This window comes from Tamandua tetradactyla, chromosome 6 (assembly GCF_023851605.1).
Source record: "Tamandua tetradactyla isolate mTamTet1 chromosome 6, mTamTet1.pri, whole genome shotgun sequence".
NCBI classification, from domain to species: Eukaryota; Metazoa; Chordata; class Mammalia; order Pilosa; family Myrmecophagidae; genus Tamandua; species Tamandua tetradactyla.
In genome coordinates this window covers 17,681,540-17,750,979 of record NC_135332.1, presented here as the reverse complement: position 1 = coordinate 17,750,979, position 69,440 = coordinate 17,681,540, and the positions used below count along the sequence as shown (strand labels likewise).

The following is a 69,440-nucleotide window of genomic DNA, read 5'->3' as shown; positions in this document are numbered from 1 at the left end:
AGCTACTCTTGCTTTGATCAGGATGGATGCGTGTTTCCAGTCCTAGGTCCAAAATGACTAAAGAAAGAAAAACAAGCCTGAAGACTTAAGGCCAGCGGGGACGAATATCTTGAAAACAAGTCATGTCTGCATTTATAAATATCTAATGGCCCAGCATGAATTCCATCAATACAGATTCAGCTTTCATTCACTCCCCACTGTGCTCTGTGATCTTCTCTTGGCACCCTAAATTCCATTTCCCACAAACATTCTAATAAAAATGACAGATGAGTATTTGTGTAGAACAGTCTATCAGTGGCAGCCATGAAAGTATCTAACACCTCTTGCTTAAAAAAAATTCATGCACCATCCACTCATTGTAGGTGTACAAGTTACCTACACCGACCACCCAATAGTAAGAAAAGCCAAATTAAAACGGGCCCTTCTTCTTTGGTTGTAAGTGTATAGTCTAATGACTTAGTAAATTTCTAGTTGTGTAGGTATCACCACAATCCATTTTTTTTTTTTTTTTTTTTTAAGGAAAGACAGAGAGAAGGAAGGAAGGATAGAAGGAAGGAAGGAAGGAAGAAAGGGAAACATTTTTAAACATTTTCTTGTTTTATTGTATTCTGTTTCTCCGTTTTTGTTACATGGGCTGGGGCCGGGAATCGAACCGAGGTCCTCCGGCATAGCAGGCAAGCACTTTGCCCGCTGAGCCACTGCGGCCCGCCCACACAATCCATTTTTATAACATTTCCATCATCCCCAAAATTTCTCTTGTACCTTTTTGGCTTACTCCATGCTCCCATCCCAGGCAACTACTAACCTGCTTTATGCCTCTGTGAATTTGTCCTTTCTGTACACATCATACAAACGGGATCATGCAATCATAAATACGCCATCTTGTGCATCTTGCTACATCTTGCATGATGTAGCATGTAGCAGTTTATTTTTTTTATTGCTGAGTCATTTTCCATTGTATACATACACCACATTTTATTTATCCATTTACCTTTTAATGACATGTAGATTGTTTCCAGTTTTTCACTACCGTGCATTCTGTATTGGACATTTAGGTACACGTCTTTGTGAGGGTCGTTTCTAGTAGTGAAATTGCTATGTTGCATGCTAAGTGTATATTTAACATTTGAGAAACTGCCCAACTCCTTTCCACAGTGGCTGTACCATTTCTCATTCCTACTAGCTATACATGAAAGTTCCAATTTCTCCATCTGCTCATCAACGCTTGTTGTCATCTGTCTTTTATTCTAGTAATTTTCGTGGCTAAGTAGTGGCATCTCATGGTTTTAATTTGCATTTCCTTCATGAACAATCCTTTGGTACGATTCTCAGCCATGTATCTTCTAAGGTGAAATAAAATCTTCTGCCCATTTTAACTTGGGTTTTCTTATTATTGAGTGGTATTATTAATGAGTATGTGTTCTAGTTTGCTAGCTGCATCACACCTGAGACAGAATGGCTTTTTTTTTCCCCCATGGGCAGCCACCGGGAATCGAACCCCAGATTGGCATTTTTTTTTTTTTTGATTCTATAAGCTTCTTTTATTATGGAAGCAGAGTAAGGATGCAGGTATAATTCTTAGAAGAAGGTGAAAACTTACAAAAATTGCATTTTATGTCAACATAATATTGATAAGAAAGCTTTCCATTAATATCATAACATAAACATATAGTCATCTATTTGTTATTGCCAACTCAAATTCTTACATAACCAAATGTTTTAAAAATAACCCAGGTAAGTAATTTTAGGCTATTTAAAGTTAGAGTTGACTGGCTTTGCAGACTACTTGAAACTATCCCAGCATCTGCTAGTCACAGATAACAAAAATCTCTGCAGTGTAAGTCCTCAAACCACACTGGTCATTTAGACTACTCTGGTTCAGAGCCTCCCAGTTGTATTTTTTTTTTTATTAATTAACGGAAAAAAAGAAATTAACCCAACATTTAGAAATCATACCATTCTACATATGCAATCAGTAATTCTTAACATCATCACATTGATGCATGATCATCGTTTCTTAGTACATTTGCATCGGTTTAGAAGAACTAGCAACACAACAGAAAAAGATATAGAATGTTAATATAGAGAAAAAAATAAAAGTAATAATAACAGTAAAAAAAAAAACCTATAGCTCAGATGCAGCTTCATTCAGTGCTTTAACATGATTACTTTACAATTAGGTATTATTGTGCTGTCCATTTTTGAGTTTTTGTATCTAGTCCTGTTGCACAGTCTGTATCCCTTCAGCTCCAATTACCCATTATCTTACCCTGTTTCTAACTCCTGCTGGACTCTGTTACTAATGACATATTCCAAGTTTATTCTCGAATGTCGGTTCACATCAGTGGGACCGTACAGTATTTGTCCTTTAGTTTTTGGCTAGACTCACTCAGCATAATGTTCTCTAGGTCCATCCATGTTATTACATGCTTCATAAGTTTATCCTGTCTTAAAGCTGCATAATATTCCATTGTATGTATATATCACAGTTTGTTTAGCCACTCTTCTGTTGATGGACATTTTGGCTGTTTCCATCTCTTTGCAATTGTAAATAACGCTGCTATAAACATTGGTGTGCAAATATCCGTTTGTGTCTTTGCCCTTAAGTCCTTTGAGTAGATACCCAGCAATGGTATTGCTGGGTCGTATAGCAATTCTATATTCAGCCCAGATTGGCTTTTAATAAAAGGGGATTTATTTCGTTAGTTTTGCAGAGGAAAGGCAGCTAACTTTCAACTGAGGTTCTTTCTTACGTGGGAAGGCACAGGATGGTCTCTGCTGGCCTTCTCTCCAGGCCACTGGGTTCCAACAACTTTCCCCGGGGTGATTTCTTTCTGCATCTCCAAAGGCCTGGGCTGAGCTGAGAGTGCTGAGTGCTAAGTGCTGTGAGGTATGCTGAGTTGCTTGGGCTGTGCTATGTTAAGCTCTCTCATTTAAGCACCAGCCAATTAAGTCAAACATCATTCATTGCAGCAGGCACACCTCCTAGCCGACTGCAGATGTAATCAGCCACAGATGAGGTTCACATGCCATTGGCTCATGTCCACAGGAACAGAACTAGGTACCTTCACCGGGCCAAGCTGACAACTGAATCTACCACAATATGTATATCCCGGATACAAATTTTTTAGATATGTAATTTCTGTCTGTGCCTTGTCTTTTCATTTTCCGAGTGTTGTCTCTTGAAGTACAAGATTTTAATTTCAATGAGGTCCAGTTTATCAATTTTTCCTTTAACGGATAATGCTTTTGGTGTCATATCTAAGAACTCTTTACCCAACCAAGGTAATCAAAGTTTTCTCCTCAAAATTTCATGGCTCTAGCTCTTACCTTTAGGACTCTGTTCTATTTTTTTTTTTTTTTTTTTTTTTAAGACAGAGAGAAGGAAGGAAGGATAGAAGGAAGGAAGGAAGGAAGAAAGGGAAACATCTTTTAAACATTTTTCTTGTTTTATTGTATTCTGTTTCTCCGTTTTTGTTACATGGGCTGGGGCCGGGAATCGAACCGAGGTCCTCCGGCATAGCAGGCAAGCACTTTGCCCGCTGAGCCACCGCGGCCCGCCCCTCTGTTCTATTTTGCACTGATTTTTATGTATGATAAGAGGTAAGGACCTAATTTTTCTTTTTTTTTTTGTGGCTATAATATTGATTGTGCCAGCATTATCCTTTCCCTGTTGAATTGTCTCGGCACCTTTGTCAAAAATCAATTTACCATCAACATAAGGCTTTCTGTACTCAATTACTTTCCATTGCTCTCTATATTTATCCCTGTGCCAATACTAAACTGTCTTGATTACTGTGTCTTTATAGAAAGTTTTGAAATAAAATCATGGAAGTCCCCCAATATTGTTCATTTTCAAAATTCTTCTGCCTATTCTAGGTCCTCTGTAAATGACCCATATAAATTTTAGGGTCAACCTGTTAATTTCTAAAAAAAAAAAAAAAAAATCCCTGAGATTTTTAAAGGGACTGCAATGAATCAATGTGAAGAGAATTGCCAGTTGACAATACTGAGTCTTCTAATCCATCAACATAGAATGTCTACTTGTTTAGATCTTTTGTAAATTTCCCTCAACAATATTTTGTCATTTTCATTGTACAAAGAATTGCACTCTCTTGTTAAATTTACTACTAAGCATTTTATTCCATTGCTATTGTGAATGGAATTGTTTTCATAATTTCATTTTCAGATTGCTCAGTACTTGTATTTATCAGTACAATTGATTTTTATATATTGTGTATCCTGCAAACTTGCTAAACTTATTATTAGTCCCTAGTAGTTTTTTGTGGGTTCCTTGGGATTATCTACATGAGAGCATATCATATGTGAACAGATAGCTTTATTTCTTCTCCAATCTAAACTTTTTCGTGTCTCACTGCAAAAGTGGCAGAAGTGTCTATCCTCCCTTGTTTCTGATCTCAGTACAAAAGCTTCGGTCTTTCAGCATGAAATATGACACTAGCTGTGAGTTTCCACTGGTGTCCTTATGAAGCAGAAGTTCTTAGGTTATTGAGAGATTTGTTTGGTTAGTCTTTTTTTATTTTGTTTTTGTGTTTTCATCATTAATGGGTGTTGGATTTTGTCAAGGACTATTTCTGTACCTATTGAGATGATTGCGTGATTTTGTCCTTTGCTCTATTAATATTGGGTACTAAACTAATTGATTTTTGGATATTAAACCAACTTTGCATTCCTAGGATAAACCCCATAGGGCCATGGTGTATAATTCTTTTTATATGTTGCTGGATTCAGTTTGCTGATATTTTGGTCTCTTTGTTCATGGAGGATATTTATATTTTCTTTTCTTATGATATCTTTGGCTTTGGGGTCAGGGGCACACTGACCTCATGAAACGAGATGGCAAGTGTTCCCCTCCTCCTGTATTTGCCAAAATAATTTATGAAGGACGGATATTATTTCTTCCTTAAATATTTGGTAAAAATTACTAGTGAACAAATTCTCCCCCATCTGAACCCAGAGTTTTGTGAGAAAATTTTTAATTATTAATTTACTTTCTTTATTTGCTATAGGTCTATTTAGATTTCTTATTTCTTTTTGAATCAGTTTCAGTAATTTGTTTTTTTTCCAGGAATTTGTACATTTCACCTAAGTTGTCTAATTCTCCTCCTTTTGAAGTTAACATTCATTAATATTGAATGTATTTAATGTTGAAAGTTGTAATATTTACTTATTTATTCTCTCTCACCCCTAAAGTTATTTATTTGATTGTTAGTATTTTTTTTTCACCATTAAATATAAACCCACAACTTTCACTGGTCATCCCATTGCCCTATCATATGTTTCTAGATAGGTACAGTGTTTTATGGGAAATTCTAAGTATGCCTTCTGCAGTGAAACACAGAAACGCATCTTCAGGTTGTTTCACAGCGGCCAATCAGTTTTTTAGCAGTAAGAAACCTATACAGCCTGCCCTATGTCATGCAGCCAGAAAACAAACTATGACTTTCCACCAAGGGGCTTTTTCAAAAGGTTATTAGGGGTGTAATTTTCTTTCTTAAAAAAAGATAAACAGCCACGACAATCTATTGCAAGTTGGCGCTTACCCACAGATGAATGGCCCGGCAAATTCAGAGCAACTGCCGCACAGAGAAGGCTGTTTAACTGGAGAGAATGGCAGAGTTGTCATTACAAAGGCAGTTCTCCCCCTCTCTGTGCTGAGTAAGTGATTTCTGAGTGGACACCTAAGCTTTTGACTTTTTATCCCCTTTAAGGACACCATTTTAGTACTTTGACCAAGAAAATTTTTTTAGCCAAATATTCAGTAAAAAGAGAAATCAATAAAACTTAAGGACAGCAAGAAGGCAAGTGGAATCATGGGGGTGGAGAATGTGAGATGATGTATTTAGTTACATAATAAGAAAACGCATTGGTGTTCCCAACAGAAGATTCTGGTATTAGCAGAGGGCTTCTCTTTCTGCTCCCCCCTCCCCTTTTTGTATGTTGTATGACGGGGGTCACATTTCATTCTTTTTCCATGCAAGTATCCCATTATTGTAGCACCATTTGTTGAGTTTTTGTTTTTGTTGGTTGGTTGGTTTTTGGGGAAGTGCCTGGGCTGGCGATCGAACCCGGGTCTCCCGCATGGCAGGTGAGAACTCTACCACTGAACTGCCCTCTCACTCCCTTCTTCGAGTGTGGACTTTCACTACACATTCAAGTTTTGAGCTGTGTACCTGGCTAGTCCTTGAATTGGCTGGCTGTGACATGGACTAGTCCTTAAGTTCTTTCCTGCGGAGGAGTCAAGAACATTCCTGGCATCAGCCCCTGGTTGAGTTATCGACTCCGCGGAGAACGCAGGGCTCTCTGGCATCACTGGTAGTGGACGCAGCCTGTCCCTGCTGCCCTGAGGGACCTTGAAGACAGCCCTTTCCTGCTGATATCCACGTCTGCCCCATTCTTAGCTCCCAACAGGAATGTGAGGGGCTGGAAAAGCGCTGGATACGGCTGCTGGGGTCCACCTCAGCCAAGTCATCGTGTCCATCCACACCAAGCTTCAAAACAAGGAGCTTGTGTTTTTCCCTGTACAGCCAGAAGGTCCCTATCTCCAGGACATGGGGCTTTACCAAGTTTCATGCTGATGAATCCGAAGACATGGTGGCTGAAAAGCACTTCGTCCAGGATGGTTGTGGGGTCCTATGTCCCCAGTCGTGGCCCCTTGGACGTGTGACAGGCCCTGCACTCACGAGGGCTCTGCCAACACTGCCCTCACCTGAGTTGTACCCACCAATAAACTGCTTCCTGGGCAGTCAAAAATAAACTTAGTGCAAAAAGTCCATGATGAACAAAATAGCAAAATTTTAAATAAATATGGAACTTGTTTTATGTCTAGATTTTGCAAAAAAAAAGATGTTAGCAGAGGCTAACTGATGAAACCTTTAGTAGAAAATCCTTCCTTGCCTCCTCCTAACTCTGGTGCCTCCTGCATACCCTTGGCATTCCTGGGCTTGCAGCTGCAGAGCTCCAGTCTCTGCCCATTTCACTTACCTGCCCTTCTTCTCCCTGGGTCTGCTGTGTGTCCAAATTTCCCAACAGAAGGATCCCAGTCACGTTGGATCAGGGCCCACCCTAATCTGTTTTGCCCTCATCTTAAGTAATTGTATCTTCAAAGACTCCATGTCCAAATAGGGTCACACTCACGGGACCAGAGATTAAGACTTAAGCACGTCTTTTGGGAAAACACGGTTGAACCTGTAAAACCTGCCCTGGGCTAGTCGGCTTCTACCAGGTTCAGTCACTACACCGTCCAGCAAAAGAATCACAAAAGAGCTGATCTCTTAGGAAAGAAAACAAGCTGTATTCCAAAGATGATATATACATTCCATTCTGCAAAATATGGAGCATGCCAAAAATGGTTCCTGAGTCAAAGGGTTTGCTGGGAGCAAGGTGGTGACCTTCCACCTAAAGCAAGCCCTGGACACATAAACAAGCCATTTCCCACAGAACCGAACCCCAGTGGCACAGGGTTCAGAAACGCCCGCAGGGGGATGGCCAGCTGAGATGCCCCTGCCCGGGCTCCCCTGGCAGCACCATCAGCTGGGCAGACCACTTGGCCAACACGCCAACGGAAAGCAGGCGCTGTGCTCCTCATTTATCTCAATGGTTGTAACCACATAAGGAAGCAGAAAAAAAATCTGCTTTTTCTTCAATACACTGTCACAGCTGTGTTCAACGAGTCATGAGAAGACTTTCTTGTCAGCTCATGTAACAATCATCCCAAAAGACCTTTTTTAAAATGTAAAATAAAGAGAACTAAACCAACACATGTAATAATAAGAATAGTAATAATAAAGGCGAACAGGCATGGAATGTAAACAAGAAAGACTGAAGGACTATCTTGCCCAATTCAAGAAATAAAAAAAGGACCTATAAATTGAAATGAAGTAAAAAATAACTGCCCAAATGAGCCTCCTTTGGATTCAACTTCTCCAAAACTGCAATTATTTTTCTTTAAAGTATCCATCTTGGTTAACACGAAATTAGGGCAGAAGCATTTGTGATAAAAATACCAAACATTCCAGAGTGGACAGCTGCCTCCAAAGCCACCAGGCACAGCCAGATTCACCAGGGAAGTGCCCATGACACGCCCAGGCTATTTAAAATACAGACTGAAATAATGTCCAGTTTGAAAGCCACTCTGCAACACAGTTTCTTGGCCTTCCACAGATGGACAAAAATATACGTCATTGTATTAAAATTTAATACATTATGGGGGGTGCACCAGTGGTGCAGTGGTAGCCTTCCACGTGGGAGACCCGGGTTCGATTCCTGGACCATGCATCCCCCCCCAAAAAAATTAATATATTATGGATCAACAAGAAGAAATTACACATAATGTCAACAATTAGAGTTTCCCCCCTAATTTAAAAATGTTTCAATATTTCTTAAGAAATTTGAGTTGTAGAGAAAATAGTTGTCTATTTTCTTTTTTTCCATTTTCTTATCTTTTCATTTGCTGGCGAACAAATGAAGAAAACCCAAACACACACACAAAAACCATAGTTATGTCACATTTCAATGAGGCATTAGCTGTTCAAAACTAATCTCTTAAGAATCCATACCCATAATTCACATGCATAATCATTTTCCAGCTGATCATATAACAAAGGGCTGTGGTATTAAATTTATTCCCCATATATGGCTGGAATTTGATCCAATTTGTCCAAGACGTCCACTTTCTTAGAGGGCCAAAAGTAAAAGAATAGATCACTTATGCCACATTGCAAAGAATCCTTGATTTGAGAAAATAAGGAATGACTTAATTCATGACAAATCTTTAACCAAGTAAAGCAATGACGGTTTCCAGAATCCCCGAGAGGCTTGATACACTGGTCTTTGTCATTTGTACAGGAGTCACACCTAGAAACAGGAGACAATACTGTCCTTGAGAGCAATTCTAAGATTTCCTGATACAAAGCCCTCATGGCAAGTCTCAGAAGGGGGGGATGAGGCTGGTGACTGGAGAGGCTCATCTAATGTCATCTTTGAACAAGGCAGAACAGTTATAAGGATCGTTGCTTAAAGGAAATGTCTAACAGCTCCCTGACAGCAATAAACCCAGGGCTAGGCTTTTCCCGACCTTTTAGGATCATTACTCCCATCTCCTTGGCTAGGTGCGGAAAGGGTTAACACAGCACCTGTTGACACAGAACTCCAAGGCCCACCTGTGTGGCAACCCTGGGCCCAGTCCCCAGTTGAACACTAAGGGTGGCTCCATACTTATACCTACCTGACCATAGGTGACAATGAACCCCTGCTTTCCGTCAGGGGGCTGGAATTTTGGTAGATGCCCGGTGAGGGGCCTATGTGACCAGCCCCCAGGAAAAACCCTGGACACATGGGCTTCCCTGGGCAGAAAGTGCATCCACGCGTGGCTGCGTTTTCATGGCTTGGGGAAGAGTGCATGCTCTGTGCTGCCTGGTGGGGGGGAGGGAGCCTCCGTAAGGGGTGCACATGGGTACCCTAGACTCTGCCTGGCTCTCAGCTCCGTGGTCCTGCTGGAGCCCTCCTGACACTGTAATAAACCTCAGCATGAGCACCGCTTTGCACCAAATCCCACGAACCCTTCCAGCAAACTTTCCAACATGGGGATGGTCTAGGGGGCCCAAAACAGGCACTGAGGCAGCTCCCCCCAATTTTTTTTTTTTCACATGAGCAGGCACTGGGAATTGAACCCGGGTCTCTGGCATGGCAGGTGAGAATTATGTCACTGAGCCACCATTGCCCTCCCTCCCCCAAATATTTTAATAATTGGCAATTTATTTGTATTTTGGCAGCTTAAAAATTCCCAAGAGATTTACTGTATGTAAAGTCAATAAACAACAAATCGACCACCAACAAAAACTCCCGAAGGAAAAGAAGGAAAGATAGTCTCTTTAAAGGTTTTCAAGCTTATATACCAAGCTTGGGTATGGGCAAACTCTGGGGATCAAAATTTAAAAAATCCTCATACTCAGGGGAGAACATCTATGGTTCAGAAAAGGTTGCTCAAGGTCTAAGCGAAATTTTAATATACCTAATTTGAAATTTGTAATAAACAAGCATTATATCCACACATCCACACACACACACATGTGACACCAAAGGCTTTTACTCATTAGAGGTATTCGACAGAGTATATAAGACAAACATAAAAATTAAACCCTTTATTTCATCACCACACCTCATTTTCAATTCAACTATTGTTGAGAACTGTTAATGTTACCCAGTCATCTAAAGAGCCCATCATATTCAACACCACTTACAGACATAAAAAGTGAGTAAAAACAAAACAAAACACCAAAATCAAATTCTGTGAGACCAGACTTACAGGGAGCGATACTGCAAATGGTGAGTGGGAGGCGACTGGGAGAAGTGTCTCTGATGGATCCAACAGAGGGCCTCACTCAATTTCCTTTTCCTTTTCCCAATGATCACCAGGTACCCTACAGGTGGTAATTCAATGTTTCACGTCATTAACAGAACCTAAGTGACCCATCTGCCAGGCAGCCATGCAGATCCATTATGAGCAAATGGAACAGGTGTCCAGAAGAATGGGCGACTTTGGAACTAGGACACAGGTCTCACCTCAAATGTAAGACAGAGCACACCTGGGCTTGCCTGCAGTCTGGTATGATGGCCCCCAGGATTCCTGTCTGGATTATTCATGCCCTTGAAGAATCCCCTCCCCTTGGGTGTGGGCTGGACCCAGTGACTCGCTTCTTGTGAAGAGAACATGGCAAAATGACAGGTGTCACTTCCAAGATGAAGTCATGAAAGACTGGGACCTCTGTCCTGCTTGCACCCTCTCTCCAGCTTTTCTCACTTGCATTCTCTATGAAGCAAAATGCCATGCTGGAGGTGAAAGGTGGCAAGGTGAGGGTGGCCTCGGTCAGCAGCCCCCAAGGAACCAAATCCTGCCACTGACCACGTGAACGAGCCCAGAGTGGACCCACCCTAGCATGGCCCTGAGCTGATCTTGATGATGGCCTGAGCCTGAGCACCCAGCTAAGCTGCACCCAGATTCCTGACCTACAGGAACTGTCAGATGACAAATGTGTTTTTTAAAGCTGATAAGTTTGGGGGTAATTTGCTACATCGCAATAGAAAATTAATCCACTGGTAAACAATAGTGTATTAAAGAGATGACAAGGTATTTACATTAATCCTGAAACAGCACTTAGAAACTATTTATCCAGAATCAGGTAAGCCAATTTGGTCATATCAACTGTAAGAAAGAACATGGAAACTTCACAACCTGGAACAAGAGAGTGAGTGCTCCTCACAAATGACATTTCTCTAAGGATTCTAGCTGATGCAGGGTTTTAAGACTCCCCACACTTGCCATGAAATATTTGAAAATCCAGTTCCAGTGCATGTCTTTAGATTTGTTAGTCAACTATAAAATTTATAAATCTCCAGCAGTTAAAAAATAATAATAATGGGAAAAAAGGTACTGCTTGTCCTCCTGGCTGAATTACTTTGCCATGGAACTCTTGATTTGTATAGTTAAATATCACATTTAAGAGTGAGCGCTTTCCTTTATATGAAATGTCCAGAATAGGCAAATCCACAGTCAGAAAGTAGATTAGTGGTTGCCAGAGTTGGGAGGGAGGATGGGACATGACTGCTGGAGTGGTGGATTTTCTCTTTGAGGTGATGAAAATGCGGTTGTACAATCTTATTAATACACTAAAAGCTACTAAATTGTACATTTTAACATGGTGAATATTAGGGTAAGTGAACTACATCTCAATAAAAAACATTTTTTGAAGTGAACTGTGCTGGAGGAAAGCTAACATTTCCATTTAAACATCCCCAGATACTGGCACTCCATGCCCAGGCATACTTATGGAATGGCATCTGCTATGAGAGGGCGTTAAGTGTGGCAGCCTGCCGCCAGAGCTCAGATTTCATCTTCCAGGAATATTACTAGCAAAAGTCCTCCTCCAGTGTTTTGGGTTATTTTTTAAACTGTGTTTTTGATCTTTTATGGTTATTAGACACACGTGCTTAAAACTTTAAACAATTTTTATATCATTTTGAAACATTTAATTGGCTATTCCCTGCTATAAACCACAAGGAGAGAAAACTGATTAAACAAAATATTTAAAGAAGAAAGGGCAAATCTTTTCAAAGTCAAGATGTCCATTTCAGCATCAAAGTGAGGATGTCCATTTCAGCATCTCACCGTTTACCATAATGTCTTTCCCGGACGCATTTGTGGGGTGGCACATAACTCCTATTATTACATAGTAAAACATACTCCACAGTGGCAAGAGTCTTGATCCAAAACATGGTCTAGTATTTTAAATCCAGGCAGAATCTTTCGATGAGAACAGAAGGGAGAAGAAAACATTTACATTCTATAACATGATTATAAGAAACTTGAGATGGATGAATTCAATAGCAACAGCTTTGAGCAATTGTAATCGACAGGAGAGGTTTCCCTTATTACACTTGCCTTAAATATCTAAGTATCTGTAAACTTAAATATCGACTCTGGCTGACTTGATAGCCTTAATTCTTTGATTTTCCATTCTGAACACTGTCCAAAATACAGTGAAGCTGGATAAAGGTTTGTCCCCCGCACCAAGGCTGGTGTCCAGCTGTGTTTCCTGGAGAAGCACACCTCTTCTCACCCAAACCCTGCTCAAATACTTCGGTAGTCAGAGCCACGGGCTACGATGGCGGCAGCTTCCCATTCCACAGTAAAGAATGAAAGAGTTCCAAAGAATCCAAATATCACCATGAGCAGGAGTTGCCAATGAAGGAGAAGGTAGTTGCTGTAGAAAAATGCCACGGCTGCACAAATGGACTAGGATCAAACAAAGGGACACAAATCAGAGAACGCACACAGGTGAACTGACTGCTCCAGAATTTCAGCCAAGAGCCCCCGGCTCTGACCCAGACAGCATCTGCCACGGGCAGGCAGTGCTGGCTGCTCTCCCTCCACCAAGCTATGGCTTCGCTGATCACAAACAAGGGCCCTCAACTCCCACCGACACCTGGAAATCATCAAGTCAGCCACCATCTTTGCTGCTTAAAACAGCATTTTGAGATGAATTGGAGTAATTAAATAAAACACAATAATTAGAGTTCAAAAACACAGTGAGAAATAAACCTGTCTATAATATGAAAAGAATGGCATTTGGGTATCTGGGGAGGAAATTTCTAATCTAAGCCACAGAGACCAGAATGATTTTAAAATTTCTTAAAACAAGTGAGGAATGAAAAAAACCACATTACTGAGTGCTTCCTAATTCTAATCACAAATCCTTTTAAAGGATGTCCCTGGTTTTCATTTAGAAACTGCTATACCAATACCAAAAACAACAAAGTTCAAGGCACTTTAAACACAATCAGAAGAAGGGATTACCTGGACAAACTTAAAGACTGCAAAAGCTGGTGCACTGTCTTCAGAATAGAGAAAACCTAAAATGCTAAGCAGCTGGGTATTGAAGCAGCTGTCTCCAAGGCCCAACAAAAAACTGCAAAAGATGGCAACTTCTTTGCTGAATAAAAAAAAAATTAATATGCTTATTGACAATATTTCCTGGAGCCATTTAAAATGTTAAAGCAATCCACCCATAAACTCATCTTTTACCTTCATGTTTCCAACACTATAAATACTATAAATATTAGAATTTCCAAAGTAAGAATTTTTGCTACATTCTTATTCAAACTCACTTGCTTTCACATTCTAGAAAACTCTCATCTATGAACTGGGAAGCAAATATCGGTTTGGGGGCTGGGCTCCCCTTGGATTTGTGGATCCAGGCATGAATGTCTGCATCTATAACGAGTCTGAGAGTTCAGAGAATTAAAACGATAGACTCAACACCTATAAACAACTCTGGCCTCCCCCGCTGGCAGATTCTTCCTGGGTCTTCTTGGTTCGTCCTGCAGGCCTTAACTTCTAGATGTGCCATTGCTCAGAAGGCAGAAACATAAAATTCAAATCAGATACTTATGTGTTCCTTCACAGACAATTGGGGAAAAAGGTTAAAATTTCCAAAATAATTTGGGATCCTCTATGTATTCTTATTTAAGCTCGCTCTGGCTCCACCAACACTTGACAGACGGCCTTATAAAGATGAGAGACTTTCAAAAGAGGATTAGCTGCTCCATGTTAAATAGCTAGCCACCCACCATCTCCTACCCTTCTGTAAATTTCTAGACAAATGGCTGTTGCCCTACCTGGATTTAATGAAGGCCATGCTATCGGTTCCTTCAGCCGGGGCGATAGGGGCATCCCCAGGCAGGTTGAGAAATATCAAATAAAAGGCTACAAAATGCACCAGGATGCCCAACAGCACAACTGGATTCCTTCCAAATCGATTACTCTTACTCAGCAGGCCAAAGAGGCTCCCACCTATAAAATCAAGACGACAGAGACATTACCACCCAGGAGCCAGGGGGGTGCAATCACAGAGGCAAGGATAAAGTGCTCCCACACGTTCAATGTCTTCAAGGAATCTAATACCTCAGCACTTGATAATGCTGAGTAAACACCGACTTTTGTAACAAAAAATTAATGTATCAGAATTGCTCACATTTCTGTTTAATAATGTTCTTGTATTTCTTTTCTATGTATTACTAGTACCCCCCAAAAAAAAACCCCTTTGACATATAGCTTATAAATAAAATGAATAAAAAGGACCCAACTTATCAACTACTACTATGCATTTATGAGCTAATGTATCACACTGAATTCCAAGGTATTTATTGTGAAACTTCAGAATTACGTTTATGCTTTCAAAGGGGGTTAAAAAGGCTTATGAAGGCTCAGCAATCAGAATGGCCTAGAACATCTTAAAAGCAACACTGGAAGCTAGAAGACAGTGGAGCATTGCCTTTAAAATTCTGAAGGAAAGGAATTTCTGGCCTAGAAATCTATGCCCAGTCAACTTATAAACTGAAAGGGAAGGTGAACAAAAAAATAAATCCAGTTAGAAAATGGGCAAAAGTCATGCACAGAAATTTCACCAAAGAGGATTATGGATGGCAAATAAACACATAAAAAGATGTTCAACATTATCCACTGAGAAATACAAATCAAAACCACCATGAGATGTTATTATACACCTATTAGAATAGCTAGTGTGAAAAATATTGAGAACACCAAATGCTGGCAAGGATGTGGAAAGACTGATCACTCGTATGTTACTGGCGGGAATGTAAAATGGTATCACCACTCTGTAAAATAGTTTGGCAATTTCTTTCAGAACTATAAATGGATTTATCACATGACCCAGGAATTTATATTTTTGGACATTTGTCCCAAAGAAATGAAGCCTTATTTTCATGCAGGAACTGGTAAACAAATATTCACAGCAGCATTATTTCTAGCAGCCCCAAACTGGAAATGACCCAGATGTCCTCCTACGGATGAATGGTTAAACCGTGGTCCGTCCATACCATGGAATACTACACAGAGATAAAAAGGCAGGAATGGTTGATGCCCACAACCTGGACGGGCCTCAAGGAACTCATGCTGAGTGAAAAAGCCAAACTCAAGAGAACACAGAGTGAAAGGGCATAATTGTGAATTAACAGATTAGTGGCTGCCAAGGGTTAGAGGAGGGTGAACCTATAAAGGGGTAACACGGGGGAGTCTCAGGGTGATTGTTCAACTTCGGATCTTGACAGTGGTTCTGCAAGGCTATCCATGTGACAAAACTGCACACCACGTGAATCCGTGTGCAACAGGTAAAATCTAAATAAGGCCTATGGATTGTACCAATGTCACGTTCTTGGTTCTGACACTGGGCTGTAGCTGTGTGGGATGCTGGAATGGGTGGGGGCTGGATAAGAGTACATGGAACTGACCTGGATGTTTCTTTGCAACCTCCTATGAATCAATAATTATTTCAAAATAAATGCTTTTTAAAAGATGTGAATTAAATCAAAACATTTTCAGACATGCATAGTCTCAACACTTACCTTCCACACATTTTTTCTCAAAAGTAGAATAAAGAGATGGGTTACAGAAAACATACGACTGGCACAGAAGAGACGGAAATGGAGGATAATGGTGGTGGGCTATCTCAAGACAAAAGCCAGCTCTAAGTGCAGAGCGGAGCTGGTCCAGAGTACAGCCAAGTGATTCAGAGACAGACAGGTGAAAGAGGTCCCCGCCACGCCCCCTGCTTCTGTGCTGCCACTTCTACCTCGTAAAGAAAGCAGAGGTTGTGCTCCACCAAAACTAAGGAGTAAACCAAGAAAGGTGACATGAGATCCAGCAAACAAGGAAGTCAACAGAAAAGGATGACAGTAAAAGGAAGTCCCAGATTATGTAGCAGGCCTAGAAAGCATCTAGTGCAGAAAAGAGAGAAGGTCTCCAAGAGGCACGTGCCCAAGAGGGAGAAATAATGAAACGGACAGACTACTCAATGACCTCACAGAAAACTGAGAGACTGCTGGACTACCTGACGGTGTGAAATCCATCCGGGATGGGTACAAGGAGAGCTACGTGGGGGGGAGAAATGTGTCTTTGTGTGTGTATGAAAGCAAGAGAGAGAGAAAAAATGTAATCTTCATATACCATATGCTCAGATAGCAATAATATCTGCCTGGGCATAGCAATAAACAATAAATGTTGATTTAACTGAAAACTGTTATATAATTATATGGTGAAAAAGGGGAGGGAAGGTTCTGGAAGAAAGCTAAGCCCTCATCTACCACAGGAAATCAATAGAAAAGAGCTGAAACTGATTATTCAAAAGACTCACAAATACATTCTGCTTAGAAACAGAAACACGTAGAACATTCAGAAACAGACACCAGAAGAAACAGGCCAGCAGAGCCCTATTACGGGTAAAGCTTTCCCGAGTTGACTCACTCCTTCTAGTGCATTATCAAACTTGAGATAAGTAGGAGGAACCCCTGAATTTGTAGTCAGCTGTTCGAAGTGCAGGTGGCTTGGGAACCCAAACCCACAGGTGGTGTCTGAAGTGAGAGTAGCCTTGTGGGGACTGTGCCCTTAACTTATGAACTTGGCCTAACTCCAGGCAGAGTCAGAACTGCACAGCAGGGGGACAGAAAATATGTAAGAAGAAATAAAGGCCAAAATTTTTCCTAATTTGATAAAGACTATTAATTAGTCGACAGATCTAAGAACCTCAATAAACACCAAGCACAAGAAACATGAAGAAAACTATATGAAGCCATATCATAATCAAATTCCTCAAGACCAGTAATAAAGAGAAAAGTCTTAAAAGCAGTAAGCATATAAAAGCAGTAGCATATAAAACTTGTATAAGCAGAAGCATACAAAACTTAATATGCTAAGTTTTATACATATACAATAGCTTCATTTAGATAAACAATCCATCAGTAGATACAATGAATGAGAAAACCCCATTTACAATAGAAATAAAAAACATAAAATATTTAGAAATAGACTTAAATGTTCAAAACTTATATGAAAAAAACTATAAAACACTCCTGAAAGTCATCAAAGCCATCAAATGGAAAGCCATCCTGTTCTTGGTTAGGTGGTCTCAAGATCAAGATGTCAGATTTTCCTAAAATAATATAGATATGTAATATGATCTGCCCCCAATTTTTTTTTCCTTTTTAATGGAGGTAGGTAAGTTGATCCTTAGAGTTAATATGGAAAAATAAACATAAGAATAGCTGGGGAACCCTCCCCCTGTCTAAGTGGGACATGACTCCCAGGGGTGTGGACCTTCCTGGCAACGTGGGACAGAAATCCTAGAATGAGCTGAGACTCAGCATCAAGGGATTGAGAGAACCTTCTCGACCAAATGAAATGAGACAAAGTGGCAATGGCTGAGATATTCCAGAGTCAAGAGGTTATCCTGGAGGTTATTCTTACACATTGAGTAGATATCACCTTGTTATTCAAGATGTAATGGAGAGAGCCTTAGATCTTTCTTTTTAGGCTCCAGTGTCTAAGAGCAGCTAGAAGGAAACATCTGAAATGGTGGAATAGTAGCCTGTACCATAATTTGGTGGTATTTATTCTAAAACCACTTGTTAAAATATACTTTGAAATTTCTCGCTTTTTTGTATATATGTTATGTTTCACAATAAAAAAAAATGTTAACAACAACAACAACAACAACAACAACAAAGATGTAATGCAGAGGCTGGAGGGAACTGCCTGAAAATGTAGAGCCGTGTTCCAGTAGCCATGTTTCTTGAGGATGACTGAATAATGATATAGCTTTCAGAATGTAACTGTGCTGCTTGTGAAAACCTTGTGTCTGATGCTTTTTATCTACCTTATCAACAAACAAGTAGAACATATGGAATAAAAATAAATAAGGGGGAACAAATGCTAAAATAAATTTAGTTTGAAATGCTAGTGATCAATGAAAGCTAGGGGTAAGGGGTATGGTAGGTATAATCTTTTTTTTTTTCTTCCCTGTTTTCGTTTTATTTCTTTTTCTATTGTCTTTTTATTTCTTTTTCTGAATTGATGCAAATGTTCTAAGAAATGATGAATATGCAACTAAGTGATGATGTGAATTACTGATTATATATGTTAATGTTTTATTTGGTTTGTTAAATTTTTTAAATTAATAAATACATTTAAAAAAAAAAGAAAATACTAAAAAAGGAAGAGCTCTGAAGGGAAATAGCCCTGCCAGATGATAACACAAACTAAGAAGCCTCTGGAAGTAAATCAGTGTGGAGTTGGCATATGAGTGGACGGACAGATCAATGGAACAGAAGAGACAATCCGGAGACAGAATCACTTAGATACAAAAATCCAGCATATGATAAAGGTGGTATCTCAAATCACAGAGGCAAATTTAGTGTTTTTTATTAAAAGGTATTAGGACAACAGGGAAGTCATTTGGAAAAAGAAAACAGATTCATTCCTTGCACCACAAATAAGAACAAATTATATCCTGAAGCACATGACAAGATGGATGAGCCTTGAGGACACAATGTTGAGCGAAATTAGCCAGACACCAAAGGACAGATACTGTATGATTCCACTTTTATGACCAGCATAAATGTATAATCAGAGACTTACAATACAGAATATAGGGGACTTAGAGATACACAGAAGCTAGAGATGGGTGAACTATTAGCTAATGACGTTGAACTCCAATGTAAGGAAACAGGAGTGAAGGTGATACTCTAGTGGGTCTATAAGTGATAATACCATATTGAAGATGAACAAGATTGAAATGGGTTGTACAAACCTATGCGTCCCACTGACTCACACTAGAAATATGAATGAGTTCTCTTAAGAATTACTTCAAAGATACGATTCTTGTTTAAAAAGTATTTAAGTCCAGGGTACAGGGAGAATACTGCTATTGCATGCTACAAGCTATGTTCAAAAGGAAACCATCAGCACTACCACAGCAACAGCAGAGGTAAATAACGGGCTGAGGGACAAAAGTTAAGAGGAGGCTTAGATTTCCTATTTGGTGAGAGTGTGTTTATTGGTTTTCTGTCTCTTGGGAACAATGAAATTTTCTAAAATTGACAATATTGACGGACTGTGGACTTTGGGCCCTCTACATGATGCCTGAAGGATGCACACTGATGGAGAAGTAGACTGGCAAACGATGGTGTATATTTATGAATAAAGGTTGTGCTGTTACAAAAAGGAACAAAGTTTGAGGCATGCAAAGATGTAAATGAACATCTGGGACATTTGGTGAGACAAAATAAGCCAAAAACAAAAAATCAATAATGGTATTGTCACCTTTAGAAAATGCTTATCAGAAAACAGAGGCCTAGATTGTAAGCTTTTAGAGCAGACACATTACGTCTGGAGTGGTGATTATTATTTCTGAATTGTGAGAGGCTATTTTATATACATAACCTGATATTTAGAGATAAGAACGAAGCTGAACAGGTTGGGGTTAAAGTAATTCAGAACATGGGGTAAGGAAGCCAGTGTCTATATTTTAGAACTACACATACTCTTTGAATTCAATGGAAGAAAGGTTTATTTGATCTGGAACTGAAATTTTCTGTAGTGCATACTCTAATTCAACCTATCTGTATAGCTTGCTCATTTGAACAACTGAAACACAGGAAGCACTAAATAAGAAAGAAGTCCTTTAATCCTGTATAGATTATTGTAAGGCCTGGAAACATCCTAGAGTATACTAAGCAGATAATCAAAAAGCATTGATAAAGTCCCCCGAGGGAAGGGAGAAAGACTATGGAACTATTAAACCTTACCATCAGGGAATCCCCTGATACAGTGTCAAACTTTAGGGATACACAAATCAATAGGCCATAGCCTCGAAATCATGAGGCTTACTCTTCTGAAGCTTATTATAGGTAGTGTAGAAGCTTAGACTACCTATAGGTATGCCTAAGAGTTACTTCTGGAGGACCTCTGTTGTTGCTCAGATGTGGCCTCAGTCTCTCTAAGCCAACTTCTGCAAGCAAAATCATTGCCCTCCCACTACAAGGGAGATGACTCCCAGGGATGAATCCAGACCTGGCACCATGGGATCAATGGTGATATTCTGATCAAAAGGGAGAAAAGAAATGTAATTAATAAAGTATCAGTGGCAGAGAGAGTTCAAATATAGTCGAGAGGTTACTCTGGAGGTTGCTCTTATGCAAGCTTCAGGTAGACCTTGCTACCTATCATAACCTGCCAACCCCCAACCAGGACCATTCCAGCCAATCCTAAAGAACACCTAGGGCAATATATATGATTCCACAAGCGTTCTCATGCACTACAGTAACTCTCCAGAAACCTACAACCACCAGATGGGTCCCTGATCCAGATAAGTCCTGAAACATAGCCCAGCCTCTCCAAAACATCAGATAGTTCCATCTTCCTACCCCATATTAGTGACAGACCCTTCCAATATAAAAAATTTAGAATTGTCATAGCCCGAACAACCCCAAAGAGAGGTATGGAAAGATCAAAGGTGATGGTGGAATTATACATAGAAGATAGAACTTAACAAATGAATATAAATCCTGAATCACTAAATTGATATTTCTTTTAGTCTCCAGTATTTTAGAGCAGCTAGAAGTAAAAACTTAAAATTGTAACCCATGTCAAAGTCTGAAACATGTTCTACAACTAACTGCAGTGCTGTGCTTTAAAATTTATGGCTTTTTTGTATATATGTTATTGTTCACAAAAAGAGAAGGAAAAAAAAAGTCGACTATGATGATAAAAAAGTATTTAAGCCCTCTATCCTCCTATATTCTGGAGTAGCTAGAAGGGAAAATATGAGAGGATCTATATGGTAGCCCATGACAGACTCTGGATCTGTCCTGTAACCACTCGGTGAAAAGTGCTTTGAAAATTATTGCTTTTTTATTTCTTTGCTTTGTATATATGTTATACTATACAAGTTAAAATATATACATATATAAGCATAGTCAAAAATAACCAAACACAGAAGGAATCAGACCATCATGCAAGAGTCAGCAGACACAACGAATAACACATTTAAACACCCAAGAATTTCAGATATTACAAGGTAAAGAAATGGAAAAAGATATAAAGGTAGACATTATTTAAAAAAAAAAGACTGGAACCCATAAATTTAAAAGTAACAATATGACTAGGATAAGAAGAAGAGTACAATAAAACTTCCAAAAATGAAAAATATAATTATTAAAGGCAAAGGATCAGTTGATGTGTTAAATAGCAGAGTAAACAGAATTGAAAGACAGAACTAGAAGACAGAGATGAAGAAATTATACTGTGCTGGTTTGAAAGGATGTATGTCCCCTAGAAAAACCATGTTTTAATCAAAATCCCACTTCATAAAGGTAGAATAATCCCTATTCAATACTGTATGTTTAAAACTGCAAAAAGATCATCTCCCTGGAGCTGATTAGGTGATGACATGTCTCCACCCATTTGGGCGGGTCTTGATAAATTTCTGGAGTCCTATAAAAAGAGGAAACATTTTGGAGAATAAAAGAGATTCAGAGAGAGCCAGAGAAGAACGACATAGCCACGAGAAGTAGAGAACCCACTAGCCAGTGACCTTTGGAGATGAAGAAGGAAAATGCCTTCATGAAACAGGAAGCCAGGAGAGAAAGCTAGCAGATGATGCCTTGCTCGCCATGTGCCCTTTCAGCCAAGAGAGAAACTGTGACTGTGTTTGCCATGTGCCTTCTCACTTGAGAGAGAAACCCTGAACTTCATCGGCCTTCTTGAACCAAGGTATCTTTCCCTGGATGCCTTACACTGGGCATTTTAATTGGGACATTTTCTCAGCCTTGGAACTGTAAACTAGCAACTGATTAAATTCCCCTTTTTAAAAGCCATTCTGTTTCGGGTATATTGCATTCCGGCAGCTAGCAAACTAGAACATATACCAAGATAAAGAGTGGTTGAAAATTATGGAAGATAGAGTAAGAAGGCCTAGCTTAGGCTCAAAGATAATCCTATATGGTGAGAACTGATAATGTTTTCCAGAAATGATGAAAGCTATATGGCCACAAATACACCAAACATGTTATATCAATTAGGATATGTAAAACCAAAATTCACTCTCAGATAAAGTCTCCTGAAACTGCAGAGAATTCACAGAACTAAAAACAAGAGAGAAAAAAAAAAGACAGAGCAACCTACAAAGAATGACAATTAGCTTGATGCAAGATTTCTTTACCAGTAACAATGGAAACTAGAAGGCAATGGAATATTTTAAACATACTGAGAAAAAAAATGTCAATTCAGAATTGTATATGTGTCAAGAACAAGAGCAAAATAAACAAATTATCCACTTAACCAAAATTGAGAGAATTTATAGCCCAAAGCAGAAATAATTTTAAAGGATATTTTTAGGAATGTCTGAGGCACACGAAGAAAATCATATGCAAAGAAAATGATAAATATGTAGATAAATATAAACTGGCTGTATAAAATAATAAAAATAAATTGAGTAAAGGAAAAAAAAGAACAAATCATAAGTAAGTCAAAGACCTAAATATAAAAAATATAGGAAGAAATATGGGCAAATTCTTCCTTAACCTTGGTTTAGGAAAAGCTTTCTAACTATGACTCAAAATCCAAAGGCAAAAATAATAATAATAAAAGATTGGTAAATCTGACTACATGAAAATAAAGAAGTGGCAGAATTCAGTCAAAAAACCGCAGAAAAGCACAAGAAACAAAGTAAAAAGACAACTAAACCAAGAGAAAATATTCACAATGTATAGCGCAGAAAAAGGACCTAAACACCCTAATTTTATAAAGAATTTTTAAAAGCTGAGAAAAGAACTAGAAATTTTAAAGAAAAAAAGGGAAAAAGGTATGGATAGATAACCACATACCCACCCAAAAGATGCTCAGCTTTACCTGTAAGAGAAATGCAAATAAAAATTATGCTGAGATACCATTTCTTACCCATTAGACTGGCAAAGACTCAACTCAAAAGCTTGACAACACATTGCAAGGAAACAGGACTACAAACACTGCTGGTGGGAATACATAATTGTACAATCCCTGTGAAGGGGAATTCAGCAATATCTAAGAAAACACATGAAGTTTGCCCTTTAACTTGGCAATGCCAAAAAAGGAATTCATCCTGAAGATACACTTCCAACAATATAAAAATACATATGCACAAATCATTAAGTGCAAGATTATGTGTACTTGCAAAATGCTGGAGATTACCTAAATGCATGTATATAGAATGTACATGTGTATAAACATGCATGTATCTCCTGGCTTTGTCCACTGAAAGGACAAACAGCAAAGACATCCCAGTCAGAGTAAGTACTCCTAGGGCCCAGATTTTGGGCTCTAAGTCCCCACGGAAAGGAACCAGGGCCCCCTGAAGAATGGGCTGATTCCAGGAATGGGGCAGGGTAGGTAAGAGATGAGCCAGGACCAATCTATTTTCCAGAAAGTAAAGAAGGGATCAAAAAACAGTGGGCCATGTCACAAGGAGAAAGTCTGAAGGGTTTTTCACTTGCCAAAACTGAGATAATATGAACACCAACATAATTAAGTACAGTAATGGAAAATAAACCACTGGAAAAACAGACATTTGTGAGCCCATACAGATAATAAGTAAGCAAATGGAGGAGAAGGGCGGTTGCTCACTTTCAATAAAACACTGAGGGTCAACTGGGGAGGGAGTGCTAGAGTTGGAAAATCACCATGTTTTGTAACCATCATAATAAAAAATTGGATTACGCAAGAAGCAGCAGTGGAGGCTAAACCTCGATAGAAATTCGGATGAGGAGCAGGGTACTGGAATTGCCTCAAAGCGCCTTCCTGCAGGAAGTCCATTAGTTGCAAAGGAGGAAACAACAACAGTCATTATATGGTAGAGAGACCGTCTGACACCTTCACTGGGGGTGCAAAGTACACATCACCAGTGAGGGCCAGATGTACCTTGTGTCTCCAGGTGGCGTGCATGATAGGGTGTCTCCATGGTGCTGGCCGAGAATGCATTTCCTCCATTAATTTATGCGGGAACATCAAACACACACAAATGGAAGAATAGTCTATTAAAAAGAGGGTGGTCCAGAGACCTCTTCTGGTGCTCAGATGTGGCCTCTCTCTCTAAGCCAACTTGGCAGATGAACTCGCTGCCCTCTCCCCTAGGTGGGATCTGATTCCCACAGGTGTAAATCTCCCTGGCAACACTGGACAGAACTCCCAGGATGACCTGGCCCTGCATAATGGGACTGAGGAGGCCTTCGTGACCAATAGGGGGAAGAGAAAGGAAACAAAATAAAATCTGAGTGGCCGAGAGACTTTAAATAGAGCCAAGAAGTCATTCTGGAGGTTATTCTTATGCAGGATACAGACACCCCTTTCCAGTTTTTGGTGTATTGGAGTAGCTAGAGGGAAATACCTGAAACTGTTGAACTGTAATCCAATAGACAATTCTTGAAGGTGACAGCAGCTATAGAGCTTTTAAGGTGTAACCGCATGATTGTGAAAACCTTGTGACTGACACTCCCTTTAACCAGTGTAAGTACAGATAAGTAGGGAAAAAAAGATAATAAATAAATACATAATGGAGGGTGAGGAGTGGATAATGGGATGTTTTGGGTTTTCTTTTTTTACTTACATTTTTTACATTTATTCTTTTTTTTGGAGTAATGGAAACATTCAAAAATCCATTGTGAAGAGGAACGCACAGCTAATATGATGATACTATGGGATGATTATATGTAATGTGAATATATATTATATCTCACTAAAATTGCATTTAAAAAGGGGGGTGAGTGGGAGGCACTGTAATCTTCAAAAAATGTATTATAAAAGACAAACTGTGGAAATGTTCCAGACTACAGACTAAAGAGACACAACAACCAAATGCAGTCCCCTGTCTAGAATGAGCTCTGTCCCTGGGTGGGAAAGGATGCTGTAAAGGACATTACGAGATGCACAATAGATGATGGTATCAGTGTAAAATGCTGAGGCTCCTAACTGTACTACAGTAATGTAGGAGAGCACCCCCAGTCTTAGGAAACACACGCTGAAGCATTTGGGGGTTAACAGTCAAAAAATATGTCACTCTCAAACAGTTAAAAAATAATAACAATAATAAATTCACATATCCATGAGAGAGAGGGCCATAAGGAAAGCAAGAGAGAGAACAAATGATAAAGCAAATAGGGTAAAATGTTAACAATAAGTGAATCCTGTAAAAACGACATCCCTGTTTCTTGTATCATTTTTAGTTTTGCAATTTTTTGTAAATTTGATATTTCCACATGAGTAAAAAACAAAATAAAATTAACAAGCCCCTACAAAAACAGTGAGTTTCCCTACGCTGGCGATCTATAGGCAGAGACTAAATGGCAAGGTACCAAGCAGACTCTCCTTGTCTGATCTCATCCTTGGCCGAGGCTTCACCTACCACTTACAGGCCAACAACTCCCAAAATGAAATCTCCAGACCACATGCCCCTCCTGAATATCGATCCTGCATTTCCCACTAGACACACCCTCACTTGGATACCCTCTTGGCATTTCAACATGTTCAAAATCTCATTTTCCTCCCTTTCCCCAAACCCATCTCCTCTAGGGCGTAACTCAATTATCGTTAACTACCTGTCATTCCAGACTCCTCTTCTCACCCCACTACCCAACCGGTTACCAAGTTCTACTGAGCCAACATTCTAATGACTCATTCAACACATTTAATTATTTATTGAAGGCCTAATAAATGCATGGTACTGTTTCAAGTGTTGGCAATAAACCAGACAACAAAAAAAACAAAACAAAATCTGCTTTCTCCATAGCTTATCACCATCCAACATTCTAAATTTTCTGTTTTTGATTGGTCTATGTTCCCTCACAAGAAAATAAGCTCCATGTGGGCAGGGGATTTTGTTTGCTTTGTTTACAAAATGGAAGCACATGTTTCCTAACACAATATCCAATATATTGCAGGTATTGAACAAATCTTCATTGAATAAACAACCAGAAACAAAAGGGATTTCAAGACACTCGGAGTATTTTAAGGGGAAAGACTGCATGTTTTCTTATTTATGCTTCTGTCTGTGAATTATTTGGCAAATGTTTTATATAATTTAATTAGAAAAATGATAGCAGAAAAACAAAGAGATACTGGGTAGGGTGAAAATAAGGAAGAAGAATAGGAGAAATTTAGGGACAGGAAGGTAAGTTAAAAGTGCCAGTACAAAAATGTAGAGCTGTGTTCCAGTAGCCATGTTTCTTGATGATGACTGTATAATGATATAGCTTTCACAATGTGACTGTGTGATTGTGAAAATCTTGTGTCTGATGCTCCTTTTAGCTACCTTGCCAACAGATGAGTAGAACATATGGAATAAAAATAAATAATAGGTGGAACAAATATTAAGAAAAAAAAGTGCTAGTACAAACTATAACAGACTTTTTTTTTACTGCAAAGATTTTTTTATAACCAACCTAAAATTTCTCCAATGCCGATGAAAATGCCAGAAAGTCCAATGAGGCTTTTCTCTTCTGTTCCAAATTTATTTACAGCACCAATGCAGGTTCCATATACACCAGAGAAGAAAGTTAATTCCAAACCTTCAGGGAAAAAAAATCAGATTTAAATTAACCAGACATTCACATTCTCCCTTTCCTATTTTTTCTACACGTCTAACAGTATTTGAACCATAGAACCTAGGATAAAATTCATAATTGATTCAGCTGAAACGTTACTCCCCAAGCAGAGCATAATTTTAAGCTGTGAAACTGATGAAATGGTATCAGCCACAAGATGGCAGCTGCATCACATTTGAGATAAAAATACACACCCCAAATAAGCACAGATATGTTAAAAACCGTCACCTCTGCTTGTGCAGGCAGAGAGTTAATTAACATAAAGTAGTGACAGCGAACCCTAAGGTGCTCATTATCCTAACGAATAACCTTCCCAGAGAACTGGAAACTATGCTCAGACCACCAATACCTCCTCTCTCCACGATTGCTTAAAGGCACCAGAAGGCTTTAAGTCAACATTTTTTCCCAGGAAAAGAAAATTCCAAATATATAAACAAGGGTGTATCAATAGAAAGCCTTGATTCCTTAATGCTACAAAATCTGAACTATGAATTACAAACATGTTTAGTGCTTATTCTACTTCTCCTAAAAAGATGTTATACGTTCAAGGCCCACAGAAGCAAACGTCCTAACTGGTATGACAGCGTGCTCTGAAAGGGTCTCAAATGACTTTCTGATGAGAAATTCTTCGGACCTCAGAGTGCTCTGCCCTGTTTCACATCACAGCATCATGTGGTACAGCGCAGAGCTCACATATTATGTTCATCCAAGTACAGTGACAACGATCCATTCATGGCTATTTTCTGCAGTGCTGCCCTCAGCTGACCACGTGCTCGTGGGAGCTAGTGCCCCCACACAGTGCTCAGTGAACGCTGCCTCCCAGTTTTCATGGCTTTGCAGAGAACCCTCCCACCTAGAACCAGGGCTGGCCCTGTCTGTGACTTGCTTTAGCAGGAGATGACAGTGGGCCAGTTCCAAGCTTAAGTTTTAAGTAGGTCTGGCAGTTCCTTCTTTTATCCTTTGGGCAGCTCTTAGCCACTGCGGGAGAAGCGTGGCTACCCGCTGGGTCACAGGAGGGGATCATGCAGAGAGGGTCCCACAGATGGGCAGAGGCCCTGGGACTACATGGAGAGCAAGACCCAGCCTTGCAGCTGACCCCATCAAGGCATCAGACATGGATACAAAACTATCTTGGAAGTTCCAGCTCTAGCTGCCCTCTGATGGCGACCAGAGGAGTCCCCAGCTGAGACCATCAGAAGAGCCATTCCACCAAGCCTGGGTCACTGCACGTAATTCTGAGCAATAATAATCCAGGGGCTGTGTTTTAAGCCCTTATTATCAGTATGCAGCAAGAGAAAAATAAAACAGTCATGAATTTCATCACCTGTGTAAGCAGTTGTTACACTCAGAAAGAGCATCTCTTTGGTGACACACAACTTGAGAGACTTTTCTGTAAAAAAAAGAAAAAAAAGTTAGGAGTACTTAGCTAGGTTTAAATTAATCAAGCCAAAATTCTAAAATACTCCTTCAACCATAACACCCCTTGTCAGTCATGCCAGTAAAAAAATACTTTCAAAAGAAGGTTAATGATTCTTTTTAAAATACATAAGGATGAGCTATTTCCGCCCCATAAACGAAATGTTTCAACTGCTTAAATCTACCCTAGAGGTGCATTTTCTCCAACACATTCCCTAGTTCTTAAACAAAAGGGAAGTGGGGGGCAGTTAATGAAGCAAAATAAAAGAACACTTCTATTAAGGGAGTCCACATTCGACAAAGTGCTAACTTCTCTAAGGAATTATAATGGGACAGCCTTAGAACTGAACTCAGGAACACCAGAGGAGCTTCGTAACCATGCGGAAGCCGGGGCATCTGGGCTGAAAGACTAGTTCCGACATTGGTTTATCATTATTATCATTTTTGTATGCTGTGCAGTGGGGATCACGTTTCATTCTTTTCCATGTGACTACCCCATCATCGCAGCACCATTTGTCGAATTTTTTTTTGGGGGGGCGTGTGTGGGCCGAGAACTGAACCTGGGTCTCCTGCATGGCAGGCAAGAATTCCACCACTGAACTACCCCTGCACCTAGAAATGTGCCTAGAAACAAACCTTATGTTCGAAAACCACAGATCCTCAACAAGAGTACGAAGACAATTCAATGGGGAAAGAATTTTTTTCAACAAACGCTGGAACAACTGTATAACCACATGCAAAAAATTAAGTTGGACCCTTTCCCAACATCATTTTCAAAGATTAGGTCAAAATGGGTCATAGACTGAAATGTAAGAGCCAAAACTTTTATAGGAGTAAATCATTATCACCAAAAGTACAAGTAACTTCCTCAAAATTAAAAACCTTTGTACTTCAAAGAATACTATTGTGAAAATGAAATGATAACACTCACAGAATGGTAGAAAATATCTGCAAATCCTATATATATATAAGAGACTTTCATCTAGAATATATGAAGAATTTTTACAACTCAATAATAAAGAACCCAATTTAAAAATGGGCAAAAGGTCTAAACAGACACTTCTTCAAAGAAGATATGCAAACGGACAATAAGCACATGAAAACATGCTCATTCATCACCAGGGAAATGCAAAGCAAAACCCCACTAGGATGGCTGTGATCAAAAAGACACAAGCGTTGGCAAAAATGTGGAGAAGCTGGAACCCTCACAATTGCCAGGGGGATGACAAATGATGCAGACACTTTGGAAAACAGTCTAGTGATTCCTCAAAAGATTAAACATAGAAATACCACATGATGCAGAAATTTCTGTCCTAGGTTTATACCAAGAGAAATGAGAACATGTGTCCAGACAAAAATGTACACACTAGTGTTCACAGCAGAATTATTCCTAATGTCAAAAAAGCAGAAACAACCCATATGTTATAACGATCAACCACATGGATGAGCCTTGGAGGATGGCTGAGTAGGAAGCTCCAGGAATCAGCCCTTTCACCAAAACAACTATTAAACAGGCAGGAACTGTCTGAATCAACTATTTGAAAACTCCAGAGTCCGGCAGAAAATGATACAGAATGCAGGGATGAGTGGGAGGAAAAGACCCTATTAATTATGGCAAATACTAGTAAACTGCTTCCTAACCACAGCAGTTACCCTCGCCTAGCCCGAATCTTACCGCAGGCAGCAATGGGGTTTGTCTGCTGGTACAGTGTGCTGGTGCCAGAAAGAGACATAAAAATCCACTTCCCCAGGGAGGGACCACGGTGGCTCAGCAGGCAAGAAAGCTTACCTGCCATGCCAGAGGACCCAGGTTTGATTCCTGGTGCCTGCCCATGTAAAAAAAAAAAAAAAAAAAAAAAATTCACTTCCCCAAGATACAGTGAGGGCAACGGTCAATCACTGTCCATGGCTCTTTTTTTTCTTTGTATACTGGTATTGCAGGCTCATATTTCATTGTTTTCCCATGTGAGTATTCCATAAATGCAGCACCATTTTGTTGAATTTTTGTTGGTTTTTTGTTTTGCAGGAAGTGCATGGACTGGAAATCGAACCTGGGTTTCCTGCATGGCAGGAGAAAATTCTACCACTGAACTACCCTTGCACCCCCTGATCATAGCTCTTGATTAGCAACTTCGGATATCTGCGGGGCTGGCTCTGAGGGTGGCCACTGTTCCAAGAGGCCCTGGACAAAGGCAGCAGAGTAGCCTGAAGGCCACATGCTTCCTCAAAGCTGCAGAGGTCAGCTGAAGGGCTGCATTCCCTGAGCAGGTCAAGAAAGCAGCTTTGGAGCCCCATGAAGAAGCTCCTAGCCCCACCCTCAAGTGTAGTTTGGTCCCGGGCCTTCCTTTCAGATGGGAAAGACTGACTTGATGGGGACAGATGTACTTAGGAGACTCCTCCCCAGGCTACACTACCACCCCCACTTCCAGAATTTGCCCCCCAGGCAAAGGCAGCTTGAGGCTGCAATAAACAATTGGGGTCGATGGCCTGGGGCAAAAAGGCTTAAGAGCTTTAAGTTGTGCAGGGACAAGGTCTTTCTCCTGGGAAGAAAAGGAGGAATTCAAACTCCTGTAAACAGGGAACTCTCCTAAGTCCACCAAAAAGCCCAGGTCAAGGCCGAGAAAAGACACGACTGACCCTGCACTCTGCATTCATCTTGGGCAGAACTTCTTGATAGAGGGCTGACACTCAAGAAAATCTACGTACCGTCGGCTAGTTAGAAATGCAAGAATCTCAGGGAATAAATCCCAGATTTAGAATTTCAAAATACTAGAATGTACAGTATGTAACAAAAGATTACAGGATTAAGAAACAGGATATGATGGCCCATCCAAAGAAAGAAGATAAAAATCTAGCAAACATCAATGAAGTAAAGAGACTGTGGACATACTTTAAAAAAATAATGGTCAATATGCTCAAGGAGATGAAGTAAAATACAGAAAAAGAACTCAAGGACCTCAGAAAACACTGGCCTAAAATGGGGTTCCTGAAAGAATGTGGCTCCTCAAATCTGCTCCCGGTTTGGAAGTACCTGTCAGTTACTCTCTCGTAAGGAGATGAAGAAGCAGAGAGAGCAGCAGCCCGTGTCAGGCCTCGCTAGCCCAGAAGCCACGGCGGCCCGTTTCTGAAGAAATCGCAGGATGCTGCCCGTCTGTCAGACAGTCTGTGCTCAAATCCCAGCTAGGCCAGGTCCCAATGGTGGACCGTGAGCATATCATTCAATTTCTCTAAGCCTCAATTTTCTCGTCTGTGAAATGGAGATAATGCCAGGTGTCCGTTGTCGGCTACTCCTCGGACAGCTGTGAGAACTCTCTCACTGGAGGGGGCCTCTGTCCTACTAGCCATTGAGTCACTGGACCGTCCTGTTCTCTCCTGAGGAGCAACACGTGCTCTGCTCTTCAGGGTCTGAAGGAAATGGTCCTGGCGGCCCTCACTATCCTCCCTATACACTCCCAACTCTGGAAACCCCTGAGCCCTCTGCAGCCTCATCAGCCCTCCCCCCACATCCACATGCGTCTGGAAGTCCAGGACCATCCCTCACACCTGCCCATGTCACTGAGACACTGATAGAGAAGACAAACACATTTCAGAGCAGCATACCTGGAAAAACGAAAACATGGGGGATCGTCAATCCAAAATTACCAGGGGAAGGGGGAAGGGCAAATGCTGAAGTTGTTCCTGAACAGTTTTCGCATTTCAGATACAGAAAATACTTACTAAACGCATCTACTGCCTTTGTCATATTGCTCTGGGCAGACCTGATTGGAAAAAAAACGAAAAGAAAAAGTTTTTTTTCCCTCCCTTGAAAACTGAACAGAGAACAGAACTTCTATACCATATTTTCATCGAAGTTTGCAAAAGCTCTGTCCTCTACATGGTCTGGCAGATATTTCCACTGTCCCTCCAGTGGCCCCTCCATGCTCCTCACTCCAGCCACCCTACATGGCCCCAGTTGCAGAGAACTTCTTTAAAGTGCTGCTTCAGTCTTAATGATGCAACACAAATCTTTCACATGGAATTTATTCTACATATTCGCACATTCTTTTCAGATGTGATACTTCAGGCAGGATAGAAATATTCTGTACCCTGCTATTTTCAAATGGTAAAAATAATTTGTGATTACTCGATTTGCCAGCACCCCAAATGCATGAAAAGCAAAGAGCTTCCAAACTTCTCAAAACTTTCATTACCCACCATTACATGTTTGGAATGTAGTGTGAGTACTGGTTAGAAACTCTCTGCAGTCAGAGTCCTGGGTTTGGATCCTAGTTTTGCCACTTATTAATTGTGTGATTACAGACAAATTACTTCATCTCTCAGAGTTTCCTCATTTGTAAAATAGGGAACTACCTGTACGAAGTACATGAGATAACATATTACAAGCACAGCTGTTACAAGGTTATGGAGAATCACTGTTTAAAGATTACATCTTTAATGCCAGCCAAGTCAGCCAAGTCTACTTACCCTTTATTCTTAAATAATTCTGTTTACAAAGAAAAAAAATCAGACAAACCTAATGGCGATCCAGTTGACTTAAGAAATAAACAAATCACTGATATAAAAAGAGGAATATGTTCTAATCAACAGGAAAACATTTTTCCTTACTATAAAAACGCCTGCATTTCCTGGAAGCAACTAGTATTTAGTCTACATTAACTGGTAATACCTCAGCTTATACTTGGAGAGGATATGATTTAGGATTCCAATATTTTACTCTTCAGTTCTTACATAAGCAGGAACTGATTTACACAATCAATTACAGTCTATTAAAGCAATCAATTCAGCTAACTCTCAGCTGCAAATCACTCCCAATTCAATTCAGAGGTATTGAAAAGAAGCCATTTTTAGTACAAGTATTCCAGAATAAGACAACCCCCAGGTCCTGCAGGGGCAGGTCAAGTTTAACGTTCGATCAGGTCATTACCAATCCTCACTTGAGACCCTCCACTGGCTTCCCATCTCACTATGGGTAGCAGCCAAAGCCCTTTAAGAACTGACAAGGCCCTGGGTGCCCTGAGCCCCACGACCTCTCTGCTCTCCTGCCACACCTGCTTAGTCTGCTCGGGCTACGGTGGCCTCCCAGGAATGCTACCTCTCCAGGGACTGGGCCCTCCTGGGTCCCACTGGCTGGGAAGCTCTTCCCCTAGCCACCAGTCCCACCAGCTCCCCACCCCCTCCTTCAGGTCTTAATGTTAAATGTTACCTTCTCAGTTTTCCCTGACAACTCCAGCTATCATCGCAAACCCCCACCAAAATCCACACTTCAACACAGCATCTCTGCTTTATTTTTCTACTGTTTAAAACATCAGATGGCTAATGGGTGTGGGGATCCTTCTTGGGGGGTAATGAAAATGTTCTCAAACTTGACAGTGATGATAGTTACACAAATCTGTAGACACGCTTTTAAGTCAATGAACTTCTAACTGAGTAAACTGTATGGTATGTGAATTACAACTCAGTAAAACTGTTTTTAGAAAAACACATATTTTTCCTGCTTCTTTGCTCCCTCACTAGAAAGCAAGCTCCAAGAATATACAAAAATCTGTTCTGTTCAATGCAGCAGCCTCCACACAATGTCTGGCATATACCAGACCCTCAAATAAAGGTAGAAGGAAGGAGGGGAAGAAGGGCAAATTGAGAGACAGGCAAGTGCCAAGGAAGAAAGCCAAGAGATCACACAGTGAACAGGTCCTGAGACATGCGAAGGTAAAGGTAGAGGACAGAGTTACCTTTATGCATCTTTAAATTATTTTCCATAAAGCAACCAACAGGAAATCTTTTTAAATCAGGGTCCACGTACTTCCTCAATGGCTTCCAATCATGCCAAGAATAAAATTCAAAGTCTTTTCCTACTTCCACTCTCTCCCTGTGCTGAGCCCACCAGGCCCCTCCCCACCTCATGGCCGAAGCCTTGGCCATAGCCATCAGCAGCCTAGGCCTGTGCTTCCCTGATGGTCACTCAGTGCTCCTTCTCCTGGGTGGGTCTCAGCGAGCTGCCCAGCTCTTTCTCCCCTTCCCCTCTTTCTATGTCTTCTTAGCCTTTGCTCTGAGACTTTCTTACATGCTTATTGTCAACCACTCCCTTGAAAATTAACGCCCTTAAGAATAGGGACCTTATCCAATTGATTCATAGCTAAATCCTTGGGGTTTACAAGAGTGCTGGCACTGAGCTGGTGCTATTTGTAGAATAACATTGAAGTTTCAAGAATGGGAGATGAGTCAGTAAGAACAAATGCTAAAAAGGCTGAGTGTTCCTCAATACCGCACCCTCTTTCCCATCACACAGCCCCTGGTCTATCTCCTCCCCTTGGTCGCCAAGGCCCTTGAAATCAAGGAAGGGTTTGTGCTTTTCTTTATGGCACTAACACCACAATTTGTTGAATGATTATTTATCAATTTTGGTTGAATGTGCGGTATTCATCTTAATAAACAGCTTCCCCAATTTTTACTGGTTTGTGTTATATATATATATATATATTCCCCCCACCCCCAAACCAAAGTAGCACTTCTCTTTTGCTTTACATAAGTTCAGCACAAATTTTGAATGCTTATTGACCCAGGAATTTTAGGCCCTTTTTGGATTAAAAAGACACTATAGAAAATTGAATGCAAAAGTGTTAACAATAGATAAAATGCTATAAGGGAATTATGACAATCTATCAATTCACAAAAAACAAACAAAGGTGGCTAAGATTCATTACTTATTTCCTCTTCTCTAAATCTAGATTTTACCCACAATGACACCACCTCTGATGTCTGAAATGGTTTTAACCTATCATTGAAATGTGCTCAAGATAATTTACAATTTTTAGAAAAATACAGGGCTATACATTTATCTCCCCATTTGGACTACTTTGGGGAAAACCACCACTGCAAGAACCAGAGACTGTCAGCGAGAGCATGGGGACATCAAGTGTCCAAGCTGGATCAGCGAAATAGCAGCTAAGGGCAGAGACTTTTCTGTTTGACTCAATTAGCCCACGTCTTTGCACATAAAAACACATGGGACAGATGTCCGCTGAATTAAATGAGGAAACTGCAGCCTACAGAAACTTCGGTGATTACTGGTACTGCGACCCTGTTCATCAGTGGCAAAACTGGGATCACAGTTAAAGCCCCTGTAAGCATTTTCACCACCTTTCCTTTCTGTCTGCCTGTTGCTTCTGCCCACATGGTGCCCCTTTATCTTTTTCCTTTTCTTATTAACTTTATAAGTTTTCCCTCCTATCTGCCTGGGGTAACCTACAGATAATACCTGATTATCAGTCAAGGTTAAAGAAGTGAGTACTCTCCAGACCAGATCTAGTTAAAATATATTTTAAAATAAAAGGGATGTTTCCAAAACTTCTTACTCATTGACTTCCATGTCCTGGTCATCAGAAGACTCATCTTCTCCCAGGACATTTTCAGAATCTGGTTTCCTAATGAGAAAGAAAAGAACTGTCCCCACAAGGCTAATCACAGTCAGGGCAATAAACACTGTTCTTCGATCACTCTCTGGGGGAAACAAAACAAAACAAAACAGAAGTAAGTAGACAGCGTTGTCCATACAACAACTCCAGAATCAGTACTGTGTTCACAGGTTGTTTACAATCATCAAAGCACTACCCATATTAAATTTTTACTTTACTGCATCAGGTAAATAGGACACCTCTACTTTCACCTTTCTGTTAGAAAAATACTAATAAGCCCATAGCTTAGCATAGCATAGGATAGCAACGTAAGACTTAAAATCACATTCTTTTAATCAAAAACATGAACAGACACAATAGTAAAGAGTTCAAAAGTCTTCTGGTGTTTCACTAGTATACCTGACACAGCCTAACCTTCTCCCACACTGAGATGTTACCTAAAGCCCAATCACACACTATAAACCTCGTTTAATAACATAATCCAAGGGTTACTAAATGGTACACTCTGAGAGGACTTAAGATACGAATGTTCCTCAGGGTAGTGTTTGAACTAAGCAATAATGGATATTTTTATGGAAATGCTACTTTACTTTGAACGTATCCCAATAAAGCAGACTGAAAAAACAAACCTGATATTTGAGTTTTCCCTTGCCAAGCAAAATATATGTAGAGATTTCCAAAGAACAAGCTGGGGGAAGAAAAGGCAAGAGAGAATATTGGGAAATTATTTTAATATTTATGTTTTTTAAAACAATTATCTCCATTATTTGCTTAAAAAGAGAGACACACAGAGAGAGAAAAAGCGACCTTCACAATTTTTAAAGTATTTATCCACCTACTCTAGGTCATTTAAAAGTCTCAACTCTACCCTGACACTTTCTGAAAAACTTAACTGACCCAGATGAAATTTAGCCTCCTTGCATGTGACAGTAACCTGATTCAGAACTGTCCTTCAGAGAACACTTGACTCACTTTGAAACATGTGATTTCATGTTTTCATGACTCCCTGGAAACAAGCATATGCTACTTTTTAAATACCAAAATTTAAAGAATCTATTAAAAGGAACAACTATGATTTAATTTCCTGCTTCTACTCCATTAAAGCATACTTTAATTTAGCATACTTTCCTAAGGAAGGAATCATTGTCTTCACACCCCTGTTTCTTAATATACAATCCCTTAAAACTAAACATTTTCATTTGTTAAGCCTTATACATCTTAACATTCTAGGCAAGATTCATGAAGGTAAATCTTCAGAGCAGGTTCCTGAAATTCAGTAGCCACGAACAGAATGACTGTTTTGCATTTTAGTTAGGAAATAAAATGCTATATTGTTCAGTGTTGATATATTTAGTCTCACTTTTAAATTTTGGTATATTTGTTAGTAGCTTTCAGGTAGTGTAAACCAGGGGAACCCAGATAAGGATAATTTAAATCAGATTACAGTTAAACCTCTGTTCTCTTATCCGTGGACTGGAGAGAATACCTTCTAACCTCACCAGGTTGTCATGAGGACTAAACGAAATTAAGTAAAGAATTATGTCCTTGAAACACAGCTGATGCTAAATAAATGATGGTTAATATTATTTTCTATTTATTATCTACTAGTTCCAAGAAGGTAGATCTTTGCATTTTAAGTAATCCTATAAAATGCTGACTCTCTACTATATGCCGCTAGGAACTTAAGTCCTATAAAGTGGAAGTGAACGTTCAACAAAACAAAGACCTAAAAATTGAGGTGAAGAGCATCAGAGAAAAGATTTAGCTCCAAAAGTAGCATTACCTAGACTGTAAGAGTGCCCAGAAAATTCCACTGTTTCTCCCAATAGTGAGCTCATCTGAATTTATTGTCAGGCAATTTCCTTGTGCTGTCCAAAGCACTAAAATTCAAACCAAAAGTTTATCAAGGAAACACAATTACTTTACATTCTAAATACATAAACAGTACCCTCGGCTAAGCCCCAGAAAATAAAAGAGTGAGAAGACAAAACTTACCAGCAGCAGCGATTCCAATGAAAACAGAGGCTGTGTAGAAGGACCACGGGAAAGGCTGGATAAAAACGGCAATGTACATGCTAAAATATAACAGGTCAGTGCATTATAGTCAAACGATACCTGAAACACAATGCCAATTATGCCTTCTAGGAATCAATTTTGAGGGTTCTCTTCTTCTAAAATTCAATCTGTTAAGGAATTCTCCAATTTGGATAAAAGGGACAAACGCAATTTAGTCATTTCTTAATTTACCATTTCAAAAGTGTGAAATCATAGAATGAAAGTTTACAATTGGTCTTGGCCAATAGCTTAGTAAACAACAGGACTGTAGTTCTAGAGATCAGATTACATCATGGGAGTTCTCTTCAACCATTTTAGAAAGAGATTCTGGATACCATTTTTATTAATAGCAAACTAAAAGCTGACATACACAGTCTCAGCACAGTGAAACAACACGGAATACCTGAGAAACAAATTAAGACCCCTCTGAAGCTGAGAGCCAAATCACCCACATTCTATTCAAGCCAAGTGAGCAAATTTTTGTTGAAAGTTTACTAGATGCTTGAAAGATGCTGAAAGTGTTCTAATTAAACGAATGGAAGAAGATCACACTACTCACCTGTAAAATAAACCACTAGCAAACATAGAGAGTTGAGGTCCTACAATGGCAACCACGGATGGTGTAATCAAATTTGAAGCAGAGAACACTCCATAAATAATTGCCATACTGTGCATGCAACACACAAAAGAAAAAGAAAAAAAAAAACCTTTAAAAAATCTATTTGCAGTCAACAAATTTTTTTTGTAATTCAGCCCTCACAATCTTTAGTCAAAATTTATGAAAATTATAGTATTAAACTGAATGCCTTATTAAACCTTTCATTTGTACAAAGTTTAAGTTTCTTTGAATTAGTTTGCCTTGGGTAACAAGTTATTAATATCCTAGTACATTATAATAAGAGCTAACATATAACATGCCAGTCACTGTGCTGAGTACTTTGAAAATATTCTCTTTTAATCCTAACAGCTCATGAAGAAGGTATTGTTGTTACCCTCATTTTACAGAAAAGAAAGCTGAGACACAGACGGATTAAGTAACTTGCCAAAAGTCTAGCTGCGCAGCTGGTGAAGCCAGTGCTGGAGGAAGGATTCCAATCGTGGTGCTCTGAATCTCAAGTCCCTAGTCAACCAGTCTGCTCTACAAACTTAGCCTACAACCTCTGGAAACTGGATGAAATTTCTCTGGTTATAACCAACAAAGAGTTAAAACTTATTTAAATTAGAATTTAACTCAACCTGATGGCTTCACGAATTATTAATCTACTCTATTAATTACACCCAGCCCTAGCGTACAAAGTGTGGGTAAAACCATTTGGAGGGTCCTAAATTCATTTCCTAGCAACTCTTATTTACAAGTCCAAGGTACATTATTCTTTGGCTTTTATGAATCTTTCAAATATCAAATAGTCTTTCATTTGTTCTTTACAATACACGTGAAAGCAAAGAACTACAAAGAGCGGCGGTATTATTAATCATTAAAGACAACGGACATTCATATCCCTTTACCTTAAAATATCACAAAGTCAGGCTTAGGGTAGCTAATAATCCTAAGGGGTGGGGAGAGTTGCTACAATTCAATACCTAACCACATGGAAATGAAGAAAGCTTTTGATTTATACATATATTTATGTATCACATTCTCACATTTCCAGTTCATATGGATGACTTCTGAAGGTCTTTGCTCTTCGTTTACTTCATCTGTAAATTTGGAACTAAAACTTCAACAAAAATCTAAACACCCAGAGAACCGTATGTAAATGGTTATGAAATTACAACACTGGGAAGACCAAATGTTGGCAGAGTCAGATAAAACATCCTCTGTTTAGGATTGAGAAGATGGTATCATACTTGAGTACTTTAATTACAGGCACTGTGCCAAGTGCTTTTACATGCATTATCTGAGCAAGAAAACTGGCTTCAAAAGTAGTAAGTAGCATAAGATCATGCAGCAATTAAGTTGTGAAGCCAGAATTTCAAAAACCACATTTCAAATCCTAAGTTTATCACCTTTGGCACTATGTCCCTTCCACTGCCCCCCCCCCCCCCAAATAGTCTAGATACAGAGAGGAGAATTTGTAATCACTACTAATCCAGTCATAATGATCACATTGCCTGTGGCTTTGGTAGAACTTAAACATCTGTCAATAATATATAAAGTAAAACTAATTACAATACCTGGTATAGCCACTCCCGTGAAAATCTGTACTATTTAAGCTCCTGATGACAGTTTGCTGTGTGGAAGATAAAACTAATCAACGAAAACGTTTTGCAACCTCCCTCCCCGCTGGAGTCTGTCTCCAAGTACTCAAAGACAGAGAATAAAGTAAAAATTCACAATGCCGCAATGAACACCAATATTTAAAAATGCAGAAAGTCCAGTATGAAGGACTACATAATTGAAGAGGGCAAACTGATTATAAGAAAGTGGAGAGCCAGCTGTGATCATGCCCTCGATTCTACTTCCTTAACCACGCAAGTACTTAACACAGACAAGAAATTACTAGGTCAACACACAAACCCATAATTAAATCAGAAAAGTAAAGGGGAATATGTAACACCCACGCTTTAAGAAATGTATAAACCATGAAATCAAACCTAGCCATAAAAAACGAGAAGGGGAGGTGGGAAAATAAAAGGTGCAAATTTACGCGCGCTGTTACATATAATTAACGTTTATTATCATTTTTGGACTGCATTATGACAGGCCCTCCAGAGGAAGGAGAACAGATGGCAACTCACCGCTACATTTCCACAAGTTTGAAAGGCGGTGAACATAAACATAAAGGCAACTCCTAAAATAATGATGTTGTAGAGTTTTTTAGATTCGGGGGACATTTCGTCTCGGCTCTGCCGGAGGTCAGCAGCAGCCCCCGGCAGTCAGCTCTCCACGTGCCGAGCCCAGTAGCAAGCCTGAGAAGAAAAATGAGATGGTGAGAGGAGAAAACAGATGCCGGAGCGAGGCAGCAGAACTGTCAATTCCCAGTCCCTGGATCAGAATCCCAGGTTTAGGGTGAAGTTCTCCCCACGAACAAAGTCAGGACATTCCGAGGACGCGATCCGAGTGAGGAAGAGCCCAGCACTCTGAGAAACGCCAGCAATGTTGTCCCTCCAGGTTGAGAGGCCCGCAGGGGGATTAAGAGTGTCTAGAGAGAGCTCGCAGTTGCCCGTGCGGCCCCTCCCGCCCGGCCCTGACACCCGGCAGGTCAGGCGGCCCAGTCACCTGATCCGGTCACATGACCTCAGCGGGGCGCCGGCCGCGCGGCCCGCTGGGAGGTGTAGTCCCGGACGGCTGAGGCCGCGCGGGCGCGCCGTGATGGGTTGCCCGCTTCCTGAGGGAAGCAGAGCCGGGCCTGTGGACCCAAGCGGAGGGAGGCTGTAGCCGGGAATGCCGCGAAGAGTGGGGGAACTGCGGGAAGGGACCTAGGGATATAGCGGGGTCAGGCGAGGTCGAGGGAACGTAGAGACAAGTGGGGAGAGTACCCCTCTGACAGAGGCGGGGCTGAGGTCCGAGCAAAAATGATGCGTGAAGGTCAGATACTGGTACCAAGGGAGGGCGGACCCCAAGATGGGCAGCCCTTCCCTTTCCTCCTATCCGAGGGCTCCGGCAGCGGCCTTGCAGGCGGAAGACGCGTTTCGCGGGCTTTCCAACTGCCCCCAAATTCCACTCCCCCCTCCCCCCAGCAGTGACTCCGCGCTTTTCTGCCCACCCGCAGGGCTCCGCGCAGACGCGCCGGCAGGGGGCGGGGCGCGCGGCGGCGACGTTACGGGGCGGGGCGGGGCGAGCCAATCACAGGATTCATTTCCGGGTGGCGCGGGCGCCATTTTGTGAGGAAAGGTATAAATACGTGGTGGGGCTGTAGCCTGCTCAGTTGTGTCTCCCGTGGCGTGCGTGGGGATTCTGCGTGGCCGCGTTGTCCCCACCCCGTCCCTCTTTTCTCCGCGCTAACCGTCGAAAGCCAAGTGCCGAAGAAGAGGCGCGGCGTCGAATCAAGCGAGCCTGAGGAAACCGCCGCCGCAGCGCGCGGGCCCGCCCAGGCGTCAGTTTCTCGGCGCGCAGCTCCCGGGTTTCCCGGGCCGAGCTCTCGGAGGCTATGAGTTACGGCCGCCCGCCGCCCGATGTGGAGGGCATGACCTCCCTCAAGGTGGACAACCTGACCTACCGCACCTCGCCCGACACCCTCAGGCGCGTCTTCGAGAAGTACGGGCGCGTCGGCGACGTGTACATCCCGCGGGACCGCTACACCAAGGAGTCCCGCGGCTTCGCCTTCGTGCGCTTCCACGACAAGCGCGACGCCGAAGACGCCATGGACGCCATGGACGGGGCGGTGCTGGACGGCCGCGAGCTGCGGGTGCAGATGGCGCGCTACGGCCGCCCGCCGGACTCGCACCACAGTCGCCGCGGACCGCCACCCCGCAGGTACGGGGGTGGCGGCTACGGACGCCGAAGCCGCAGGTAAACGGCATGGGGCCCTGGGGTGGGAGGGCGGGGGCCGTCCCGCGGGGCGACGGCGACTCACAAAGGCCCGCGGAGGAGAGGCACGTGGTGGCGGGGCCCGGACGGCGGGTGCGCCCGCCACGTGCCCGCGACCCTGGCGCATCCCGGCCATCTCTTGGGCCCCGGCGGCGGCGGCCAGGGCGGGGGAAGGGCGGCGAACCCCGCCCGGCGGCTCGGGAAATGGCGGCGCCGGGCCTGGCAGTGAGATAATGGCGGCCGCGGCGGGCGGGGCCCCGCGCGACTTCCGTCACCGACGCCCGGCCGGTCTCTGCCCGCAGCCCGAGGCGGCGCCGCCGCAGCCGATCGCGGAGCCGCAGCCGATCGCGATCCCGGAGTCGATCTCGCTACAGCCGCTCCAAGTCTCGGTCTCGCACCCGCTCGAGATCCCGGTCGACCTCCAAGTCCAGATCCGCCCGAAGATCCAAGTCCAAGTCCTCGTCGGTCTCCAGGTCTCGCTCGCGGTCCAGGTCCAGATCCAGGTCCCGGAGCCCACCGCCCGTGTCCAAGAGGGAGTCCAAGTCCAGGTCGCGATCCAAGAGCCCCCCCAAGTCCCCTGAAGAGGAAGGAGCGGTGTCTTCTTAAGCGAACGGTAATGTCCGCGGGGTCCGAGGCGCACGAGCCGAGTGCGAACTTGGGGTGTGGAGTAGTTTGTTAGAGCCGCATTGGTCTAGAAGCGAGGCCTAACGTGGAGAGCTGCTCTGCCTTACTCGGCTTTGGGAGTAATACTGAAGAGGGGTCTGCAGAGAGATGTGTATAAAGCTTAGATAATAATGGCTGTTTCGTAAACTGTTTGAGACCTATTAATGAAAATGACTATTTCTTGCTGTTTTTATCCAACGTCTGCATTTTCCCCTTTAAAGCTGCGGTCTCCTGTTTGATAAAAGAATATTGGCCAGTATTGCAGATTTTAACTGATTTGGCTGATCCTCCAGGGACCAGTTTCTGTGGGCGTGTATTGGAGCAGGTTTGTCTTTACATGTTAAAGATGCACTATCCTCTTAGAGAAAACAGTCAGTTCAACCATTGTTGTACTGATCGGGACTTCATATTCTAACGGATGTGGCAAACGAAATGCAATAAGAAGCAATAAACTTTTGGAAATCCAAAAAGTTTTACAGGTATTGCACTGGGTGGGGAAAGGATAGTGTGTCTTTAACTCTCAAATTGTTTGGTCCTATTTTTAAAAGGAAAGGGCCCAAGTAGCTCAGATATTAAAGCATTAGTTATTCTCGATTACCAAATGATTCATTTGAAAATTAAATTTTTCTTACATACAACAAACTAATTTTCTGACTTCAAGTTGTGTTTTTGTTTGAATACAGCCCTTTTTTTTCTTTTTTTTTTCCCCTCCCTCACCTGTTTTCACCTTATTTGGCCAAGAATGCACAAAACCCACTTTTAAATGTTGATGGTAGCCTTTGTGAACATTTCAAAATTGGGCCTTTAAGAATACTGTGTTAATGGCTGGGTGGAACCTTACTGTTCCTTACTGTTTCACCAAAGCCTTAGTAGGTACATGCCTGAAATTGAAACCACGTGCGCTTTCCTACCTTCTTGTAATGGAAGGTGAACTGAACTCATTTCTTTTCAAACCTAGATGTATCCTCGAGCAACATAATGGAAGACTGGGGGAAAAGGACCACATGTTCAGTCCATCAAAGAGTCCTTGGAACAAGCAACTGGCTATTGAAAAGGTTATTTTGTAACATTTTGTCTAACTTTTTACTTGTTTTATGCTTTGCCTCAGGTGGCAGGCAAACTTCATTTTATGTGCCATTTTGTTGCTGTTATTCAAATTTCTTGTAATTTAGTAAGGTGAACGACTTCAGATTTCATTATTGGCTTGGATATTTGAGGTAAATTTTCATTTTTGTTTATAATAGTGCTGACTTTTTTTGTTTGAAATTAAACAGATTGTTAACCTAATTTGTGGCCTCCTGACTTTTAAGGAAACGTGTGCAGCCATTACTTGCTGAGTAGCCTAAAGCTGCCAAGATTGACGCAACATTGCCTTCATTCCTTAAAATTAAAAACCTACAAAAGTTGGTGTAAATGTGTTTGCATATGCTATTTACCTTCAGATCTAAATGGTAATCTGAACCCAAATTTGTATAAAGACTTCAGGTGAAAAGACTTGATTTTTTTTTTTTTTTGAAAGGATTGTTTACCAAACACAATTCTAATCTCTTCTCTTATGTATTTTTGTGCACTAGGCGCAGTTGTGTAGCAGTTGAGTAATGCTGGTTAGCTGTTAAGGTGGCGTGTTGCAGTGCAGAGTGCTTGGCTGTTTCCTGTTTTCTCCTGATTGCTCCTGTGTAAAGATGCCTTGTCGTGCAGAAACAAATGGCTGTCCAGTTTATTAAAATGCCTGACAACTGCACTTCCAGTCACCCGGGCCTTGCATATAAATAATGGAGCATACAGTGAGCACATCTAGCTGATGATAAAATACATTTTTTTCTCCCTGTTCCCCCCAAAATGGTAAATCTGATCACCTTGTTATGAACTTAAAATATGAAAAATGTTAAGGAAGCAAATGGTTTGTAACTTTGTAAGTACTTACAACATGGTGTATCTTTCTGCTTTATGAATATTCTGTACTATAACCATTGTTTCTGTAGTTTAATTAAAACATTTTTCTTGGTGTTAGCTTTTCTCAGAACATGTCTTGGTCTTTTTTTCCCTGATTTATTTGAGAGACCTATGCAATTATCTTGTGAATGTCACTGACTGTATGAAAGATGTTTAGTACCTGGCTTTTTAAACTAAAAAGTGGGAAATACCAGTTGAGCACCTACTATGTAAAATCAGTAAGTTATGGTAGCACTTTCTTGAGGTTGTTAGCCACCCCCCATTTCAATGACTTAGGTACAATCCAAGTCCTTTTGCTTTGTAGGCCTTTTAATTTTTGTATCCATGGTTGTTACCCATGAGTATCTAGGTTGACTCATTGTGATTATCTAAAGACAACAGATCTTCAGCCCTACTGTTTGTACCTCAAGGAGCTGGAGTGGTCTTCTGAATACTAATTTACAGGCCAGGCTGTTTATCAACATTGTCCTAGAACAGCTTCTAGGTGTAACTCAGAAGCTGTCCTTTGCAAAGGAGATGACCAGCATTTCAACAGTATGTCTTCCCGGAAGGGCAGATTCTGCTATCTCTTCCTTGTCTGCATCAAAAGACTCCAGAGGAATGTGGACACATTTCATATCCCACTTGTAGAGTAAACCTTCAAGTGACCAGTCAGCACTGAAAAGAAATAAATTGTTTTTAAAAATTATGCATTTCCTGTTTTCCTTCAGATACATTCTTTTATCCTTAAGCCAGGTATTCCATGTTTAATGCATAACTTTAATAACAAAATTGAGAGTAAGCTAGGATTATTTAAATTTACCTTCTAACTTGGTAAGTAGACCACAATTGGACCTTGGGGTTCTTCTGCATCAAAAAATAGACTGTAGTTAAAATGTCTTCAAAGTCTGGGAAGAAAGGACTCAATTGACTTTCCTATTCACATTACACCCTTGGCCCAATTTGCTGTTGGAAGAGTTAAAAAGGTTACCTTCTGGTTCGAAAAATACATCAGATGCAAGAATAATATCTTGTGGTGGTAGAGACAGAAGGTCAGGAGCTACATGACCCCACGTTAGTCCTACAATGTCGACGTGTGGCAGGTTATTCATCTCGCAGCTTTGCCGACAAATTTGTAGACAGTGAGGCAGTTCTGAGCTGTCTGACAGCGTTACTTTAGCACCACATTTGGCAGCCAAAATTCCTGGAAGGCTCACTCCAGCGCCGATCTAACAAAAGTTTAAAAGCTGGTGTTTCAAAGTTGTACTTTAAGTCTGAGGTCTTGGCATTTCATCCTTGTGCTGGTCTTTAAGCACAGGGTCAATGTGTAAGTCTACTTGTCTATGATATATATGGTATTGTTATAACAGAAAGCTTGAGTTGAGTTTGTTTTTTTAAAAAGCCTTTCCTTGTGATTCCTAGTATATAATGTCAAAGCATTCTGAAGTTAGTGTTATGCACACCTCTTAGAATTACAACTTGCTGACTCCAGTCATAATTAGGAAGTTAGTTTATCCCTTCATTGTCCTAACAGGCATTCTAACAAGATACCTTTTTAGGCCCCTAAATTTAAAAAGCAGATTGAGAACTAGAATGACTGTAGGATACCCTAGAAAGTTAAAGGTTTCCAAGGCTAAGATGCCATATAAAAATTAGTGGAGATCATTTGGGGGTAGGGGGTCAGCAAACTGACAGTAAATGTTTCAACCTTTAATGGGCCACATGGTCTCTGCAGCACTGTATATTAACACTTTAGAACTGCAAAAAGCATGCTTAGCTCACAGGCCTTACAAATTTAGAAGGCAAGAGTTTTTTGTTATTGTAAAGAAGAAAACCAGTAAGTTCAGGACCTTGGATTTGGTGATGGTTTTTAAAATAGAACCCAAAGCGTAAGCAACAAAAGAAAAAACTTCAAAATTAAAAACAACTAATGGAGAATGAATATCCACATCCAAAAGAATGAAAAAGGACCGCTATATCACATTGTATGAAAAAACTAACTCAAAATAGGTCAGGCCTAAATATAAGAGCCAGGACCATAAAACAAGAAAATGTAAGAAAACTTTGTCAAAATCTTGTGGTAGATTCCTGTCCCAAGGCCCAACCACCTAAAGCAGTTATGGATGAGGGCTAGGCACAGAAAGAGAGCAAGGTGTGGTTTAGAGTTTTTTTTTCTACTTGGCCTGGAGATTAGAAATGTTAAGCATAAAGAATGCTGCAGAATAGGCTATGTTTATTAATATTTTTTCCAATAATACCTTTGCAATGGTAACTAGTAATCAGATTATTAAAATACAGTCAGAATAGGACTAACAGAATAAAACCTAATTATTAAATTTCAGTATGTAAAATGAAAGATGTTTGAGAAATACGGAAAAGTTCCTGAATTTAGGCTTGGGACAAATTAAACAATTGCAGTTTATTTTATAGAATTTGATAGTCAATGTACTTTTTAAATTGTATTTTAAGATATTAAAACATCTTTTTCAAAAAATAACTTGTAGGTAGCACCAGTAATGAAAGAAATAAAGATAAATGTGACCTCAAAATTAGAAACTGCTTCAAAAAAAAGTAATGATTTCTAATTAGGTTGATTATAAATGTTTGGAAAAGGATAGAGGTGATGATAGCACATTATTTTGGGTGTAATTATGTATGAATGTGGTTGAAAGCGGAAGGGTATGTCACTACAAAGAAAGCTTGAGGATAGAATATGGGACTGTAACAAAGTGAACCCTGTTGTGGAAGATGGCTATGATTACAAGTACAAGAATTATTTCAGGAGCTATAACAAATGTACATCACTTACAAGGTTCTAGGGTGTATACGGGGGAAAAATGCAGCTAAAGCAAACCATGGGCTGTAATTAACAGTATAATCAATGGGTACCATACTAATGCTAAGTGTCAACAACTGGGTATAAGGGGTATGCAGTTTTTCTTTTTTGAGTAATGAAGATGCTGTAAAATTGATGATGAATGCACAACTGTGATTATAGTGATAGCTATTAAACACTTCAGATGAACTATATGATAAAAAAAGCTAAATAAGCAAATGAATAGAGACAAGGTAAATCAGGTTATCTGGAGTGGGGATGGGGAATAGTTTTTTCTTGGGGTCATGTAAAACATAACACGGTAGTGATGGTAGCATATGGTGACTAATAACGAGGTACACGCTTAAAAATGGGAAATACATATATGTTGATATATATGTTGCCACAATTTTTTAAAATTTTTAAAAAGGAGAACAAAACTAAACAACTACAAGTATATGGACTTAAATCTGAACATTACCCAGGACTTTGGAAACCTCCAAGGCCACTTTACCTCTAAGATAGCCTTGCCTGGCAGATGCCTTCTGTGAAACCACAGATACTGGGCCAGGACCACAGCACAAGGCCAAACATACATTCCATATTGGAGATGCAGGACCTGTGAAGATAAAATTTTTTTTCATGTCATAAAAAACTACTGGAAGGTGGGATGCATTTAAACAGCATTTAGTTCCAGGCACTGGTATCCAATACAAGAATCCTGCTCTCCAGAGTTTACATTCCATGGGGAGATAAACAAATTCAACTGCAATTCGATGTTATACCATGAATAATTTATTTATGCAATGCTTGAGTGGCCGGCACCATTCTAGGCTGGGGATGTAGCTAGGAAAAACAAGCTCCCTTCTCTCATGGAGCATATATCTTATGGAGAGACAGACAAGAATCCAGTAAGATAATTTTCAAACAGGGTGATGTGAGAGGGAAGGGTGACAAGAGGATCTGGGAAGACTCCAAATAGGATGATTCAGGTAAGGGTGCTGAAGCATGAACTGAAAGGCTTCAGTGACAGCAGCAGGGAGGGGTGGGAGTGGGGGGACAAGACGGTGAGCATGAGGGCAGGTGGCATGGGTGTGCACTGCAAGGGGAGGTTAGACGGGAAGGCAGGCCAAACCTGTGGGCCATATTAGGCCATAGAAATTAGTTTAGATGGTATTCTAATTGTAATGAGATTATATTGAAGGGTTTTAAACACAGACATAACTTGGTATGCAATGGGAAGCAGCGGGGTGGTAAGAAGACTTCCTGGAAGAGGTTTGAGTGGAGCTGAATCCTGGTGTCAGGAAGGTAGGCACCACACAAAGCCTTTGGAGAAGCAGAATCACAAGGTCATAGTATGTAGGGAGGCAATATAACATAGCTCACATGCTGTAATGAGCCTGCCTGAGTTCAAACTCCAGATCTGCAATCTGCTAGTTGTGTGACTCTCCTAAATTACTTAATCTATCTATTCTATCCTTCAGTTCCCTCTGTTGTGAAATAGTATCTCATAAGGTATGCAAACCACTTAGTGCCAAGGAGAAAAGAAAGCAGTATTAGCTCAATCCACTAAAAAATATCTGTGCCTAAAATATGCTAGGTATCCTTCTCAGTGTAGTGTGGAAACAAAAAACAAAAATGCCTGCCCTGGTAGACCTTCCTTTCTAGATTTGACCCAGAAGGGCCATGAAGGGCCAATGAAGGATTCTGACCAGAGGCGAAGACCTTTGGTGTAGAGAAAAGGGATCTCTATTCCTCATCCCCTAATTTGGGAAGAAATCGAAAACAGTATTTCAACAGGAAGGCGTTTAGAGACTGTCAGCAATGAATTCCCATCCTTTAATTTCTCTCAAGCTATTTCATCTTAAAATGGGATTACTAATACCTTCCTCACAAGCTGCTGTTACAGCCCAATGAAACGCTGCAACACGAAAAATGCTTTGAAAAACTGAATGTATATAAGGTATAATTACTAAGGGTAGAATCTCCGACTCTGAACTTTCACAAAAGTGAGAGATGAAACTGAATTAAGAAGCTCCTCAAGATCAAAGAATATTATCAGGTGTCAAGAATTCACTTTCCTGGCGGGAAAGATCCAGTGCGGGGAGACCTCCTGCCTGTTAGGGCCCACAAATGTCCCACTGAAAGACATTTAATCTGCCAAAAGAGCTTCCTACCCAAACTTTTCGCTCTGCGGTCCAACCTAAAGCTGGAAGCTTACGCAGCCAGTGCGGCGTCCCCACCGGTCTGCTGAAACCCCTCCCACCTTCAGGGCGCTGCCCGCCGGGTGCCGCGGCCGCACGCACCTGCGGGACGCGGACCTCCAGCTCGGCCCCCTTAGCCCCGGGACCAGGCTCCTCCGAGAACCGAAAGCGCTGGGCCCGAGCCACGTGCCCTTGGAAATCGCGCTCGCCCCGAGGGGCGTCGGTGGCCCCCGGGCGGGCGGGGCGCGGGGCGGCCAGGCTGCCGGCCCGGGTGTGGCCACCACGCCTGCGTGGTCCCCACGTCCTCCGGCCCGCCGGGTCGCCACCACCCTGACGGCGAGAGGAAGAAAAGCCCCACTTGGGCAACACGGCTGTGGACAGGGCAGCCGAGGGGCAAACCAAACGAAGGCCACAACCTAGGAGGCAAGGAAGCCAGGCGGCTGAGGCGGGCTCGGCCGAAAGCGGGCCCCGGGACTGGGCGGGCTGCCGGAAGTGGACGTGCGCCGGAAGCGGGACGGGCGGGGCGTGGGGGGTGGGGCGCTCCGGGAACGCCCGCGGGCGATGTGACCTTCCCAACATGGCGGAACCCGAGCGCGTCTGAGGGTGGAACCCGGAGGCGCCGAGGCCAATGGATTACCGTGGCCGGCTTGGGGGCGGGCAAGACGGCCACCGCATGCCCAACCCCAGGCTTGGGAGGTGTTTGGGGAGTGAATTTTCTGGAAGGCGACGTTAAAGGCGCCGGGCCAGAGCGAAGGGCGTCTCGGTGCCGCCGCCGCCGCCCGGGCTGGGAGGGGGCCTCATCGGTGGCAGGAAGCGCGGGGCGCCCGAGGTCGTCGCGGAAGTAGCTGGTGACCCCCGCAGGATGAACCATAAGAGCAAGAAGCGGATCCGCGAGGCCAAGCGGAGTGCGCGGCCGGAGCTGAAGGACTCGCTGGACTGGACCCGGCACAACTACTATGAGAGCTTCTCGCTGAACCCCGCGGCCGTGGCGGTGAGCGGGGCCGGGGATCATGGGTCCGGGCGGGAGCGTCTCGGGGCAGCCGCGCCCCCTCCCCGGCCCGTGTTCTGCCGTCCTCCGTCCACCCCTAGCTGGGCACGAAGAGGCCCACCCACAGCCCACGGAGGTCGGGGTCCCCCGCGGCCCGGATTCCAGCGCGGGCCTTCTTCCTTGCATGCAGCGGCCGCCTGAGTCTCACGCCTTCGGCGTCCTCAACAAGAAGACCGACCCATCGTCCCCCCTTTGGGGGCCGGCTGGAAAGGCCCATAGGTGGGAGATGCAAAGCTCCCCGCCCCTGTTGGGGTGGTGCTGGGTGCGACGTGCCCATGTGCACGCAGGTCTCTTCCCCCTTCCCCCCCCCCCGGGAGAAACCAGAACAAGAATCTTTTTCCTTAGGTGTGTCATTGCTAATTAGCCTACGGGGACACCCTCATCCTTCCACCGGGCTTTTTCTTTTTTTAACTAGGCAAGCCTTTTCTTATTCCCTCAGGATAACGTGGAAAGGGCAGACGCTTTGCAGCTGTCCGTGGAAGAATTTGTGGACCGATATGAAAGACCTTACAAGCCCGTGGTTCTGTTGAATGCCCAAGAAGGCTGGTCTGCGCAGGAGAAATGGACTCTGGAGCGCCTAAAAAGGAAATACCGGAACCAGAAGTTCAAGTGTGGTGAGGATAATGATGGCTACTCGGTGAAGATGAAGATGAAATACTACATCGAGTACATGGAGAGCACTAGAGATGACAGCCCCCTTTACATCTTTGACAGCAGCTATGGTGAACACCCCAAAAGGAGGAAACTTTTGGAAGACTACAAGGTGCCCAAGTTTTTCACAGATGACCTATTCCAGTATGCTGGGGAGAAGCGCAGACCCCCTTACAGGTAAAGTACCAGCATATTATGTGGTGAAAAGCATATCTGCAAAAGCATTTGTTAGCAAGTTTGGTCATGTAACAGTTTTCAAAAACTGCTGCATGTTGAACTCAGGAAGGGGACTGCTGGTGCCTGCCTAGGGTCCTCCTGCCAGAGAGTGGGAGTTAATTGATCCAGAGTGCTGCCTGGACATCAGCATTTTAAAAGCTCCCCTAATGATTGGAATATGCAACCAAAATTGAGCCACTGATCTGTAAAAGCAATTTGGGTCATTAAAATCCAGCAATAAGTTTTATCTATGATTTTTTTTCTGTTGGGTATCTGTCCGTACACAATTAATTCAACATTTCTGTGCACCAGAATTTGTGTAGCCTCTGAAATAAAGCTAATAAGATAATCATCCCTGACCATTACAGTCCAGTGCTGTATAATTGAAGCAAATGGATTTATCTTTTCTGAAAACATAGCCCAGTAGCTACCAAAGCATTCCCATCTGACATACCCTCAAAGCCTGTCTGTCCTATGGTACTCGAGGAGCTGTCAGAGAGTATCCTGCAAATTCCATCCCAGACCCCCAAAATGGGGTAACAGTGGGTCCCTAAGCCTCCCAGGGGCTCTGTAATCCTCCATGTAACTCCCTTGTGGGAAGGAACCCACAACCCAGTGGCATCAGAGAGCTCTCTGAAGACCTGATGTGACTCTCTAGGTGAGAGCTTTGCCCGATGCCTGTACTTTGAGAAAGCGCTACATGGAGCATCCTTCCTTATATCTTAAACTTTGGAGCTAGGTAGAACAAAGTAAAAAAAAATAATAAGCTGGGTGATTGTGGTAAGTCAGTTTAACCTCCCTTGACTTCATAGTGTTGAAAGTGAGGCTTAACTAATGAGATAAAACACAACAAAACCAGTCCATTGCTGAGTGCAAAGCAAATGGTAGGTTTTCTCTCAAAAACTATTCTCTATTTTTGTGTCATTATTAATTTTTATCTTATGATGGTTAGGAATGATTTATGCTTAATATGAAGCTTCTAGGAACAGTGGCTAAAATATGCATAGAAACTGAAAACTGTTTCATTGCATCTCCATCTTATAGGTGGTTTGTGATGGGGCCACCACGATCAGGAACAGGAATTCACATTGACCCTCTGGGAACCAGTGCCTGGAATGCCTTAGTTCAGGGACACAAGCGCTGGTGCCTGTTCCCCACCAGCACACCCAGGGAACTCATCAAGGTGACCCGTGAAGAAGGAGGGAACCAGCAAGATGAAGCCATTACCTGGTTTAGTATCATTCACCCCCGGACGCAGCTTCCAACCTGGCCACCTGAATTCAAACCCCTGGAAATCCTACAAAAGCCAGGAGAGACTGTCTTTGTACCAGGTATACATGAGCTGGAAGAAAGAACATTCTTTGCTTTCAGTAAATAGTTGTAGAATTATAAACTGAGTCAGAAAATCCTTTGGTGCTGACTTTAAATGATTTGACTTGGTCCCCAAGGCTGACAGTCATGGGTAGCTATAACTTCAAGTACTTAGGGAGCTGTTCTCCACATTTACTGTAGCCTAAATGTAAAGCTACTAATAAATTTGATACATGTGAAGATAGCTTTATACATAGTTGGTGAGTGGTGTCTTTGTTTGTGCTGGTACTTAAGCATGTTTCTGTAAATTAGGTTTTTGATACATTGTAGCACTGGGTAGATTGAAACAAGGTTTTGAGTGAGGAGGCAGGAAACCAAACACCTTAAAACTGCATTTTATCTTGATATATTAAGCCTACAGAAATGAGAGTATTTTGGGGACATCCTCCTAGAAGCTGCAGAACTCGTGCTACTTTCCAATTAGCGGGGATCTACACGTTTTTCTGTCAAGGGCTACTTTTACACATTTTAGCCACTGCAGGCCAGTTAGTTTCTGTCACAGCTACTCAGCTATGCCCTTGTAGCAGGAAAGCAGCCACAGACACTCTGTAAATGAATGGGCATGACTGTACTCCAGTATAACTTTAATTACAAAAGTCAGTTTGCCCATCTCTGGATCAAGGTCATTCACCCCTTCGGAGCCTGTGTCTGACGCCCCCTTATGGATAGGAATCCCCAGTTTCTGAAGTTTGTCATCTAGAATAATTGTGCCCTGTTTAACTATTTACTTTGTTTGGATTTCAGGAGGCTGGTGGCATGTTGTCCTCAATCTCGACACCACCATTGCCATCACCCAGAATTTTGCCAGCAGCACCAACTTCCCTGTTGTATGGCACAAGACGGTAAGAGGGAGACCAAAGTTATCAAGGAAATGGTACAGGTGAGATAAATTTTTTTTCTTATTTTTGCCTTGTTCCAATTTCTATCCCAGAGATAAAATGTTGAAAGAGTCCATGGCTGAAATACCATGTACTGGTTTTAAGAGAAATCTGGGAGAAGCTGGGGCTGCGAAACCTCATGGGTAGAGACATTTGGGGCCAAGGTCAGGGCTAGTTCTTAGGATGTTTGCCAGCCTCGAGGTGACAGGTTAAGACTGCATGTTTCATCAAAGCCAGTCAGTCAAAACATGGTCATATTGGGACTGTTTCTTGTTTTCTTTTTTGTTTTTGTTTTTTCAAAGCTAGCACTAGCAAAATAAACTATTTTGTTTGGGTTTTATTTTGGTTATTTCTTTTTCTCACCCAGAAGCATTATTCCCCTTTGAACTTATTACCTTCAGTTCTTGTGAGTGAGGTGACTGCCCTGGAGACTTAGCTCCTCTGTTTATCCACAGAACAGATACAGCACGGGCAGCGGCAGTGCAAGCCACCCCCAGCCACCCCGTGCCACTGTGTCCCAACCCTGACCTGGAGGGACCAGCTCGCGGGGTAAGAGAGGGAATCTGGCTTGTTCAGTGCTCAGCCTCCCTGCTGAGAGGGCCAGCAGGGGTGGTGGCTTCTGTTCTCCTTGGACTCTTGGGCGTCTGAGGCCCATTTCCTCTGTTCCATAGGCCACTGCGTGCTGTGATTTTGCCATTCCAAAAGCCATACAGCAGGTCTTTGTCACTGATGACAGTGGATGCCAAATTAGGTTCCAGAAGGGGAGGGCTGCCTTTTCAGTTCAGTTCAGTTCAGTTTTGTCTTTCAAGTAAAGGGGAGTTGTCTCTATTATTTGACACCTCTTATTTCTTTCAAACCTAAGTTTTTCTACTCTCATGAATAGAATTTAACCGAATCCAACTAGTCATTAGGTGCTGTGCTATGGAAAAGAGAGGGTGTGGGGGGAATCTAGGAAAGGGTCAGGGGAAAAAAAAAAGCTAAGAAAGGGGACCTGTTTCTCCCAAGGGAAAAAAAAAACTTCAGAGTAACTTGAGGAAACTTGGCGTCACGTGTTGACAGAACATGCGGCCCCTTTGTGCAGGCGACAGTAAACCGCACGTAGCTAGGGTCCAGCTTCCCTTTCAGAACAGCATGGGCAGTCTATTCAGGCGTTTGTTCCCAGCCTTGGATGTGTGTGTCCTCGCCACCGGACAGTAGTCACTCTGAATTGAGACACCTCGCATTCTGGGGTGTTTCTAAACCTCAGGTCTTAGCCGTTGTGCGTGGGTGTCGTGGTGGGCCGTAGCCCTGAGGCCGGCCTCCTTGTCTCGCAGGATCTTGAAGCAAGAGCACCCTGAGCTGGCAGTGCTGGCGGACTCTGTCGACCTCCAGGAGTCCACAGGGATAGCCTCCGACAGCTCCAGCGACTCCTCCAGCTCCTCAAGCTCCAGCTCCTCGGACTCGGACTCCGAGGTGAGGCCTCCTTGCTTGGGTGTTCTTTAGGGCACACGCCATAGTTAAAACCAGATGTGATGCTACCTCTCCTCTAGGAGGTAGGAAGACATGAATGTTTTTTCACTTTTCCAAAAACTACAACTGCTACCTTTCCTACTGTGGTGAATTTTGCCCATTTCATAGTGTGTTAATCAGGGTTCACCAGGGAAGCAACCAATGGGATGTAAATTTTATGTTAATTTATTAAATTTCATTATGTAAATTTTATGAGCTTTGTTACAGAAATTGGTTCAGGCAGCTGTACATGTGGGCAAGTCCAAATTCTTTAGAGCAGGGCATAAGCTGGCAACTCTGAAAATTTTGATGAATTTTCCAGGAGAAGCTGGCTAGCTGAAATAGAGATGGAAATTCTTCCTTCTGATTGCCGAAATCATCACTTCTCCCTCTAAGGCCTTCAACTGATTGGATGAGACTTCACTCATTGTTGAAGGCGATCTCCTTTGTTGAGTGTGGATGTAATCAGCCATGGATACAGTCAATTTACTGATTTAAATCCATGGAATCCAATCAGGCCAGTACTTGCTTGCCTGAACAACTGGACTAACCTTGCCCAGTTGACATAATACCTTATCATCACACATAGCTTTTTACATGTATGATAATTGTTACAATAACCTCAAGAGGTATTAGTTAAGTAAATGAACCAAGACACAACTAAATGGCAGACAGTATTCAAATTCAAATTGTTCTGCCCTCAGATATTAGTGAGTTTTCCCTGTGGGTATTGAATTATAAGCCTCAAAACACAGCATATCCAGAGACTTGTTGAAAGCTAACATGATATAGAGGTGAGGGTCCTATGCCTTTAGCACATGAAATTCCTGTCGCTTGACTTGGCATAATCTAATTTAGTCTTTTTTCATTTGGGGAGTATGTTTCATTAATGTTAAACGTTGTCATTATTTGCTTTTACACATCTAGCTCTGTGTCCATAGAGTGAAATTCCACAGTGCATTTTCAGTATACTGACCGTAAAATAGTTTGAATGGGAGTCTTGACTTCAAGTAACCCTTCCCTTAGAGAAGCGTGGTGGGAAGTGGCATCCTCTAAGGAGCCAGAAGCACCAGAGGAGGTGAGCGGCGAGCACGGGTCAGCACAGCCTCGCCTCTGGGAGAAGTGAGCAGGGCTTGGGCTGTCCTCTGAGGTCAGGGTTTGTTTGAAGAAATGGTTTGTTATCCTGGGTGACCTCTTATTCCTCCTCCGATTCCTAGTGTGAGTCTGGATCTGAAGGCGATGGGACGATGCACCGCAGGAAAAAGAGGCGGACATGCAGCGTGATGTGGAACGGGGACAGCACCTCGCAGGACGACTGTGTGAGCAAAGAGCGCAGCTCCTCCAGGTGACCTCGCTCGGCTGCTGCCTGGGGAAGGACATGCTCATGGCACGGGGCAGGACCCGGGGAGGGCGGCAGTCAGATCCTGCCCGCAGAGGCCAGAGGAGGAGGAGGACGCTCTTGGGATGTGAATCCATTCACTTAACTTTGGCTAACAGTAGCTTTTTCCTTTGCTACTGATGCACATTAATGCGGCTTGCTTTATGCATAAAGGCAAGAATCTATGTGAATGGTGCCAAGGAAACCCTTAATTATTTAATAAAAATTGAATCCATTTTATATCTTTGATAGTTTTTTTCTTTTGAGAATACCACAACCTCCCCTTGTTGCTTTTCTCCTTGCTGTGGTCTTGGAGGTAAAGCAGTGACTCCACTGGTGCGTATCTTCGATGAGGATATAATAGTTACAGTAAAGGTGGAAAAGACTAGAAAAGTTACCTGTGTCTTCTGAAGAAGCTGAGGCGTGGCCTCTTGCTTTTCTCCCATTTTGCCATTGCTGCATCAAGTGCTCAGGCCGAGTCTTTCCGAGGCAGAAGAGATCTCATACGTTTTATGAAATCTTAAGCATATCTCCAATTTTCGCTTTGAAACAAAATTGAGTCTAAGTAAGTTAAAACCTAAGTAAAACTCAACAAAGCATTTTCTTTGCCAGCACCTTGTCCTAGTGCTGGGCAGGTGGCAGGCTCACCGTGAGGCCCTTACTTCCACCTGTGTCAGAGCCGTTCCGTCTCAAAGGCCCTCAGTACCAATTGGTGTATCTGTCCAAAGCATTGAGAGATGAGATTGTGGGAAGGTAATGGAATATTGACATTCATAGAGTTCTAAGTGTTCAAAGTTCTTGACTACTGCTTGTGACATTCCTGCCACATTCTTTGTATCTTGGATTATGTGGTGAAAGTTTAGGGTCCACATGCCTTTCTGTCATCTTTTATTCATTCTCTGCAGTCTGGTTAGAATTCCATGGTGAGATTAGGGTGTCCTGTTCGAGTGGATTTATTGGACTAGAATGTATACTTCTCAACCCTTGTTCTTTTCACAGTCACACTTAAATTTCTCTTCTTGCCTCTTTAACTGCTTTGAGTTGCATAACTTTTAAAAAAGTTGTTTCTGTTATTATAGAATCGTGTCTTCTCTTGATGTGTAGCTTTGTCATTTTAAAAAACAATTTTTAGGGAAAGTCCTACCATTACTTCACCAAGGGGGTTCCTGAGGGCTTCTGCCTTTTAACCATTTCCTTCCAGCTCCCCACCCCCGTGCCTGTGCTGTCGACATACTGATTACAGGCAGTTGTCCTTTCCTTGGCAGGACTAGGGACCCTCGTGGAGGCCGGGCTCACCCTGAGCAAGTCAGGAGACTCCCTGAGGTGGCTCCAGTGTAAGCTGTTTGCCAGCCAGTTTCCAGCCACCAGCTCAGTTTCACATCTGCTCCTCCCTGCTACTTCGTGTCTCCTTTGAATTTGGATATCCTCTGGCCCAAGTTCCTATCTTCGGTCAAATGTTTTTACTGCTTACTAAAAATAGATTACCAAGAAGTTTAAAAGTTTGGTAAGCTCAGTAAACACTGATGGCTGACATGACGTTGGGTAGGAAGATTCTGTGCTGTCTCCTGTGAGGCTGGAGGGTGAGAGCTTTTTAATGTCTTACTCGTGTTGGATACCCGTTAGCTGGCTGGTGCTGGTGAGGAGCCTCAGCTGTCCGGAGCTGCCGCATGTGAGCAGGGACACGGGAACGGCGAGCTGATTTGGATTTGTGTACGAATCCATTGCATGTATGAAGTACTGTGAATGTATGCGTGCCGCCTTCCTGGGCGCCACCAAAAGCACTTTCAGTGGCAGTAACCAACTAGCCCTGCAGTCACCTTGCAGCCACTGTCAGCTTTGTGATGTATCACTTCTCCAGGATGGAGAGGCGTTAAACTTTGGGAGTATTTTTATGTCATGTATTTTTGGGGGAGGAAGGAATGACACGTTGGTGCTTTTTGTTAAGTACAGTTAGGTGAAAGATGTTCATTTGGTTCTTAGAACAGGAATTATATACTAAGGATGAGGTTCCTTTCTTTACCACCACATGATCCATGAGCAAGGGGCTCTCGGTTTGCAGGGGTTCTTTATGATTAGCACCCCCATTTGTTTTAACTTGCATACATTAAGTGGATAGCTTGTATTACAAGCAGGGGATAAACTCAGAGATGGTACTTCTAGCATTTAGGATCTATTTTATTTATAAATAACTCTGGTATGAATATTTAAGGATTGACCAGTGGGTTCTGTCGCTGGCTCTCTTGATTTACTTGCTTGCCTTAATCTGTCCCTAAATTCAACTACATCTTAAAAAATAAGAAAGGGCTTGTCATGGACATGACCACTGAAAAGCTCGGCTCTGGATTGGGACAGGATGGCAGAGCAGGTGGGTTGGAAAGGTGAGAGTTCAGAGGTGTGGAGGAGCTGACCTGGACCTGTTAGAATCGTATGGGGTTGCCTCTCGAAATACCCTTGATTTTGGTTATAAGGAGAACCAAAGTCTCTTTTTTGTAAAGTGTTAGATATGTAGCAGGCTGATTGTCATTTTGTGAAGAGGCTGGTCCTGTTTTGTCTTAGTGAATTCAGTTTTGTATGTCCTAAAATGCCAACCTGAATGTGTGGCTGGGTTGGCAGGAGCACCTCTGCCACCTTTCCCAGAATTGGCGCCCATCCTTCTACCTGCTGGCAGTGCTGCCCCCACCTCCAGGCCACAGGGCTTGGGCAGCCACTCCCTCTGTTCTAAGGTGGGTCCTGTGTGTGAGTCAAGTCAAAGCCTGACTGTCTCATCTCTGTACTTAGTATCTGAATGCTGTTTCTCTGCTTCCTAAAACGTTCTTACTCTCTTCAAAAAGCTTTTTTATTGTTCTTTTCCCCAGTATTGCTTCCCAGCTATCACGCTTGCCCTTTTTCTTTACCTTCCTCTCAATTTCATTACCAACTGCCCCTCTAAATTTTAGTTTAGTTTTGTTTTCTAAGCTATTTGCCACTAGGGGGAGTGGTGAGACATGGTTGCCAGTGGTGTGGAAGCTTGAATTTTGATAGATTAGCTACCCAGTTTCTTCGGATTTTATTCAGATGTCGAAATTGATTCCTGTTAGGTAAACAATATCTGGAAATAAGGGACCTGTCCTGTTTGACAGGTCTGCAGTCTCCTTTCCTGAAAGTGTCTATGTAGCACAGAACATGCACTGCTGTTTGGCTATTGCCATCCCATAAATAACTGTGGAACAGGCTTTAATTGCTCTAGCACAGGCCAGGGATTCAACAAACCCTTTACTGCCACCATGGGCCATCCAGGCACACCACTGTGGAAGCAAAGTAGAAAAGACGTGGGAACATGGCTTGAGAGAAAGGAGTAGGGTGGTGGGTAGGTAAGACATGGGATCTGTTTCTGAGCTCACCCTCTGCCCACCTAGCATTAGCTACTTCTTTTGAATGGGTCAACAACAGTGGCGAGAAGGATAAAGCATTAAACTATACTTAGGGATCATTCTCCAATATCTCAGCTCATCTTAAAACCAGAGCGCTGGGTCCTAGAGAAAGGGATCTGGGGCTCGTAGCTTCTGAAGAGAGGAACAAAGCTGGAGAGACACCAGCGGGGGTCCCAGGGAAGCAGGAAAAAGGCCCTGGGACTTTGGGGATGAGGGAGGCAGCAAAGGCTTTACCATGAGCACAGTGAATCTGGAGGGGCACATGGTGCCAACTCTGGACTGGCTCTATAGACCTGTGATGATGGTTAGGGGACACCTCAAGGGAAGAGCCACTGAAAACAGGGAAGTTATTCACATTTTGCTCTGTGCTTGGAGCTGCCCATACATTCATAACTCATGGATTCAACAAATATTTGCATTTTCCCTAGGTGCTGGAGATAGAGCAGTCACAGGCCCCAGTCCCGCCCTCAAAGAGCTTGTGTTTAATGGACAGTGAATGTGCTGTTGTTCAGAGGGCACCGTCAGGGTAGCAGCCCCACACACTGCTGCCCACCCAGCTAGAAAAGCACATGCACGCCCCACTGGACTGCAAGTTTATTAGATCTTCATGAAAGCAGAAACAACACCTTGGCCATCTACTTAGATTAATATGGGGCTTCCTTGTACATTAGCATACAGTATTTAAGGACCAATGAGAAGGTTGCTGGTGGAAGTGTTTTAGGAACTTTAGAGGTTCAGCCTTGCTAAGATTCATAACTTAAGAAGAGTGTGGGACGGGACAGGAATTGTACAGCAAATGTAAAAAGATACTGTCTAGGAGGCAGTCATGGGGGATGCAACAAGAGGCTCTTTCCATTGTGGGCAGCATTTCCCCTTCTGGTACGTCCTGACATGTGTCCTGAGTACTGTTAAGGCCTGTGGAGTCTGGTTTCTCCTTCCAGACCCCTGGCTGGCTTTCTCTTGGAATGCTACATTGCCACCAAATCAGGTAAATCATGTATGTGCCCTGAGATGGTGACTCTCAGCTTTGTCTGATTGTTAGTTCAAAAGCTTGAGTCCTGTAGCCCCCCTGAGCCTGCCTCCACGGCGACTGGACTGTCTCTTGAGCACCCCGCACCTCCTGTAGTTGTCAGAGAGAACACTGAACAGATTCCTAGCTCTGCCCCCGTCTCCGCGGAATGTCTGTGCGCCTGCCATTTCGTTGGTATTTTTAACTGTCACTGGGATGAAGCTTGTTCATCAGTTTAAATAAAGCAGCTTGATTTGGAGTTGGGGTTTTGCCCCTTTTTGTCCGTGTTTCTTTTCATTCTTATTCATCTGAAAGTCAAAAGCAGGAAGCCGAGATTGTGTGCAGTACAGGGCTTCTTAAAAATAGATTTGAAAGCTGGGGACGGGGCAAAATAAGGCAAAAACATTTTGGTTGTAAAGTCCCACAGTAGCCTCGAGATAAACCCCACTCCACATTCTTTAGTCTTGGGGCATTTTTCTCCAACCACCACTAGAAGGAGATGCACATCCCTTTATGGCATGGGGTGCTGGGGATGGAGCTCTCCCAGGGGTAGGACCCTATCGGTCATAAGTGGAGCTCACAAGGAGGCCTGAGAACTTACGTGTATCCTCCATTTTAAAAAAATGCCTTGGAGAGCAGTGTGATGGTGGCTCAGTGGCAGAGTTCTTGCCTGCCATGCCGGAGACCCAGGTTCGATTCTCAGTGCCTGCCCATACAGAAAAAAAAAGCCCTGGAATCCAGCATCTCAGTCTCCATTATGGGGACTGAAATTTTTCCAAAAAAGTACTAAATGTAAAAACTGGAACCCTGTTTTTCCAACATTCAGCCTTCTGTTTGGCATCACCTGATAAACATGCTTGCCCATATTTATTTAAAATAATTGAGTGGGAGTGGGAGTGGTAGAGAAATAAGTTTGGCTTACCATGTATTTTAATTCAAATTTGCCCTATTCCGCAACAGTGCACAGGAAGGATTTGGAAAAAACCAGTTTACTAACTTTCCTTCACTCCTCTCCCTCCAACATATTCCAGAACTTAAGCAAAGAAGAAACGTCAGAGGAAGTGGTGTGGACCCAATGCTGAATGCCAAAATCCAACCTCTGGGGAGGGGGAGAGGGAAACCACGTTACAGTTAGGCTTTGTTGAAGGCTGCTGCTGGGCCACAGCCTGGAAGGACCTGGAAATGGTCCCTAAGGAAAAAAACAGCTGGTGGCAATGGCTAGAAGTAAGTGGGTTTTACATTTTCATTTTCTTACCAGGCATAAAAGCACTGCACTTTACATCAACGTTTCTGAGTTATGTGTCTCAGCAGTCCCAAAATAGCATCAATATTTCCAAAATTCCGTAAGATGAACTTCGGTGCAGCAGTAAAACAATGCAGATTCGAAGTGACCTTCACAACGGGCCTGAGCCCAGATGGCTAAGCTGTGCCTCAAAGCGTCAAGCCTGCCCAGGGCAGGGAGGGCAGGGAGGGCGGGCCCAGTGGGCTTTGGATGCGCTTCTTAAGGCCCCAGGGTTCTGGGCCCCCTACATCGGAGTCACCCCCGGGGGGCCCAGAGGATTTCGCGGGAGGTCGGGGGCGTGGCTCGGGGCGGGGCCGACGGGGGCTCCGCCTCAGGGCGGGGTGCGGCGGGCCGCCTCCCCCGGGGTCCCGGCCGGCGGGCACTCGGCGGCAGCGGGCGCGATGGAGGCGCCGGCCGGGCTGATGGCCGGGCTGATGGCCGCGCTGCCCGCGCTGGCCACCGTGCTGGCGCTGCTGCTCGCCTGGCTGCTGGTGCGCCGCGGGGCGGCCGGGAGTCCCCGCCCCGCCAGCGCGCCCCGGGAGCCCGCGCCCCCGGCCGAGACCAGCGCGCCCCCCGCGCCGCTCGGCCCCTGCTCCCGGGAGCCGGCCGCCGCGTCCGAGGAGCCGGGAGAGCCCGCGGCGGCGCCGGCGCCGGCGGAGGAGGAGGCGCCGGAGGCGAGGCAGGTAGGGAGCCCGGCCCCAGCGCCCGCCGCGGGCGCCCCGACCCCCAGCCCCCGGCCCAGCCTCTGGGACCCGCGGCCCGCGAACCTCCAGGCCGGCCTGGCCGCAGATCCCGAGCAGGAAGGGGGTCCCCGCAGCCCCGCGGCCTCCCCCGCCTCCCCCAGAAAGTGTCGCCGAGCCGGGGGAGGTGTGTTTAGTTGGCTTTTCCCCGCCTCCCCCGCGTCGAGCGGCCGCTGGGGACTCGGCCCACGCCCCCCTCTCCCCTCCGCCCTCCGTCCCAAATCACCGCACGGAGTGTGGGGGGGCGGGTACAGGCTGCAAAGCCTGCGAGGAGAGTTGCCTGATATTGGAAAAAATAATAATAAACCCTTAGGGGGAAAAAAAAAAGGCAGCTGCTCTTTCTGCATCCAGATTCCAGAGTCGGGGGTGCCTGCGGGGGAGCCAGGAGGTGGGACCTGGGAGGAAAGGCCCGCGGCCGTTGCCACGCCTTTCCGCTGTGGTTTTCAGGCGGCCCACGTGCTTTGGCTCGAGTGGGACCGAGACCTCCCCCCCACCCCCCCGTCCAGCTGCGCGCCCCCGAGCCCGCCCTCCCGCCGCTGCCCCAGCCCCTAGCGCTCTCCATCCGACGTGTCCGACCACGGGGCTCAGCTAACCACATCCCGAGGGTGTCTTTCTGGCGTCCTCGCAGCAGGCCAGCTCCGTGCATTTTTTTCCGGATGCCTCTCTAGGGTGGGACTCTGCCTGCTGGCCGGAGCCCACGCTCCCAGGGTTTCAGCCCCTGTGCCAATCAAGTCCGCTTGTGGAGCCACAGACCACAGACCAGCTCCTTTTCTCTGGAGGGTGGAGGGCCAGACATGGAGCGCATTTGCTTTGGGCAATGCCCACCATGTCCAGTGCGGGAGGCCGGAGCTGAAGATGGAGGGAGTCCCGGCGAGGGGGCAGCACTGCTAGGCACCCAGGCCTTTCTCTTGGCCAGACCCGCTCAGAGCTGGCGCTGTGTGTGGTATATGGGAGACTCCATGCAACCCCGAGTGGATTCCAGCCAGGCCCGAGGAGGGCTGTTTTGTCACCCCAGGCAGAAGGGGGACCCGGGCTGAGCTTGGTGGGTCGGGACCCCAAGGCCCTGAGCTCCCTGCTCGAGGAGGCCCGCTGGTCTCGCCCGTGGTGGTGACCAACCCCGTGTGGGCATCAGCTGATTTGTCAGGACTTGCGCCCACATTTCGGGGTCCTGCTCTCAGTCAGGCTCACCCCACAGTTTACACATTGTCCCTTTGTCACGCAGCAGCAGCAGCAGCAGCAGCAGCAGATTCTGGACTGAAGTTTAAAGGCACCTTAGGGGCTCTCAGCCCCGCCTCCATTCTCTGTGTCACATCACTTCTTAAAGGAAATAATGTTGTGAGCTCTCAGCATTTGAGGTAACTTCTGATGGGTTTAGTGCCATTTAAGCGACCGTCGGGGCCCTGGCATTGTGTGCCTGGGCTACTGCATTTCCTGCCCGGCAAGCGGATGCCTCAAAACCCCACATGCCATTTGCACAGCTGGAAGCTTGTGCAGTGGATGCGGCTGCCGAGGAGGGAGAACTGAGCCTTGCCCCTGCTCTGTGACACTCCGTCCTGAGATGTGCCCCCCGATGTGAGAATTCAAGTTTCCTTGCATGGAGGACTTGCCCTTCCCTTTTGGGTCCTGACCCCCAACCTTTTTGGGGCTGGCGAGGCCCCTCAAATGAAACCCACAAACAGCCATTAAGTCGTCGCTAGATGATGTGCTATGGGGGAGGCAGAGAATCCACGCCCCTTCCCCCTTCCCGGTGGTGGGATTCCCCCAGGAAGAAGCTGCTGAAAAATTGCCTTGGAATAAATTTCTACATTTTCAAGCATAGGCCCAGGTGCTTTCTGCTGGTTCCAGTATTGCCCGAGGGCTTACTTAGCACACTCCTGAGCTCCAAGAACAGACTGGAGGGACCCCTGGGGAAAATAACTCAAGGCCTGGAGTGGGCCAAGCAGTCTCCCGACTCCCTCCCTAAATGCTAAGTGAAAGTGGCCGGCTGCCAGATGCTGTTAGCTGGGTAATCACTGCATCACTGCCCCGGGAGGGGCTTGGCTTAACTCACCTCTCCCCTCCCCCTGAGTTTTCCATTAACCGCTGGTTCTCTTCTAATCCCATCATCTGCTTCCTGCAGGGCTAGGACAGCTGCTGTCTCTGGCTCACAAAGCTGATTATGGAGAAGGATTTGGAGTCCAGGGAAGCAACCCTAAGCAGTGGCTGTGGGGCCAAGGATGCAGGGTTGGGGGGCCCGGGGCCCCTGGGGCCCTCTGGGCAGAGACAGAGTGGCCTGGAGAGGCCGCCGATGGGCCCAGCACTGGATGGGCCCAGCACTGAACACAGAGGTGGAGAACCGTGATGCCTCCGGAGCCCGGGAGGGCAGGGAGTCAGGGGAGGACAGGATTATATGATTAGAACCACTGCGCATTTCTCTGGGAGGGATTAGGGTGGGGAGGGCAGAGGGGAGGAAGCATGAAGGCGCCCCTCCCCCCTCACAGAGAACCGGAGCCAAGTATGTCCACATGGCCCCTTTTAAGGCCAGGAAGCAGCACTCTGTGTGCCGATGTGTGGGGTTGGGTTGTAGGGTTTTCAGGGTTTACTGGACGTGTAGGTTCCAGCAAGGCTGCTGTGTAGGTGGTCACGGGAGAAGGGTCCGGGGTCCCAGAGCAGGAATTAAAGTATGCGGCCAGCTAGCTCCGTGCGAGAGTCTGAAATGGTGGCACTCACGTCCCGCTCTGCTCACAAACAAAGCAGGGACTTTGTCTGGGGCATCTGGCCTACGTCACGAGAAACTAAACAGGTAGGGAGACCCTTCTGGATTAAAGGAGACTGAAGAGATGTAGTGACCAAATGCAATGCTTGGTACTTGGTTGAATTCAGAATCAGGGAGTGTTTCGGTTTGCTAACGCTGCCAGAATGCAATGTACCAGGAATGGGTTGGCTTTTTCAATGGGGATTTTATTTTAGTTCACAAATTTACAGTTCTAAGGCCATGAAAATGTCCAAAGTAAGGCATCGAGTGGAAGATACTTTCTTGGAGGAAAGGCTGCTGGCACCCGGGGTTCCCCTGTCACGTGGGAAGGCACACGCGGGTGGTGGAGGTCTGATTGGGCTATACAGCTCCTGTCTGTCTATCCTTACCAGGCATCGTGGCCCCGTTCAGCCTCTCTAAGGTGATGGGCCCAACATGTGTCCTCTGCCTTCCCCAGCCTCATGGCATGGGTGAACCCTCCATGAAGCCACTGAGACCCTGGCCTTCCCAGAAAGATGGAGAAGCAGGTGGCACCCCCTCCCCGTCATCTGCCCTGACCTTCATGATACCGGCATGGCCCTCCTTTCCACTCTCTTACCAAAAGCATAGAAGCCAGGGAGCTGAGGGCCAAAGAGCTAGTTAGTAATTGTTTATACTATTTGGGGGACTAATGATCCGCTGGGGGGACAAACACTGGAAATGATCCAAAGATCCATTAATTAAGACATCAGACCAATAAGCAAATTGGTATGAAATAAGGGAGGGAAGAAAGGAAAACAGCAGTGTGTTCACAGTAATTTTAATGATGTTCATTCACTGAGTTGTAAATAGAGGTCACTGCTCATAGATCAAGAGGGTTTTTTTGTAAATCTGTGTTAAGCTCATAATTTAATTTTCTTTTAATATGAGAAAGAAGTCCAGGGGCTTTCCTTACAGCTAACCTTTGTTCTTTCTTCCAGAGACAAGTAGTCTTGGTAGCACACAGAAAATCCAGCTGTCAGAATTTTCCACTTAGTGATAAGTAGCCCATTTGTAAAGAAAATGTCTTAAGGAAAAAGCTGCCTAGCTTTGCAGAGTTAGAAATAAAATCTTAAGCGTGCGGTCGTGTAGTTTCTCTTTTGTATGGAGCTCTTCTCTTCCCCAGATTGTCAGCCAAGCCGCAGTGTAGGAGGAGTGAGACCAACTTAGGACACTGGTAGGCGAGCTGCCTGAGAAATGCCAAATCCCCGGTGGCCAGAGCATTTCTGAAACAACTCAAGTCTCCTAGCTTGCCACAGATAAGGAGAGATATTGAGCAGGACTTACCAACCTGGCCCAGAAACTTCCTCCTGCAGCAGGTACTAAGGTGGATGTCGGATAGGGGGTTACTGAGCTCCTTATCACTTGCTTCTTGGTAAAAAACTGAAAAGACAGCCCAAGGCACGGTCGACATTTCCCTTCCCATCAGGAGACAGAAGCTGTGGTCATATATTTTCTCCTGATCACAGGGACCTATTGGCTAAAGAATAGTTACACAAGATTAAATGGCCCCAGGAAAACCCATCCTAGTAATTTATGGAACTGGTCTGAAAACGTTGCCTGCCTCTGAATGATCATATGACTTGAGGATGTCACTTAACCTTGGGGTCTCAGTTTTGTCATCTATAAAATAAAAAGGTTGAGCTGAAAGGACCTCTGATACCTTCTAGAGCTCTAGCAATCCATGATTCTCTACTTTCCAATCATCAGCTCCTGTTTCATGGCCTCTCTGTGTGTATGAGTATGTGTATACATACTATTTTCAAGTAAGAGCTCTTGAGGGATCCTTGCACGCATTTATAACCCTCAGTCCAGACCTGATCTCTGGTTAAGACAACCCTGGACACATTCTCAACAAGAGCCCAATTCTGTGGCCTTGCTATTAATGGTATTAATAGTTTTTCTCCTGGAAATATTCTTATTTTGCTGTGGGCTCAAAGTCTGAGGTAAACCCCAAAAACTAGAAAATACCTCCAGCCCAGTGATATCTCCCTGGAGAACAGCAGTAAACTCTACTCCAGGGTCAAACCATTCTTGCTTAGAGCTCCTCACAAAGTCTACAGCAGATTCTCCTCCTATGTTGACGCCTCCTCCACAGACTTAAAGCAGTGGCCACCCGTCTTCTGCTATTGAACTTAATGTCACTTGTGGTCAGGATTCCTCAGCCTTGTTTTCCTTACCAAAATCATTTCATTTTCTTCAGCCACCCTAGATATGACTTTGTCAGTCCCTTAGTTTTCTTTTCTGCCCTAGACCTTCTCTACTTGCTCTAAAATGTAGAGACTAAAATTCAACCTAATATTTACTGACAATGGTTGAATTGCTATGTGCAGATTGCTGCCCAGGGGTGAGGGGAGCTGCTTTACCAAACTTTGGATGCCCCCTAAATCTTCTTTGTGGCAACAGTGCCCCAAACGGCTAGTCTGATAGGATTGAATCTGGCATGCTCAGATCATGTAGGGCAGGGAGGCTTTGTTTAGGGGTTGAGAGTATGCCCTCGATTGGGTTGGGAGGTAGGAGCCCAGGACCCATGAACCAGCACAGGTGATGCCCCCCACCCTGGAGTGTGGGGCTGCTCTCTAGATGACCATCAGTCCTGCTCTGTGTCAGCTGCTTGTCCGGTGTTCCTCCTTTGCTGCCCCCTGCTAGAAAGTCTCATAGCATCAAGGCTTCTGGCCCCAGCCACCACGGCTGCCACCATCTTCCCCGTCAGTAGCTGACGACACCAAGATGGATTCACCAGCACTGAGCACCTCATGCAGCAGCTACCAACTCCACATCTCCTCTTGGCTGTCTGATGAGCACCTCGAAGCAGCCAGTCTAATAAGAGTGCTTGATTTTTGTCCATCATCATGCACCCACCTGCCCTCCCCCAGCCCTGAGGAATTCCTTATCCTAGCCACGATCCCACCACCAGACAGAGCTGCTCAGGCCAGAACCCATGTGTTGGCCCTGTTTTCGCTCTTTCCTTCCCCACCCACCTTCACTGTATCAGCACGTCTCATTGGCTCCATCTCCAAAATATATCCCCAATCCAGGGTCTTCTGTCCATCTCTCTGGCCAACCTCTGAGTCACCCGAGCTGGTCAAGAGCCTCCTAACTTGGTCCCATCCACTCCCCACCACCGCCCTGCCCAGCCATGCTCAGCCCACATCCAGCCTGACCTTTAGAACGTAGAAACTCTCATCCTTCCTCTGCATAAAGCCCTCCAGTGGCTTCCACTGCGTGCAAAAAAAGATCCAGACC

The 69,440-nt window shown here is 43.6% G+C and overlaps 4 protein-coding genes across 17 annotated transcripts; 2 read left to right on the top strand and 2 right to left on the bottom strand.

The window, feature by feature from the left end:
• Positions 1-10,148: 10,148 nt before the first annotated feature.
• MFSD11 (major facilitator superfamily domain containing 11) lies at positions 10,149-42,170 on the bottom strand. 4 transcript variants are annotated; one of them, XM_077163937.1, is made up of 14 exons: positions 42,047-42,170; positions 40,626-40,796; positions 40,062-40,117; positions 38,446-38,553; positions 37,827-37,906; positions 37,615-37,711; positions 36,461-36,519; positions 35,772-35,916; positions 32,137-32,177; positions 28,328-28,393; positions 26,842-26,967; positions 14,197-14,371; positions 13,376-13,511; positions 10,149-12,814 (listed from the first exon to the last, which is right to left on the bottom strand). In XM_077163937.1, the coding sequence occupies exons 2-14, from the start codon at positions 40,719-40,721 to the stop codon at positions 12,650-12,652; spliced, it is 1,350 nt and encodes a 449-aa protein (XP_077020052.1). In that variant the 5' UTR covers positions 40,722-40,796; positions 42,047-42,170; the 3' UTR covers positions 10,149-12,649. The 4 variants fall into 4 exon arrangements, with proteins under 4 accessions (XP_077020052.1, XP_077020053.1, XP_077020051.1 ...); XM_077163938.1 differs by lacking the exon at positions 42,047-42,170 and adding an exon at positions 41,107-41,201; XM_077163936.1 differs by lacking the exon at positions 42,047-42,170 and having other exon boundaries at positions 40,626-41,087.
• Positions 41,672-45,661, top strand: SRSF2 (serine and arginine rich splicing factor 2). 6 transcript variants are annotated; one of them, XR_013177455.1, is made up of 5 exons: positions 41,672-42,339; positions 42,660-42,970; positions 43,242-43,345; positions 43,979-44,075; positions 44,595-45,661. XR_013177455.1 is itself a non-coding variant. In XM_077163947.1 (3 exons), exons 1-2 carry the CDS (start codon positions 41,978-41,980, stop codon positions 42,961-42,963), a joined length of 666 nt encoding a protein of 221 aa, XP_077020062.1. In that variant the 5' UTR covers positions 41,672-41,977; the 3' UTR covers positions 42,964-42,970; positions 43,242-45,661. The 6 variants fall into 6 exon arrangements, 2 of the variants coding, with proteins under 2 accessions (XP_077020062.1, XP_077020061.1); XR_013177452.1 differs by having other exon boundaries at positions 43,979-45,661; XR_013177454.1 differs by having other exon boundaries at positions 43,242-44,075.
• On the bottom strand, positions 44,481-50,729 carry METTL23 (methyltransferase 23, arginine). 4 transcript variants are annotated; one of them, XM_077163942.1, is made up of 5 exons: positions 50,609-50,729; positions 48,282-48,386; positions 45,944-46,181; positions 45,776-45,860; positions 44,481-45,630 (listed from the first exon to the last, which is right to left on the bottom strand). In XM_077163942.1, the coding sequence occupies exons 2-5, from the start codon at positions 48,363-48,365 to the stop codon at positions 45,465-45,467; spliced, it is 573 nt and encodes a 190-aa protein (XP_077020057.1). In that variant the 5' UTR covers positions 48,366-48,386; positions 50,609-50,729; the 3' UTR covers positions 44,481-45,464. The 4 variants fall into 4 exon arrangements, with proteins under 4 accessions (XP_077020057.1, XP_077020059.1, XP_077020058.1 ...); XM_077163944.1 differs by lacking the exon at positions 50,609-50,729 and adding an exon at positions 50,074-50,473; XM_077163943.1 differs by lacking the exon at positions 50,609-50,729 and adding an exon at positions 49,945-49,963.
• JMJD6 (jumonji domain containing 6, arginine demethylase and lysine hydroxylase) lies at positions 50,535-61,673 on the top strand. 3 transcript variants are annotated; one of them, XR_013177450.1, is made up of 7 exons: positions 50,535-50,962; positions 51,459-51,847; positions 52,931-53,217; positions 54,002-54,137; positions 55,449-55,587; positions 56,841-57,924; positions 58,267-58,325. XR_013177450.1 is itself a non-coding variant. In XM_077163940.1 (7 exons), exons 1-7 carry the CDS (start codon positions 50,834-50,836, stop codon positions 58,337-58,339), a joined length of 1,281 nt encoding a protein of 426 aa, XP_077020055.1. In that variant the 5' UTR covers positions 50,535-50,833; the 3' UTR covers positions 58,340-61,673. The 3 variants fall into 3 exon arrangements, 2 of the variants coding, with proteins under 2 accessions (XP_077020055.1, XP_077020056.1); XM_077163940.1 differs by having other exon boundaries at positions 56,841-56,968; positions 58,267-61,673; XM_077163941.1 differs by lacking the exons at positions 56,841-57,924; positions 58,267-58,325 and adding an exon at positions 54,591-54,684 and having other exon boundaries at positions 55,449-55,581.
• Positions 61,674-69,440: the final 7,767 nt, after the last annotated feature.

Excerpts from the sequence above, each read along its gene's own strand:
- MFSD11 (XM_077163937.1), bottom strand. The coding sequence starts at position 40,721 with ATGTCCCCCGAATCTAAAAAACTCTACAACATCATTATTTTAGGAGTT. Across the intron at positions 35,917-36,460 it reads AGGGAAAACTCAAATATCAG|AGAGTGATCGAAGAACAGTG; the intron begins GTTTGTTTTTTC and ends TGTTTCCCCCAG. Across the intron at positions 28,394-32,136 it reads AAAGGCAGTAGATGCGTTTA|AAAAGTCTCTCAAGTTGTGT; the intron begins GTAAGTATTTTC and ends TTTTTTTTACAG.
- SRSF2 (XM_077163947.1), top strand. The coding sequence starts at position 41,978 with ATGAGTTACGGCCGCCCGCCGCCCGATGTGGAGGGCATGACCTCCCTC. Across the intron at positions 42,340-42,659 it reads TACGGACGCCGAAGCCGCAG|CCCGAGGCGGCGCCGCCGCA; the intron begins GTAAACGGCATG and ends CTCTGCCCGCAG.
- JMJD6 (XM_077163940.1), top strand. The coding sequence starts at position 50,834 with ATGAACCATAAGAGCAAGAAGCGGATCCGCGAGGCCAAGCGGAGTGCG. Across the intron at positions 53,218-54,001 it reads AGAGACTGTCTTTGTACCAG|GAGGCTGGTGGCATGTTGTC; the intron begins GTATACATGAGC and ends TTTGGATTTCAG. Across the intron at positions 54,138-55,448 it reads TTATCAAGGAAATGGTACAG|GATCTTGAAGCAAGAGCACC; the intron begins GTGAGATAAATT and ends CTTGTCTCGCAG.
- METTL23 (XM_077163942.1), bottom strand. The coding sequence starts at position 48,365 with ATGTATGTTTGGCCTTGTGCTGTGGTCCTGGCCCAGTATCTGTGGTTT. Across the intron at positions 45,861-45,943 it reads TGTATTTTTCGAACCAGAAG|ACTTTGAAGACATTTTAACT; the intron begins GTAACCTTTTTA and ends CTTTCTTCCCAG. Across the intron at positions 45,631-45,775 it reads TCTACTTACCAAGTTAGAAG|TGCTGACTGGTCACTTGAAG; the intron begins GTAAATTTAAAT and ends ATTTCTTTTCAG.